The sequence below is a fragment of the Staurois parvus genome, unplaced genomic scaffold (genome assembly GCF_062004578.1).
Source record: "Staurois parvus isolate SC_StPar_1 unplaced genomic scaffold, SC_StPar_1.0 ptg000727l, whole genome shotgun sequence".
In the NCBI taxonomy this organism is placed as follows: Eukaryota; Metazoa; Chordata; class Amphibia; order Anura; family Ranidae; genus Staurois; species Staurois parvus.
In genome coordinates this window covers 1,294,049-1,366,137 of record NW_028318523.1, presented here as the reverse complement: position 1 = coordinate 1,366,137, position 72,089 = coordinate 1,294,049, and the positions used below count along the sequence as shown (strand labels likewise).

At 43.9% G+C, this 72,089-nt stretch overlaps 2 protein-coding genes across 2 annotated transcripts; one reads left to right on the top strand and one right to left on the bottom strand.

Annotated features, from left to right (window-relative positions):
* Window positions 1-25,079: 25,079 nt before the first annotated feature.
* On the top strand, window positions 25,080-29,537 carry LOC149445324 (homeobox protein prophet of Pit-1-like). The gene is made up of 3 exons (XM_089653902.1): window positions 25,080-25,154; window positions 26,603-26,890; window positions 29,075-29,537. Exons 1-3 carry the CDS (start codon window positions 25,080-25,082, stop codon window positions 29,468-29,470), a joined length of 759 nt encoding a protein of 252 aa, XP_089510028.1. The 3' UTR covers window positions 29,471-29,537.
* Window positions 29,538-34,939: 5,402 nt separating this feature from the next.
* Window positions 34,940-58,850, bottom strand: MCFD2 (multiple coagulation factor deficiency 2, ER cargo receptor complex subunit). The gene is made up of 4 exons (XM_089653911.1): window positions 58,670-58,850; window positions 49,596-49,754; window positions 45,584-45,743; window positions 34,940-35,282 (listed from the first exon to the last, which is right to left on the bottom strand). The coding sequence occupies exons 2-4, from the start codon at window positions 49,748-49,750 to the stop codon at window positions 35,151-35,153; spliced, it is 447 nt and encodes a 148-aa protein (XP_089510037.1). The 5' UTR covers window positions 49,751-49,754; window positions 58,670-58,850; the 3' UTR covers window positions 34,940-35,150.
* Between the last annotated feature and the right edge of the window lie 13,239 nt (window positions 58,851-72,089).

Sequence of the window (72,089 nt, the reverse complement as noted above, 5' to 3'; positions counted from 1 at the left end):
TTCCAGCTGTGTTATCCTACAACTGTTGCTGCAGGGAAAGTAAAGTAAGACTTTCCCGTATCTAGAATGAAAGTTTTTGTAAACAATTTAAACCCAAATGTCATAGCGCTGACCAAACCATGGGTGCATTGCGTGGGTCCAGCCTAGAACACTACAAGCCATTTTCTCCAAATGAGCATTTATTGTAAAGCCGCATATGAAGTAATGAGACTCTCCTCTGCCAAGTCACATTTGTGATTTGGGTAAAGTATCATTTTAGGATCACCACGGTTAGCGTTCTCTCTGTGTAATAATGTGTTTCTGGAGCTTGTCCCCCTACATTGCAGAATTTCTTGCGGTGGAGATGTTTCTCATCGCTCACACTTGCCAAGTCTGAAATGATAAAATCAGAAATCCATCACGCTGACAGCAGACAAGGGCCCAGTTTTGTGTCATTTTTCATGTCTGTGAGGTTAGGATACAAGACTGATGGGATACACAGTGTGTGACTAGGAGGGGGACTTTCTGTCAATTACAAGTTCTATATATATATATATATATATATAAAGATACTGAAAAGTTCTTAAAGCTGAACTCAGCACAAAAGTGACATAAAACTCTCCGTTTTTAAGCACTTTCTACAGCTGATTTAAAGTGATACTAAACATGCAATGGGGGTGATTTACTAAAACTGGAGAGTACAAAATCTGGTGCAGCTTTGTATAGACAACAATCAGCTTCCAGGTGTTATTGTCAAAGCTTAAAGCGGAGTTCCAGCTGAAAAAAAAAATAAATAAAAGTCAGCAGCTACAAAAACTGTAAAATACAGCCTCTGAGGGCTCATTCACACTTGGCTGTTTTACCAACGCTTGCCAAATGCCCCTATAGCATTTGGCAAGCGTTGGTCCGGCGTTTGCAGAGCGTTTTTTAACGCTCGGCAAACGCTCTGCAAACGCGGTTGCTAGGCGTTTGCTGAGCGTTAATAACGCCCCACAAATGCCTATAATGCAGTTTGAGTGGTGTTACCGCTCCGCAAACGCCCCGCAACCGCACCGCAAACGCCAGCTGGGTGTTTGCAGAGCGGCACCATAGACGAGAATAGGAGGCTTCAACGCCTCCTGACTCGACCAGAGGCATCCGTTTTGCCTCAACGCGACGCAAACGCTCCCGTTAGAACAGCACCATGTGCTGTAATGTGCAGAATTGGCAGAGGCGTTTAGGAAGCGGTAAAAACGCTTCCCAAACACCTCTCTGCCGCCTCCACACAACGCTAGTGTGAACGTAGCCTTACCTGTCCCTCAGTCCAGCGGTGTCCTCACCATGGCTGGTTTCACCGGCCGTCTTCTCTCCCAGGCGCCGACATCTTCAGTGTGGGAACCCGGCTGTGACAGCTTGCGGCTTCACAGCCAGGAGCCCACTGAGCATGCGCGAGAAGCGCTGCGCTTTGTGAATGGCCCCGTAGTCTTCTGGGACCTGTCACGTGTCACAGAAGACTACAGGGAGGGGGGGAAGGAAAACGTCCGCTTCCAATCGCCAGCGGAAGTGTGAGCGGGTACCTGTGAAATTCGGGTACCCGCTCCTCAAAGGTGCCAATCCTTAATGGGGAGCAGGGGACAAAGGCTTAAAGCGGAACTTCCCCTTTTGGGTGGAGCTCTGCTTTAAAGTGTTACTAAACCCACAACAGTAAAATCTGTCTGTATATGTAGTAAAACATGTTTGGTATACTCACTGTGGAACCTAAGGGGTTAATCCTCCGGTCTGTGTAAAAAAGCTGTTTGATCCTGTCTTCTCTGATCCTCCCCTTCTTCTACTGTCCCCAATCCATCTTCTGATAGCACAGAGCTCAAAGAGGTACTCTGCACATGCTCAGTTTGGTGTGTATTGCTAGAGAGTTTTTTTTTTCTTTGGGAGGGTGCATGTGATCAGCACAGATGTGGTGAAGACGACTTGCTGAAGTTCAAACCAAAGATCAGAATGGGAAAGAAAGAGGATTTAAGTGACTTTGAACCAGGGGCGGACTGACCATTTGGAAACTAGGGCACTGCCCGAGGGCCCGGGGTTAGTAGGGGGCCCCAGGAGATGCCCCTGGTACCTTTTTCATAGACTTTTTTGAGTTTGGGCAAGGACACAGGGGCCCCATGATCCCCTATTGCCCGGGGGCCCCATGAGTTGTCAGTCCGCCCCTGCTTTGAACATGGCATGGTTGTTGGTGCCAGATAGGCTGGTCTGAGTATTCCAAAAACTGCTGATCTACTGGGATTTTCGCACAACTATATCTAGGGTTTACAGAGAATGGTCCAAAAAAGAGAATTTCCAGTGAGCGGCAGTCATGTGGAGGAAAATGCCTTGTTGATGTCGAAGGAGAATGGACATTTTATTTCAGCTGTAACATTTGATGGTAGGGTCAGAATTTGGCGTAAACAACATGAAAGCATGGATCCATCCTGCCTTGTATCAATGCTTCAGGCTGCTGGTGGTGTGGGGGATATTTTCTTGGCACTAGCAAGGTGTACCTAACATAGTGGCCAGTGTATACTGTCACTGTACTAACAACACTGGCTGGGAAGGGTTAACATTTCGGGTTTTCAAGGGGTTAAGCGCGTGCCTAACAAGTGTAATGTGTGGGCAGTGCTGGTATGTGTGACGTCATCGCGTTGCTACATCAGCCTGTGTGTTGCTGACCATGTTGAGCTTCTGTCCACGCTGGAGCCATCAGCTTGCCATATTACTCTCTATGTAAGCACAGTTTTTTACCTTGCATCAGAACTTTCTTTGAATGTGAATGGTAAATTTTAATGAATAAAGAATCTTTTTGGGTATACTTCACTATGTATGCGATTTCTTTGTTACTACGGCCACTATTTGAGCGTGGAGTGCCACTACCTTCACCTTTTAATGGTTCGACCATTTTGGAGCATCGTCCTTTATGTCTGCTGGTCTACTATGGTGAGATTGTGATTGCACATCTTCGAGCTGAGCGTTCTATGACCATTTCGAATTGTATGGTCCATCTTGTCTGGAGGTTGGAGGAGTTTTTTCACATCACGGTGTATTGTCGGCACCTAGATTGCACTTGTTATTCTTTGGAGAAGAAGGGACTTTATTTGTAACTTGAATGCAGGTTTCACATGGACACTTTTTTATCTCTATTCACTGTATGTAATTCATTATGATTGATTATTATATTACAGGATTTATATGGCGCCAACAGTTTGCTCAGCGCTTTACAATATAACGGGAGACAATACAGCAACAATACAGTTCAATACAAGACGGTTAGGCGCAGGGGCATTGCTAGGGTTGGTGTCACCCGGTGCGATAAAACTTGGTGACACCCCCTCCAACGATCCCCGCAGAATGGATCGGATCTGCGGATTGAGCATAACGGATCGGAGTCCGATCCATTATGATCCCCAATCCGTAGATCCGATCCATCCTGCGGGGATCGTCGGCATGCAACCTATGCGAGGTGACACCGGACCCGCTCCACGAAAAGGTAAGTTGTAAAGCAAGCCGAAAATCCCCGCAGGATGGATCCGATCTGCGGATTGGGGAGCATAATGGATTGGACTCCGATCCATTATTCTCTATCCGCAGATCCGATCCCTCCTGCGGGGATCGTTGGCTTGCTTTACAACTTACCTTTTAGTGGAGCGGGTCCGGTGTCACCCTGTGCGGTAGGTGTATCCCGGAGCAGCGCGCACCCCCTGCACCTGCCTAGGGACCAGGGGTGGACTGACAACTCATGGGGCCCCAGGGCAATAGGGGATCATGGGGCCCCTTTGTCCTTGCCCAAACTCAAAAAAGCCTATGAAAAAGGTACCAGGGACATCTCATAGGTCCCCCTACTGACCCCGGGCCCTCGGGCAGTGCCCGAGTTTCCAAATGGTCAGTCCGCCCCTGAAAGTGAATAACATTGACTACGAAGTGCGACGGGCAATCTGACAATAACTGACACTGGGTAAGAACTGACTAATTAACGCTGGCATCACAATTGACACTAAAACAGTGACCAGTAAAAATACCATACACGGTCACCTCATGGGGGCCCCCTACTGACCCCGGGCCCTCGGGCAGTGCCCGAGTTTCCAAATGGTCAGTCCACCCCTGCTAGGGACACCCGTGGTTAGGAGGGGCCTGCTCCTTGTAGCTTACAATATAAGAGGAAGGGATTGATGAAATATCCACTGTGTTATAATCATTTTGTTTTTGTTTATTTTATATTTGTTTACTAGCTCTGCTATTTTGTTTATGTTTTCTCCCTTGGTGTTAAAGTGATTAACAATAGGTTCACACCTATGCGGGTTGCATTTGAGGTGTTTCTGCATTGCGTTTTGCATTTTTGCACTTGCGTTTTTGTCGCATTTTTGATGCTTTTTGCGTTTTGTTTTTTTTTAAATTTGTCTTGTTGCTAGGCAGATTTTAAACGCGAAACACAAAACGCATCAAAAATGCATAAAAACATGGCAAAAACGAAATACATGTTTTTCTGCAGCATTCCCATTGCAGTCTATAGAACCAAAAACACAACATTTTGCATTTAAAAAAGTCTCTGACCCTTTCCGAAAGATGTATCGGGTGAAAACCATAGGTGTGAACATGTCCCATAGGAAATCATGTTAAATGGACTGTATTGCGTTTCTGAAAAAACGCTGCAGAAAACGCTTAGGTGTGAACCTAGGGTAAAAGCTGCTTTATATTGTGTTGGTTTTTTTTTTATCTTAGCAAGGATATATTTTTCCTTTTGTTTAATGTGTGTATTATATGCTGCTTCATAGTAAATATCTCTTTGTTCCTTCTTCCTGCTTTGCAGGGAGAAGAAACAGAGAAATCGTTCCCCCTGTAAGGAACATTCTACCCACTGATCATCATACTAATATACCATAAACTATATATGCAGTATATACTGATTAACTATACCATTATGACTACTGAGAGGTAAAGTGAACAGGGGCGGACTGACAACTCATGGGGCCCCCGGACAATAGGGGATCGTGGGGCCCCTGTGTCCTTGCCCAAACTCAAAAAAGCCTATGAAAAAGGTACCAGGGGCATCTCATAGGGCCCCCTACTGACCCCGGGCCCTCGGGCAGTGCCCGAGTTTCCAAATGGTCAGTCCGCCCCTGAAAGTGAATAACATTGACTACGAAGTGCGGCGGGCAATCTGACAATAACTGACACTGGGTAAGAACTGACTAATTAACGCTGGCATCACAATTGACACTAAAACAGTGACCAGTAAAAATACCATACACGGTCACCGTGCTAATCACACTGGCTGGGAAGGGTAATCAAGGGGTTAAGTATGTGCTTAACAAGTGTTAATTTGTGTAATATGTGCTACTTTTTACTAAAGAATTCCTTGTTTCTTCTCCATGCTTTGCAGGGAGAAACAGAGACACTGTTCCCTCTGTACAGAGCCTGTGTTGACTGTCAACACAGGGCTGTGGGCTGTGATTGGACACAGCTGATCAGCAGGTCCAGGCCATGAATCATTGGTCGGCACCTGCTGACAAACTCTGGCTGTGTGCAATCACAGCGGGAGTCGGCGGGCAGGGGGCGTGCACCCTGTACCCAGTAGAGGCCAGTGACGTACAGGTATGTCTTTGTGCTTGTGCGGGCCCCCTGTCCACAGTACACAGTGGGTGGGTGGAAATTTTATGTCTGATTCATGTGTGCAGGGGTGGACTGACAACTCATGGGGCCCCCGGGCAATAGGGGATCATGAGGCCCCTGTGTCCTTGCCCAAACTCAAAAAAGCCTATGAAAAAGGTACCAGGGTCATCTCATAGGGCCCCCTACTGACCCCGGGCCCTTGGGCAGTGCCCGAGTTTCCAAATGGTCAGTCCGCCCCTGAAAGTGAATAACATTGACTATGAAGTGCGGCGGGCAATCTGACAATAACTGACACTGGGTGAGAACTGACTAAATGATGCTGGCATCACAAGTGACACTAAAACAGTGATCAGTGAAAATACCATACACCGTCACTGTACTAATGACACTGGCTGGGAAGGGTAATCAAGGGGTTAAGTATGTGCTTAACAAGTGATAATTTGTGTAATATGTGCTACTTTTTACTAAAGAATTACTTGTTTCTTCTCCATGCTTTGCAGGGAGAAACAGAGACATTGTTCCCTCTGTACAGAGCCTGTGTTGACTGTCAACACAGGGCTGTGGGCTGTGATTGGACACAGCTCATCAGCAGGTCCAGGCCATGAATCATTGGTCGGCACCTGCTGACAAACTCTGGCTGTGTGCAATCACAGCAGGAGTCGGCGGGCAGGGGGCGTGCACCCTGTACCCGGTAGAGGACAGTGATGGACAGGTATGTCTCTGTGCCTGTACGGGCCCCCTGTCCACAGTACACAGTGGGTGGGTGGAAATTTTTATGTCTGATTCATGTGTGCAGGGGTGGACTGACAACTCATGGGGCCCCCGAGCAATAGGGGATCATGGGGCCCCTGTGTCCTTGCTCAAACTCAAAAAAGCCTATGAAAAAGGTACCAGGGGCATCTCATGGGGCCCCCTACTGACCCCGGGCCCTCGGGCAGTGCCCGAGTTTCCAAATGGTCAGTCCGCCCCTGAAAGTGAATAACATTGACTATGAAGTGCGGCGGGCAATCTGACAATAACTGACACTGGGTGAGAACTGACTAAATGATGCTGGCATCACAAGTGACACTAAAACAGTGATCAGTGAAAATACCATACACCATCACTGTACTAATGACACTGGCTGGGAAGGGTAATCAAGGGGTTAAGTGAGTGCTTAACAAGTGATAATTTGTGTAATATGTGCTACTTTTTACTAAAGAATTACTTGTTTCTTCTCCATGCTTTGCAGGGAGAAACAGAGACATTGTTCCCTCTGTACAGAGCCTGTGTTGACTGTCAACACAGGGCTGTGGGCTGTGATTGGACACAGCTCATCAGCAGGTCCAGGCCATGAATCATTGGTCGGCACCTGCTGACAAACTCTAGCTGTGTGCAATCACAGCAGGAGTCGGCGGGCAGGGGGCGTGCACCCTGTACCCGGTAGAGGACAGTGATGGACAGGTATGTCTCTGTGCCTGTACGGGCCCCCTGTCCACAGTACACAGTGGGTGGGTGGAAATTTTTATGTCTGATTCATGTGTGCAGGGGTGGACTGACAACTCATGGGGCCCCCGAGCAATAGGGGATCATGGGGCCCCTGTGTCCTTGCTCAAACTCAAAAAAGCCTATGAAAAAGGTACCAGGGGCATCTCATGGGGCCCCCTACTGACCCCGGGCCCTCGGGCAGTGCCCGAGTTTCCAAATGGTCAGTCCGCCCCTGCATGTGTGCCTTTGGCATTTCAACATCATTAAAAAAAAAAAGTTCCTTTTAATATTGGAAGCCGTCGGTGTCCCCTGGACCTGTGCGGGGACATTGGAGTCACACAAGCAGGGCCTCGGTGCCAAAACCAAGATGGAATGAAATGTTCTGTGACTCGGTGAGGGATTTTAAGTGCTTTTAGGTGTTCATCGGCCTGGGGGAGGCGGGGGGGGGGGGGGGTGGCTGAAACGCGGCTCGTTAGTGAAAGGAGCGTGTAGCGGCAGTGATGTGAGCGGACCCAGCAGGCGAGGTGCCGCGTCTGATGGACGATGGAGTGACTCATACGGGAACACGGCGCTGAAAGCTCCCCCCTGCCTCCACACAGCAATTTGACTGGATTTAGGCTCTGCGTGTCTGCCGGAATTTAGGTGAAGCGATGTGAACAAATCTGCACGCCATTTCAGTAATTAGACATCCGACTCCATTCTGAGAACTGCAGACTTGTGCGCCGTAATATCAGAATAGCAGCACCGCTACAAGGACTATTAGCAGAAAATATTCAGGAAATAATTCATTGGGGTTATAGGGAACTAGTCATAAATCCCATAGACCGCTCCATCCGGAGCTTTACATTGCTACGGGTTTCCTTTAACCCTTTTGCTGCCAGAAGCGGTTTTGTATTTTTTGCACACGATAGGCTAATCATCTTAGGCCTGAAGATTAATTAAACCCCCAAATAATAGCGGTTTTCTTAAAGAGGTGTAAAACCCAAAACCAAAAAAGTAATATATTTGCAGCTGACCGATCATTACATGTGGCGGCTGCATTCGTTTTCTTTGTATTGGCTTTTCCCCTGGTAACACCTCCTGTATTACTGAGCTGCAACTTTATGTGAGTGAGCACAAGAGGTACAGCAGACAAGCAGCATTGTCAGTCTGGGGGGGAGGGGAATGTTAGGCAGTGGAATCACCTGGTGTGGTAAAACATGGCGTCGAAACCACCTTCCTGTGGAAATGATACAAGAGATGGTCAGAGGTTGCGGACATTATACAAGAGATGGTCAGAGACTGCAGACATGATACAAGAGATGGTCAGAGACTGCGGAAATGATACAAGAAATGGTCAGAGACTGCAGACATGATACAAGAGATGGTCAGAGACTGCGGAAATGATACAAGAGATGGTCAGAGACTGTGAAAATGATACAAGAGATGGTCAGAGACTGCAGACATGATACTAAACATGGTCAGAGACTTCTGACATGATACAAGAGATGGTCAGAGACTGCGGAAATGATACAAGAGATGGTCAGAGACTGCGGAAACGATACAAGAGATGGTCAGAGACTGCAGACATGATACAAGAGATGGTCAGAGACTGCAGACGTGATACAAGAGATGGTCAGAGACTGCGAACATGATACAAGAGATGGTCAGAGACTGCGTACGTGATACAGGAGTTTGTCAGAGACTGCCGACATGATACAAGAGATGGTCAGAGACTGCAGACATGATACAAGAGATGGTCAGAGACTGCAGACATGATAAAAGAGATGGTCAGAGACTGCGGAAATGATACAAGAGATGGCCAGAGACTGCGGAAATGATACAAGAGATGGTCAGAGACTGCGGAAATGATACAAGAGATGGTCAGAGACTGCAGACATGATACAAGAGATGGTCAGAGACTGCAGACATGATACAAGAGATGGTCAGAGACTGCAGACATGATACAAGACATGGTCAGAGACTGCGAACATGATACAAGAGATGGTCAGAGACTGCGGAAATGATACAAGAGATGGTCAGAGACTGCAGACATGATACAAGAGATGGTCAGAGACTGCAGACGTGATACAAGAGATGGTCAGAGACTGCGAACATGATACAAGAGATGGTCAGAGACTGCGTACGTGATACAGGAGTTTGTCAGAGACTGCCGACATGATACAAGAGATGGTCAGAGACTGCGAACATGATACAAGAGATGGTCAGAGACTGCGTACGTGATACAGGAGTTTGTCAGAGACTGCCGACATGATACAAGAGATGGTCAGAGACTGCAGACATGATACAGGAGTTTGTCAGAGACTGCTGACATGATACAAGAGATGGTCAGAGACTGCGGAAATGATACAAGAGATGGTCAGAGACTGCGGAAATGATACAAGAGATGGTCAGAGACTGCAGACATGATACAAGAGATGGTCAGAGACTGCAGACATGATACAAGAGATGGTCAGAGACTGCAGACATGATACAAGACATGGTCAGAGACTGCGAACATGATACAAGAGATGGTCAGAGACTGCGGAAATGATACAAGAGATGGTCAGAGACTGCAGACATGATACAAGAGATGGTCAGAGACTGCAGACGTGATACAAGAGATGGTCAGAGACTGCGAACATGATACAAGAGATGGTCAGAGACTGCGTACGTGATACAGGAGTTTGTCAGAGACTGCCGACATGATACAAGAGATGGTCAGAGACTGCAGACATGATACAGGAGTTTGTCAGAGACTGCTGACATGATACAAGAGATGGTCAGAGACTGCAGACATGATGCAGGAAATGGTTAGAGACTGCAGACATGATACAAGAGAGGGTTAGAGACTGCAGACATGATACAAGAGATGGCCAGAGATTGTGGCCATAGCCGTGCTCAGAGTGGTGTAATTCTCCAGCTGCCATGGATGGGTGGTGCAAGGCAGGGGTCCAGTCTCCAGGACTTCAAGTCCTTGCTGCTCACAGTGGCATGGTGTTGGGATGCTGCAGACTAGGGGCCGGCCTCTGAGTCAGGACTCGGGAGGTGTGCCCACTGCTGTGCTGCCACTAATTCAGACATGGTGCTAGGTGATGCCATGACGTCACTAACTCACTGTGCAAGCGCCTGCCCTGCCGAAAATGGTCGAGCATGTCCAAGTCCAGTTGGCTTTGAAACTGTGCATGCACAATTCCAAATTCAACCACATTTTTTACAGACGGTTGGCAACCCTGGTGTCACCCTTCCGATGGGTGTCCCCCGGGTTGCTGTCCACACCCCCATAGCGACACCACTGGTGTTAAGCTGCTTTCACACTGATCTGTTTCTCTTCTGCTTTTGTGTTTAAAAAAAGTATAAGAAAAACATATGACCATGAAATCCTATGGAACTCTTAACACTGATCAGTTGCGGGTCTGCTGCGTTTTGTAAAATCCCGCTTGCTGCATTTTTGGTGCATGTTTAGTGGAGTAAAAAAAACACTGTGGCCACTCTGCGTTAAACCCTATTGGCTGAGAGGCCACATATATATGCCGCACATCGACGGGAAAAGATTCATTTTAAGTGATACTAGACAATATCCTTATTCTCCAAAAATAATCCAGAAAAATCCACTACTTAATGGCCCTGTAATCTATTTTTCATGAAGTTGTCTCTTATTGTGTTTTTCTGTCTTCTTGTAATTTCCTCCGTGAGCTACCAGACCTCTCCTTTTCCCTCTCACTTTCTTTTGTTGGGAAAGCGATGTTCACGCTAGATGCGGTCATGTGCACAGTTCTATGGACACTACAAATCCATAGTCCAGTATGGGAGTGAGCAAGAGAGAGCAGCTAGAGCGGGAACATGGGGAACGAAGATAGTCACCCTTTAACTTGAAGTTCGATCACAGCAGCAAAAAAAAGGAATGAGCCTAAGAGCAGGAAAAATGTAATTTTTGACTTAAGAATACTTACCTAGATAGATTTTTATATGTAACTGGAGTTTAGTGCCACTATGTTCCCCACTCATATTCATCCAAGAGTTTCATATATACCAGTGCAGAGGAAGAATGCTGTGCTCCAATACTGCCACCTAGCGGAAAAGATCTCCCTGCACTTTTACATTTTTCTTCTAGTTGTATCTTTTATTATTATTATTATACAGTATTTATAAAGCGCCAATAGTTCGCTCAGCGCTGTACATTACAAAGGGGGACAGAACATGTGACAGAACAATACCAATACAATGCAAAACATGAGGGGATTGAGGGCCCTGCCCTTTCGAGCTTACAATCTAGGAATCCTTTTTTTTTTTTTATTAATTTTTCACATTTTTACAGCACTAGCATGGTATGCAGTTCATTACAGAGATCACGAAAGCACACTCATCATATAAATATAAACATATCAACAAAAATAAACATCAAATACAATAAGAAAATATCAACTAGATTTGGTGGGTATCTGAGCTATAAATCTGAAATTAGGGGGCAGATCTGGGCAAACAGGAGCAGGGGGAAAAGAGGGTCTAGCCAATACAGCCAATCACAGATTCTTTTCATTCCTACCCTCCATTGAAGTGAGGGAAATGAGGAATCTGGTGGTTACAATGTGTAATAGGTCTCCTTGACTCGAGTTTTTTTTATATAAATCAGTTACTCTATGCCAGCTCAAGATAAAGTAGGTAAGAGGCACTGGATTAGAAAAAGGAGTGCACTTCCGCCTTCCACGGCCAGTGCTTGCTCCGAAACGCGTCGCAGTGCACCCTGGGATCTGACGTCATCACGGCCACGCCGCCGCTATGTTCCAGCGTGCGTTCCATCCGGCTTTGAGGGAGGACGTGCATGAAGGCTGGCCTCACCGCTGTTCCCCCTCCAGCCACCACGCTGTTCCAGCCGAGAGCTGACCTCCCCACATCGCAGAGAGATGACGGCTCTTCACCCGGGTTACCACCCCACCGTTAACTATTGTTAACCACGGTTTTTATGCTTATGATTACTTCACACATGTGAGTGTTTCTACATTTAGACTTGAATTAAAAGACTTATTGCACTTAGAGGCGCTTCTCTCCTTTTTCTCATCTACAGAAGTTGCTACAGCTTATTTGGAAGCCTTGCCCTCAGTGCCACACGGAATCCTACGCTCTTCATACAGTAGCCACTAATACCACCATCACCCATACTACCATTTCCCAGGACTTTGCAGTGTTTGCGCTGTTACAACCCTTCCTCATTTTTAAGAGGCACTGGATTACAGTCTTTCCGGGTAATAAAGTCTTCCAGAGTCCACATGAAAACTGAACAAAGAATGCCAAACTGCACAACTTATGAGTCCAAAATGTTTTATTTCTGAAATACTAAAAAAATAAAGCATTGTATAACAGAAGAATAAGCAGAAGCCAACATGTTTCAGGGACAACAAATGCTCCTTTCTCAGGCCTGAAACAAACTACATCAATAGCCAGTTGGAGAATCACATTCATACACATAATAAACACTCAAAAATATGTGAATAAAATTCATACTGTACATAGAATAAACACAAAAAAATACAATATTAAATTGAATGTAATTCTTTAACGAATAGCATATAATATTTAAAAAAATAAAATACCTCTCTAAGATCAATAAAATGTCTATAATCTATGAAGGTCTGTCTTTCTATACAAAACACTCACACACACAAACAAACACACATACAGTATATATAATGGAAAATGGAATATGAAGCACTTATTTCTTTTATTCTTTTGTTTTGGTATTTGTGTGTTTATTATGTGTATGGGTTTTATTCATGTATTTTTAGTTTTTATCATTTGTATAAATCTGATTCCTTAACTGGGTATTGATGTATTTTATTTCAGCCCTGATGAAGGAGGATTTGTTGGGCTCTGAAACGCGTAGCCTTCTGCCTATTGGTTGTTATTGAATTTTTCAGGGAAAAAAAGACATTTTGGACTCTTAAAGCGTTCGGTTTGGCACTCTTTTTTTTTCACTCTGTGCCATCTGTCACTTCACAGCCTTCTCTGTTTCAAAAGGCACGCACTAGTTACCCCACATAACAGGTTTACTTATTTGTCTGCCCCCTCTCTACTGCTTATACCCATGTTCCATCCACTCCCTCACTATCCCATTTGCATGATGGAGGAAAGTGAAAAATCCCTCTGTAAGTTCAAAGCCACTTTCATTGGACTTTACACAAGGTTTAGGACTTTCTCCTCATTCTGATATAACAGGGCAGGGTACTGATGACTGGGCACTTAAGCATGCAGTGTTGCATTGTGGGATATTTCTTAGAGATATCAGTTGTTTTGCTTCGCTGGAGAACATAACAGTGGGAGGGAAGAGTGGGCAACTAAGTAAACCTATTGCTTTGTACTTCATTGACTGAGTACATGTTCATTCTAAGGTTAGCACCATTCACAGTAATACCTAATAACAGTGATATCGACCCTAACACTAACCCTCCCTCTATCCACTGTCCTAACTCTCACACCAACCTAACCTGAAAGCCGGAACCTCAACAATAACCCTACCTGTAATCCGAATCCCAGAACGAAACCTCCCTTTAACTCTAACCCAGTGGTTCTTAACCTTTTTGGAGGTACTGAACCCCACCAGTTTCATATGCGCATTCACCGAACCCTTCTTAATTGGAAAAATAAAATATGATTTTTAAAATTCAAAACATAGGTATATATTTATACATAGGTGCACAAAATGAACAAAACCATTAAGAACAAAGAACAAAACCATTAAAACATGATTTTCACACAAAAACAAAATAATGAATATTTATCGCAAATCAGTGTGACTTCTGCTGTTGTCTTTCGGAGGCCAGTTCAGAAATGCGCGGCATTACCTTGGCAAGTGCCACTCTCATGTCATTTTCGCAACAAAGTCTGTTCCTTTTCTTCGTCTTTATGTCCAGCATCCTCGAAAAGGATTGCTCGCAAAGATATGTTGTAACAAACAGTATGAAAATTCATCCCCCATAGTAATTCATCCCCCATATAGTAATTCATCCCCCATATAGTAATTCATCCCCCATAGTAATTCATCCCCCATATAGTAATTCATCCCCCCATATAGTAATTCATCCCCCATATAGTAATTCATCCCCCATATAGTAATTCATCCCCCATAGTAATTCATCCCTCATAGTAATTCATCCCCCATATAGTAATTCATCCCCCATATAGTAATTCATCCCCCATAGTAATTCATCCCCCCATATAGTAATTCATCCCCCCTATAGTAATTCCTTCCCCATATAGTAATTCATCCCCCATATAGTAATTCATCCCCCATAGTAATTCATCCCCCATAGTAATTCATCCCCCATATAGTAATTCATCCCCCATAGTAATACATCCCCCATATAGTAATTCATCCCCCATATAGTAATTCATCCCCCATATAGTAATACACCCCCCATATAGTAATACATCCCCCATATAGTAATTCATCCCCCATATAGTAATTCATCCCCCATAGTAATACATCCCCCATATAGTAATTCATCCCCCATATAGTAATTCATCCCCCATATAGTAATACATCCCCCATATAGTAATACATCCCCCATATAGTAATTCATCCCCCCTATAGTAATTCATTCCCCATATTAATTCATCCCCCATATTAAGTCCCCAAGTCCCCCCTGTGTCAATTCACTTACCTTTGCTCCGCGCGTTCCTCTCGCTGTATTCCCGCGCCGTTCCGGTCTTCAGGGCGGACTGTGAGAGGAGCCTAGCTCCTCTCACGTTCGTCACGCTGCCCCGCCTACACACATCCTGACAGCCAATCACTGGCTATCAGGATGTGAGTGGCAGCGAGACTGGCCAATCATTGCATTTGAGTCCCTGCCGCCCGAGAGGAGGGAGGGGAGCGGGCGCCCGGCACACAAGAGCCGCGGCTTGCCGACCACTGGGCTAAGCGATGTTGCGTGACCACCTGCAGCCAATGATGGACAAGCGGGGCATGTCATCACAAATCATATGAGTCGGGTGTGGGTCACCTCCGCCGAACCCCGGAGACTGACTCACCGAACCCCTGGGGTTCGATCGAACCCAGGTTAAGAACCACTGCTCTAACCCTAGCATTTATCCTTCCTGTAACCCAAACCCTAAGATTAACTCTTTCTAGAACTCTATCCACAACACTGTGTTGACAGGCTTTGGTTTTATATCAACAGCAAATGAGCTTCCTGATGATGCGATTCTGTGAAATGCATTGAGGCCCAGCCATTGTCATCATTTCTGATCCCCATGATACGTCACTTCCGGTGGTTTGGATCCGGCTTTTGGAACGCACACCGGGTGAGCAGTGGGGCGCAGAGCCTTGTATCTATCCCATACCTTCGTGATAGTGCTGTCAGTGACACATGATATCGATCTTTTTCTTTTGAGTATACATATTGCCATGTCCCATTGCTAACAGAGAGAGCTGGAGAAGACCTTAGTGAAGGCCACCTTTTCCAGAATGGGTTGGATCATGTAATATACTTATATATCTAGGCTTCTGGTAAGTCATTTAATCTTGCTACATGTGCTGAAATAGGAGATCGATCGGATACATCACTGGTTTGGGGCACATTAATGGAATGAAAGCACTTTAATACTAATGAAATCACTGAAAGCATCATATGGAACGTTTGAAGAAATGGACTTATTGAGATTCTGATTTGAAGAAAATGTGTTGATGTTATTACTTTACATAATTTATTTTGATTATTTATTTCAATAGTGGGATTTAGCACCTTTACTTTGGACAGATTTTAGCAAATGTAGCTTGCCAACATTAACCCTCCCTGTAAACCTTGCCCTAACACACTAACCTACCTTGTAACCCCCATCCCTAACATTAACCCTTGACCTATCACTAACTCTCAAACAAACTCACCTTGTAATTCCCAACCATAACGCTAATACTCCCTGTAACCCTTGACCTAACTCTAACTCTCACACTATAACCCACCTTGCTTACATTGTAACCCCCAAAACTAACACTAATCCTTGCCCTAACACTAGCTCACAAACAAACTCACCTTGAAATCCCCAACCCAGGGGCGGAGTGACAACTCATGGGGCCCCCGGGCAATAGGGGATCATGGGGCCCGTGTGTCCTTGCCCACACTCAAAGCACACCCAAAAAAAGCCTATAAAAGGTACCAGGGGCATTTCATGGGGCCCCCTACTGACCCCGGGCCCTCGGGCAGTGCCCGAGTGCTCGAATGGTCAGTCCGCCCCTGCCCCAACCATAACTGTAACCCTCCCTGTAACCCTTGCCCTAACACCAACCCTCTCTGTAACCCTTGCCCTAACACAACCCTCCCTGTAACCCTTGCCCTAACACCAACCCTATCTGTAAGGCTTGCCCTAACACCAACCCTCCCTGTAACCCTTGCCCTAACACCAACCCTCTCTGTAACCCTTGCCCTAACACCAACCCTCCCTGTAACCCTTGCCCTAACACTAACTCTCACACTAACCTATTTTGTAACCCCCGTCCCTAACACCAACTGTCCCTGTAACCCTGTTAGGAGTCATGAACCAGGCAGAGACAGAAAGTGCTGTTAAAAATCACATATTTATTGAAACAGCAAAAATAACCTAGTTCAGGAACGTAGTCAAACAGAAGCCAGGGTTTGGATGCCAAAGCGGGTAATCAGACAGGCCAGGGTCAGGAGACCAGAAGTCAGAGTAGTCAGGAGCCAGAAATCAGGAACAGGAATCAGAAGAGAAGTTAGCCAGACCGAGTTGTACACAGGAACACAGGCAGGAACACACTAGAGATCATAGACCACACAAGGGCAAGGAGGAAATAAGCTAAGCTGCTAGAATAGCAAAAAGGGCTGGCTGTAGGCTGGGCTGATGAGGCAGGTTAACGGTATCCAGGTGAGTCACTGTAGAGACAATGAGTGGCTGGTAATTAACCGACAGCTGAGCAGCTTCTGAGAACTGAAAGAAAAGAGCTGCTCTATAAGTAGCAGGAGCCCAGCCCTGACAAACCCATATCCCTAACACCAACCCTGTAACCCTTGCCATAACACTGAGGCCCCATGTACACAGGACACTTCTGAAAGATGGAAACTGACTGCTGGAAAACGTAGGTTAAAAAAACGTCTGTTTGCATACTGTGTTTATGCGCATTTATATTTGTTTATGAGCATTTGCATTTAGAAGCATTTTTAGCGATAACTTCAAGAGACCTTTCAAAATGCCAAAAATGTCCAAAAAACTGTAAAAAATTAACTATTTCAGACATTTTAAGAGAAATAGAGAGAGCAGAAGCATAGAGAGCAGTATGTGTTGAGATTAGCTGTCTTTATTTTGTGGTGTTTGGATGTGTTCCAGCTCATTTCTGTGTAGAAATTATAGCAGCAGTGTCTGACATATTTTCTTTCATGCAAAACCTCAAAGTATGGTGTACCGGGTCCATTTGAGTACCAGGAAAACGCTTTGCATGCATTTTTCATGATAAAAAAAGGCTCTGGACAGCATCTGGAAATGGAAGAGTTAAAAAAAAATTTCAAAAGCAAATGTTTATAAACGCATTTAGCCGCGTTTACAAGCATTTGGCGTTTGAAACGCTGATAAAATCTACTTCTGAACGCAAGTTTTCTGTGTTCAAAAAAACAACTGTAAACTCAACTGCCTGTAAACGACTGTAAATAACGATGTGTACATGGACACATAGGAAAACATTAGGGTGAGTTCAGGGGCTGCTGAAAAAAACACCAACCCAGGGGCGGACTGACAACTCATGGGGCCCCCGGGCAATAGGGGATCATGGGGCCCCTGTGTCCTTGCTCAAACTCAAAAAAGCCTATGAAAAAGGTACCAGGGGCATCTATGGGGCCCCCTACTGACCCCGGGCCCTTGGGCCAAATGGTCAGTCCGCCCCTGCACCAACCCCTTTTGTAAATATTACCCTAACACTGTAACCCACCTTGCTTACCTTATGACCCCCCAACCCTAACACTAAGCCTTGCCCTAACACTAACTCTCATGCTAACCTACATTGTAACCCTCATCAACACCAGCCCTTCCAGCATTGCTTGCCCTAACACTAACCCCTCCTGTAACTCTTGTCCTAGCAGTAACTTTCACACAAACCCACCTTGTAACCCTAACACTAACCTTTCTTAATATACACTTAACCCCTTGTTTGCATATTCACTTCTGCTATGCTGGAGTTCTGACATTAAAAATTCCTCTGTGATAAAAGATATCAGTGCCAGGACCTACTGGTCCAATTCTAACTGTCTGCTTATAGTTTTAACTTGTTTTTCTTACCGAGATAAAAATGATTTGTACTCAGACTTTCCCAATATATAATTGATCTACTAAATAATTAATTAATATCCACCCAATTATCAGTGTTCACGTCTACATGATTAATAGATGAAGCTGTCCAAGGTTGTATACATGGACTGGAATTGAAGGATTAATCAGATTTAAAGTTACTGAATAGAATTCCAGCCTGAAATCAATGGCTATTCCCACTAGTCTGTGGCCATTGTTTTACAAGGCTGGGGGAGTCGGGGAGGATTCAACAGGCTTACCTAGCACTGGATTTATGAAACTATTCTAACACAACTGCAATGTATACAAATATGTTTGGAAGATGAGCAGAGAACAATGGAGCCTGGATTTATAACAGGCTCCAGTCACCTGTCCACCAACCCCTTTCTACACACAAATATATACAGAATGGAGGAGAACAATGGGGAGATTATTATTATAGCAAAACTACAAACTCCGTCCACAAATAGGAGCACTTGGACAGCAGCAGTTCATTAATTAGATGAATAATGTGTTTCCATCAATTATGTCAACATTTAGCAGCAGGATGAATATACAAAGTAAAAGTGATCCTTAGATAGATAGATAGAGAGATAGATAGATAGATAGATAGAGAGAGAGAGAGAGAGAGAGAGAGAGAGAGAGAGAGAGAGAGAGAGAGAGAGAGAGAGAGAGAGAGAGATGTTATAGTAATGTAATAAAGGAAATACAATCACGACTTGTTGCATGCAGCCATTGAGTAAAATACATTCATAAGGAACATCTGAGGCTGACAATTTGACTTGACTACAATTCAGTATGGTTAATGTATTCAAGCTTCCCTTCATTTCACTGTGTTTGGATTATTGATCATCATTCAGTAAATAAAAATCTTGCCACCGTATTTTGTATATAAGAAGAAATAACTGAATAGATAGATAGATCACACAGTATGTAGAATGAATGACTGAATAAGAAAAAATAGAAAAGGGACAGATAGAAAGATAGATATTGATGATAGATAGATAGATAGATAGATAGATAGATAGATAGATAGATAGATAGATAGATAGATAGATAGATAGATAGATAGATATTGATGATAGATAGATAGATAGATAGATAGATAGATAGATAGATAGATGATAGATAGATAGATAGATAGATAGATAGATAGATAGATAGATATTGATGATAGATAGATAGATAGATAGATAGATAGATAGATAGATAGATGATAGATAGATAGATAGATAGATAGATAGATAGATAGATAGATAGATAGATAGATAGATAGATATTGATGATAGATAGATAGATAGATAGATAGATAGATAGATAGATAGATAGATAGATAGATAGATAGATAGATAGATAGATAGATAGAAAGATAGATATTGATGATAGATAGATAGATAGATAGATAGATAGATAGATAGATAGATAGATAGAGAAAAATAAAAATATATAGAAAGATAAATAGAATTAATTAATAATGATAGATAGATGGATAGGTAGATAGTAAATATTCTATTTTTCATATTTTTCAATATCATATCTGTTACTTAATGAAAGGACTAGATAGATAGATAGATAGATAGATAGATAGATAGATAGATAGATATAGATAGATAGATATAGATAGATAGATAGATAGATAGATAGATAGATAGATAGATAGATAGATAGATAGATAGATAGATTGGGATAGATTGATTGGGATAGATAGATAGATAGATAGATAGATAGATAGATAGATAGATAGATAGATAGATAGATAGATCATAGCACTAATCCCTTACAATCTAGCCATACTGGGGACATATTAAAATTCTACAACACATGGAATATGTCCCTTCTGCTCTCTTAATGTCATTAACATTCTCACACTAGACACCAAATTAAAGTACAAATGACACAATGAATGTTTAGTATAGATTATCCAACCAGCATGGCTGTCTGAGCACTGGGTGACTTTATTCTGAAGTTGTTGGTATAGGCTGAGTCCATTGCCCCCCCCATACCACCCACAGAGGGGGGATTGTCCATCCTGTATGCAGATTGCAGTGGGCAGAGTCTGTCCTCCTCCTGCAGTCAATGTCTTTGTCAGGTCAGAGGTGACTCGGGGCCTGTCCTCTCCCTCTCTGATTAGTTGTGGCTCCATTTAATTAGCAGGGACTACCTGTGATTGGTGGTCCCAACCAGGCAGAGTTTGGATGACATCACCGCAGTACTAACTTATAATTGTGGAAAAAAAAGAATGAACTGATACACTGCACCAACTAAACCTAAAGAGATCAGACATCACTGGGCATAGGATGGAGGAGGCAAGACTAAAATCCTCAAAAAAGAAGTGTACAGACTATGAAGTCTATTCTGAAATCACTACTGTGACATCAACTGCTGGTAAGAATCATATGATCTGTCTCTCTATCTATATCTATCTATCTATCTATCTATCTATCTCATATCTATCTATCTATCTATCTATCTATCTATCTATCTATCTATCTATCTATCTATATCTATCTATCTATCTATCTATCTATCTATCTATTCATATCTATCTATCTATCTATCTATCTATCTATCTATCTCTATATAAAGTGAAATTATGGCATTGCTAATTACGCAATTATGATGTAAAGAATTCCAAGAAAAGTAAAATGTCCAGTAAGCAAAAATATATAATAATGCAAATCTATCTATCTATCTATCTATCTATCTATCTATCTATCTATCTATCTCTATACAATAATGAAGTTAGAGCATTGTTCTTATAATATGATATAAATAATTCTAAGAAAATGCATTTTTTGGTAAGCAAAATCTATCTATCTATCTATCTATCTATCTATCTATCTATCTATCTATCTATGAATCTAATTCTCTATCTATGAATCTATCTACCATCCATCTCTATAAAATGATGAAATTAGCACATTACCATTATTACATAAATATGATATAAAGCATTCTAAGAAAAGTAAATTTTTAGTAAGCAAAATCTATCTATGAATTTATGGCATTATTATGCTGTAAGGAATTGAATAATAGTAAGAACCCTTCAGTTTGTAATCGTGAGACTATATACAGAGGACACCCTGAGGATTTTGGTCCTTCTAGATGTAATTGCATAGATGACCTCATGCAGTGTGGACAGAGGACAGGTGTGATGTAACCATGAAGTGTTACCATTACCATCATTGTGGTATCATAATAAGGTATTCCAGTTCTTGTCTTTCTCCATAAGACGTTGACCATTGGCAGGACCTGTTGAAAGGCTCAGCAAATAAACTGTATATTTAAAGTGGAACTGCACTGCATCTGAATACCATAAACCAAAAATGCTATATAATTCATTTTTAATATAAAAAACAAACCCCACATCTATCCATGTCTCCATGATTTATTTTGCTGAGAAATAAGTTTGGAAAAAAAACCCTGGCATTTCCGACAGTGGCCATCTTGAGTAAGGGCAGATGATTCATGTAGCAGTTACTTCCTGGAATCCATCTGTACGTAGCTCAGGAATTTGCCAAGCTGAGAACAACCCCCCTCCACTCCTGAAGACTCCTGGGATGTATGACATCATTTGCCTAGGCATGGAAACCTGGAAGTTACTGAAAGAATGAAAAAAAAAGGTTAAAATAAGAAAATACAATATACATATCTATCTATTTACTAATGCTAGCAGCATAAGGATTAGAAATAGTCCATGTTGATTGGGAGAGGGAAATTCCACTTTAAAAAATAAGCCATCTAAACTCCAGACATTCACTATCATGCACTCAGTACATTTAGCATTTCGCCATAGGATCAGAATTAAAGCAGAACTCTCTGTAGTTTATAATTGTGTTCTGTTAGGATCCTAAATATAACTCATCTTGTTCAGTTTCTGAAGCTGGTTGATGCCAAATCGCTGGTCTCCTAATCCAGATTATTTATTAGATTAGCGTTTATCAACCAGGGTTCCTCAATATGTTGGTAGGGATTCCTGAGCAATGAGCAATTTCTTCCTGATAATTAACCATTGACATTAACCATTCTTTTTAGCTATCTGTAAAATATGGATTCTTCCTACTGACCCTAAATGTAAGGAACATTCTACCCACTGATCATCATACTAATATACCATAAACTATATATGCTGTATATACTGATTGACCATACCATTATGACTACTGAGAGGTAAAGTGAACAGGGGCGGACTGACAATCATGGGGCCCCGGGCAATAAGGGATCATGGGGCCCCTGTGTCCTTGCCCAAACTCAAAAAAGCCTATAAAATAGGTACCAGGGGCATCTCATGGGGCCCCCTACTGACCCTGGCCCCTCGGGCAGTGCCCGAATTTCCAAATGGTCAGTCCGCCCCTGAAAGTGAATAACATTGACTATTAAGTGCGGCGGGCAATCTGACAATAACTGACACTGGGTGAGAACTGACTAAATGACGCTGGCATCACAAGTGACACTAAAACAGTGATCAGTGAAAATACCATACACTGTCACTGTACTAATGACACTGGCTGGGAAGGGTAATCAAGGGGTTAAGTATGTGCTTAACAAGTGATAATTTGTGTAATATGTGCTACTTTTTACTAAAGAATTACTTGTTTCTTCTCCATGCTTTGCAGGGAGAAACAGAGACATTGTTCCCTCTGTACAGAGCCTGTGTTGATTGTCAACACAGGGCTCTGGGCTGTGATTGGACACAGCTGATCCGCAGGTCCCTGACCATTTGGAAACTCGGGCACTGCCCGAGGGCCCGGGGTCATGAGATACCCCTGGTACCTTTTTCATAGGCTTTTTTGAGTTTCTGCAAGAACACAGGGGCCCCATGATCCCCTATTGCCCAGGGGCCCCATGAGTTGTCAGTCCGCCCCTGGCTGGGACCTGCTGACAAACTCCCGCTATGTACAATCCCAATGGGAGATGGTGGGCGGGGTGCACGCACAAGCCCTGTACTTGGAAGAGGCCAGCAACATACAAGATTAACCTAATCTGCCATAAAGCTTCCCACCCTTCTATTTAACCACTTCCAGTCCGGACACTTTCTCCCCCTTCCTGTCCAGGCCAATTTTCAGCTTTCAGTGCTATCACACTTTGAAAGACAATTGCGCGGTCATGCAACACTGTACCCATATTAATTTTTTTAGCATTTTTTTGAGACAGATAAAACTTTATTTTGGTGGTATTTATTCACCGCTGGGATTTTTTTTTTTTGCTATATAAATGAAAAAGTCCAAACATTTTGAAAAAAAGTGTTTTTCTAACATTTTGCAAATAAATAATCTTCCTTCATAAATCTTGTCTAAAATGTATTCAGCTATCTTTATAGTGAAAAAAAATAATGCAAATTAATTTATAACCAAAAATTATAATTTTTCAAAAAATGTTTTTACATTTTTATTTTATTTTTTTATCTTATTATTTATTTATTTTTTTACATACTGTTGCCCTAGCAGTACAGTGTCACCATAGTGACACTGTACTACTTGTGGGGGGTTATGAAAGTTTTTTTTCTTTACACTGATTTCTTTTACACCCATAAAGGATGTAAAAACAATCATTTCTCCTTCTTTCTGGCTCCATTCTTGCAGCCATTGAGAAATACTGTGAGAGCTGTGATTGGTCCCAGCTTGTCACATGGTACAAGGCTGTTATGAATAGCCTTGTACCATGTGATCTCTTTGATCATTCACAGATTTCACAAGTAGTAAGCAATGATGTCAGGAAGTGACATCTTGCTTACAACTATTCATGTAATCACTGATTGTCCAATCAGTGATCACATGATCGGGACCTCACACAGAGGTCCTGTACAGCGATCGGTGTTCCACTGTGTCTGAAGGACACAGCGGGCACCAGATCGCAGTGCCGCGCACTCCCAGTGCACAGGCAGGGAGTGAGGGAGGACATTTATAAATGGCCACCCGCTCCTTCACTGCTCCCTTCCAGCTGTTTATGTACATGGGCCAGACAGGAAGTGGTTTATCAAGTTCTTCTTGTAAAGTTGCTATATCCTGTTGTGAAGTTATTGCCCTGCTTAGTTTTGTATCCTCAGCAAACACTGAAGTTGAACTATTTATTCCAGCCACCATGGGGCTTATGGAGAAGATAAACAGAGTTGGTCCCCATTCTGTTTAAGCTATAGCAATGCTCAGGAGGTGGCAGAGGATGGGTCCACCAACATCATGGGATGTAGCTGATATTTGCATAATAGCATGCCTCATGATTTGGGACCCTTGGGTCATCATAAATATAACTCGAGGAATGTGCAGATACCTCCTGCAAGCTCTATAATACTAGCCATACATGTATGGATTTCACTCACTCAGCCTACAGGCTAAGCAAGCTAAATCTAATAAATGTCTACAATCAATGCTAAACCTTGCAGATGGAGAAATCTCTCCTACCAGGTATTGTATTTTGAGAGAAGGAACGTCCATGGTTGCCTGAAGACCCCAATCATGACTGTGGCTGATTGTATGCAGTCATGGTTTGGCTGGCAATTTGTCACCCATCTCTTAAAACAGGGCAAACCATAACAGGAATTCAGTAGAAATTGACCACAATTTGAGCTGTATATAGCACGCTTAAAGGGTAAGTTCACCTTTTTCACAAAAAATTAAGTGGTGAACCAACACCAAATATCCTGGCCACCTCTGTGGACCCAGCTTCAGCAAGCAGGCATGCCGGCTTTTGCTGCTCCCCAGGATGGTACATCACAATACATGGCCTTGGAGTGAGTATCCATCATAATGCTCGCAATGGCAAGCACTCATTGGTCAGCGCAGATACGTGATTGTGCTGACCAACAAGAAGAGCATCTGAGGCTTCTTCTGGTAAGGTGTCATAGAAGAAAGAAGCACTGACCAAGGAGGGCTTACCATTATGAGAATTATGATGGATTCTCACTCCGGGGTTGTGTGCAATGTATGAGCCACTACCCTGGCAATATGGGACATCACAGCTGTTTTGGGGCCCAGAGGACTGACTAGGAAATGGAAACTGAATTTTGCTCTTCAAGCTGTATAAATGAAATTTGTGAGAAAAAATATCAATCTACTAATTTTTAAATTATTTGGAGGGTTTTGGGAGTATTTAGTGGAATTTTGTTTCTTATTTTGTGTTCTTTGTATTTGTGTTTTACTTTTGTTGTGTATTTGTCTGTTATTTATGAACTGTTGCTTTAATTTTTTTATTTTACTTTTCAGTTTCTTTTTTTTTTATGGGAAAAAAAACATAAAATAATTATACTAATGTGGGAGCAGTTTCTGGCAGAAGAATAAGTTCAGAAGCTGAACCTTCGAGAGAAGTGGAAACCCAGTGCAGTCCTACTGCAAGGGTTAAAAGCTCAGTTAGGTCTAGGGGGCTTGATAAATCACTTTTACTTACCTGATCCTCCTCCGTGGCAGGCCTCTTTTCTCCTGCAGATGGTGGTCGGATGCCCTTTGACGTCAAAGACTGATTGAGAGCCCATAGCCCTGCATTGGACGTGAGGACAGTGAGGGACAGTCAACTGCCAGAGAATAGGGAAGCATTGTCTGCTGAGGGGTGGAGATAAGGTAAATAAAATTGCTTTCCTGATGCCAACATGGCAGCATACTACCGCATGTATGCTGCCATGAATTGGTACCAGGAAAGGAAAAATACGGTAAGTATTTGATACAATTTTCAGTTTTTCCCATTCCATAGCCATAAACGAGCACTCAACCCTTGCAGTGCAGATGCTGCCCCACTGCAGGGAAGGGTATTTGCTTTTCCTGGATTTGGCCTTTAGTAACCCTCAGGAGCAGGGGTGGACTGACCATTCGAGCACTTGGGCACTGCCCGAGGGCCTGGGGTCAGTAGGGGGCCCCATGAGATGCCCCTGGTACCTTTCATTGGCTTTTTCATAGGCTTTTTTGGGTGTGTTTGAGGACACAGGGGCCCCAAGATCCCCTATTGCCTGGGGGCCCCATGAGTTGTCAGTCCGCCCCTGCTCAAGAGTCATTTAAAACCCAGTTACACCCATAAAACCAACCAAAAACCACCTTAATTTCAAATCTTCCATTTACCCCAAATGCATTCTGCCAAAATGACCAAATGAAAACCCTGAATTTCACTCATCTGTACTCAACATACATGAGGGGCAAGTGTTATTAGAGCTGGCACTCCTACCAAGAAGGGTAGAAATACTAGTTCACATGGTTATGGTTAGTCTGTACAGCATGTACCTTCCATTCTTGATGTTTGATTGGTTGCAAGTTACCAGTTACTGGTTATCGGTTTGTTCAATAAGTCTACCTAGAGGTCAGCAGTCATAAAGATTAATTGTCCCCAATATGTCTTCTCTTGGTTTCCAGATATTCATAACTCATTTCCCAATGGCCCTGGTGTGGACAACACCTTCCTGCTGTCGTCGACCAAACACGCTCCACCTCATTATCCCACCCCAACCAGACGACGACATCGCACCACATTCAGTCAAGAACAGTTGGAGCACCTAGAGACGGCGTTCAGCAAGAATCACTATCCAGATATCTACTGCCGGGAGGAGCTAGCCAAGATTACCAAACTCAATGAAGCCCGGATACAGGTGAGATTATTACCATTCTGGTTAACGGCACTTTATTGTGGTGACAATACAGTAAGTCCCCTACATAAAAACATTCACGTTGTGAACTTTCAAAGATGCAAACGTGTTTTCATGTCCAATCATGTAAAGCTGGTTACACATGCCGATGGCTGTAGCAACACGAGACGTTGGCGATCTCCCCTGCTATGCCTTTGTGTTCTGACAAGGGAACCTCCCTCACCAGAACACACCGATCAGCACTTGTAACCATTGGCTGCAATCACTGATCAGAAGTTGGTTGGAGCTGTCCACACAGGCACTGCCCGAGGGCCCAGGGTCAGTAGGGGGTCCTATGAAATGCCCTTGGTACCTTTTTATAGGCTTTTTTGGGTGTGCTTTGAGTGTGGGCAAGGACACAGGGGTCCCATGATCCCCTATTGCCCGAGGGCCCCATGAGTTGTCAGTCCGCCCCTGCTTACAACCTCACTCTTGGAGCACGACTGGTTCATATATAGGGGACTTACTGTAGTGTTAATGCTAATTATAAAAAAAACTAATCTGCTCCATCAACTGGTCATGTGAACTCTTCCATTCTACAATGTACGCAGCCTAGGAAACAAAGAGATTACTTGTAAACAAATGTTGAATTTTTGTCCGAGTTCAACATCTGAACTCCCAACTCCATCTCTAACCACTTACCCTTTCCTCTGACATATTCAGAAAGTAGTTATACATGACTGTCACAGGTAGAGCAACTTTTAATGCTGCCAGCTCCTGCTTTCTCAGTGCTGCTTCCCTGAACTTCCAATTTTCACAGTAGACCGTACAGTCTCCAGCTAGCCTGTTAGTTTGAAGAAGGGAGAGGGGTGGACAGAATGCCTTCCTATCTTTCCCAATGGGGCTGTGTGTTTTTCGATTCATGTACATAGTATAAAGACACGCAACTCTAGTCCCTGCATGTAAGGATGGCTCCATAGGATGCAGCAAAAGAATGGATGCTACAAGATTCAGTAGTGGTGTTGGGGAAGGGAACAATGGCAGGCACAGAGCAGGGGAGGACACAGGAAAGTGTTAAATTCTGATAAGACTTAAAGTGGTTGCAAACCTCAGACATGAAATATGAACAAAGCATCTCCCACTATAGTGTGTGCTTGTCTTAATCAAGTGCACTAAGTTGCATTTCTGTCTGCTGCCTCATTCCTCTGCTATCAGCATGAATCATTTCTAACAAGTTTTCCTGACACCAAGAGAAAAAATGGTGGCAGGGAGGGCACAGTCTGTAATTGACAGCCTCAGTTCTATTCCTGTGTGCTTTGGTGAAGGGCTCACTCAGTGCAACTTCAGCTTCCCACTCCCCCTGCTTCTCAAAGCAGAGAGATCCTGTGTAAATTCTGCACTTTGAATGAATGTAGGAGAGAAGGCAGCAGATAAACAGGCATAACTTATGTAGGAGGATTTCTTTAATCTCTGTGTATCATCTGAGGCCAGTCACTGCACTGGGTGTATGTAAGGGTTAAAAATTACTTTAAATGGTGCAGAGGCAGGAGACGCAGGCCCCCTGAGTTGGCAGGCACAGAGGAGGGGAGGACACAGGAAAGTGTTAAATTCTGATAAGACGTCAAGTGGTTGCAAACCTCAGACATGAAATATGAACAAAGCATCTCCCACTATAGTGTGTGCTTGTCTTAATCAAGTGCACTAAGTTGCATTTCTGTCTGCTGCCTCATTCCTCTATCAGCATGAATCATTTCTGACAAGTTTTCCGAACACCAAGAGAAAAAATGGTGACAGGGAGGGCACAGTCTGTAATTGACAGCCGCAGTTCTATTCCTGTGTGCTTTAGTGAAGGGGGGTGTTTCTCTTCCCACCCATCAGATCTCAGAGCTCTCCTCACTCAGTGTAACTTCAGCTTCCCGCTCCCCCTGCTTCTCAAAGCAGAGAGATCCTGTGTAAATTCTGCACTTTGAATGGATGTAGGAGAGAGGGCTGCAGATAAACAGGTACAACTTATGTAAGAGGATTTTTTTTCATCTCTGTGTATCATCTGAGGACAGTCACTGCACTGGATGTAGGTAAGGGTTAAAAATGACTTTAAACAGTGCAGAGGTAGGAGATACAGGCCCCCTGAGTTGTGGGTAAACACAGGGAACAGAAGGAAATGATCTACAGATTGCACAACTATTGTATAATTTCTCCAAATTACAGGTTTGGTTTCAGAATCGGAGGGCAAAACACCGTAAACATGAAAGAACGAATCAGAAGACAATCACAGCCAGCGGAATGATTGCCTGCGGGAGCCTGATGCCCGGTATGTGCTCCGTACCGCCTGGAACTCGCCAGTATCAGTATCCTCACACCCTGAACCACATACCCCGCTTCACGTCTATGGCACCCGCAGCGTACCAGCCGGCATCATCTGTCAGTCAGTTCATGTGTTCTAGCACACACCCCCATCTGCCCACCGGCACCCCACCCACCCGCCAACATGACGACTGGTACAATTCACTGCGGTCTATCAATTCCCCGGGCACAGGATTATCATCACCAATGATCACCTTAACACCAATGACTGCTATAGACCCAACAACGCCGTGGAGTTAAAATGTCTTTTGTTTTGTTCATTGGGGAACGTGTAGATGATGTAAAATAAAGCCATGTAAAAGTAGAACTCTTGAAGTATGGTTTATGATAAATCTAATTGGATCAGAAGCTTGAGAATGGACAAAGTGATAGAGCCTCTCTTAAGCCCATTTACCAACACCTTCCATGAGCTTCCCTGCTGCTCCAGGAGTCCATCCCTGTGTGAGCCACATGTTGGCGCTTATACACGGTTGATGATGTCATCCTTGCCATTTGTTCAGCCCAGCTATTGGCCACTAGACTCAAGCACTGCATTATGGATGGAGGACACATCATCACCTGTGCCAAAAGCACTCTGTATTTCTCAGCTGATTAAATGTGGCAATAAAGGAACATGGAAACATGGGTATACGCGGTCTGGGGATGAGCTTTTTTTTTTTGCCTATAATAATGAATCACATTTTTATAATCATTTGCACATTTTACATTCTGATTAATTAAGGGTAATAATTTATTATTTAAATATTTAATTATTATTTAAATATTGATTTTATTTATTTACTCATGGGTACAATATAAGGGCGCGGCCCCATTTTTATTTTTAAATACTCACGGGACGTTGCTTAAAGGTGCTCACAGACACAATACGATTATGAAGCAAAAAGAGAACGCCCACTAAGTGTAGCATTAAAATCATCCACTTTATACAACTGGCAACTCAGTGGGCTAACAGATTAAAGAAGTTGGGCAGCACAGTGGCTAAATGGTTAGCACTTCTGTCTGGCAGCACTAGGGTCATTGGTTCAAATCCCAACCACGGCACCACCCGCCTGGAGTTTGCATGTTCTCCCTGTGCCTGCGTTTCCTCCGGGTACTCCGGTTTCCTCCCACACTCCAAAGACATGCTGGAAGGTTAATTGGCTCCTGTCTAAATTGGCCCTAATATGTATATGTATGAATGTGAGTTAGGGACCTTAGATTGTACACCCCTTGAGGGTTAGGGACTGATGTGAATGTACAATATATATGTAAAGAGCTGCATAAATTGATGGTGCTATATAAATATAACAATAAGAAGAAGAAGGCTCAAAACTGCTGGAAACACAGGGGAGCATGTGCGGTAGTGATGTCACGTGGGTTGTCCTGTGGGCGTGGCTATAATTCAGAGCTTCCAGCTCTTTCCTTGGCTTTTTTAAATGAAGAAGTCCCCTCTTACATCAGGGTCTCCATCACGGTTCCCCTCATACATCAGCTTCCCCATCAGAGTCCCCCTTACCAGTGTAAGACTTAGGCCCCATGTACACGGGACACTTCTGAACGATGGAAACTGACTGCTGGAAAACATAGGTTAAAAAACGTGTTTAGCCACGTTTGCATACGGCGTTTATGAGCGTTTAGAAGCGTTTTTTAAAGATAACCTCAGGAGACTTTCCAAAATGCCCAAAATGCAATAATTAACTATTTCAGACATTTTGAGAGAAATAGAGTGAGCAGAAGCAGAGAGAGCAGTATGTGTTGAGATTAGCAGTCTTTTTTTTTTTTGTGGTGTTTGGATGTGTTCCAGCTCAGTGCAGAAATTATTGCAGCAGTGTCTAACATTTTCTTTATGCAAAACCTCAAAGTATGGTGTGCCAGGTCCATTCGAGTACCTTGAAAACGCTTTGCATGCATTTTTCACGATAAAAAAAAGGCTCTGGACAGCATCTGGAAATGGAAGAGTTAAAAAAAATTTTCAAAAGCAAATGCCTATAAACGTGGTTAGCCGCGTTTACAAGCGTTTTGCATTTGAAACGCTGAAAAAATTACTGCTGAACGCAAGTTTTCTGCGTTCAAAAAACCAACTGTATACTCAACTGCCTGTAGACGACGGTGTGTACATGGACACATAGGAAAACATTAGGGAGAGTTCAGGGGCTGCTGGGAAAAAAAACAAAAACGCTGAACAGCTCCTAAACGTCAGTTTATCAGCTGCAGTGTTCATGAGCCCTTACAGCTTGGCGGTAGCAGCAAGACAGGAATTGGGAGCCACAGCAGGTCAGGTCAGAGGAACTTCTGCCATCCTCCTGTGAATGCTGGGGCAAACACCCCATTGGTTGCTAGGATGCCGCCGGTCCTAGGTAGCAGCAATGGGAATGATGACATGGCAGCAGAGGGGAACCTGCGCTGGAGACTGCTGTGAAAGCTTGATGGGGAGTGGGTGCAGATAGGTAGCCGCAATCTGTGCACATAGGATGTGGATACACCCCCCACCCTAGATACAGGCCATAAAAATCATCTCTGTAACTGGCCGTAGTTTGGAGACCCCGGGTGTAAATCCAGAAGTGGACACTTGCTGCATACTATTGCTTTGGCCATATGTAACCACATAGCACAGTATGAATATAAATACATCTCTATAATGTACTCCTGGGCGGAGTTGTCCTTTCATACCTTTATAGTAATTCAAATAGAAGGACATTTATGTGACTAACGATGTTGGGAATATACAGACTGATTACGCCCCAAGAAAGTCCCGCTGTTTAGGTTTGAAGTAACAATAAGGGCTCATTCACATAGCCGCAGAGAGCCGTACACTAGAGAGCCGTACACTATGAAGAGCCATACACTATGAAGAGCAAGCACATCTGTACCCAGGAGTGACAGGTGTTTGCTTACATCTCTTAGATTGTAAGCTCTAAGGAGCACAAGTAAACGCTTGGATGAGCGGTGACACACATACAGCCGCAACCTGCCAATCCCTCCACTGGCTTCCCATTGCCCAATGGATAAAATTCAAAACAATAACATATAAAGCCATTTATAACTCAATTTACATCACCAATCTTGTCTCCAAATATCATCCAAACCGTAATCCCTGCTCCGCACACGACCTCCTGCTCTCTAGCCTCCCTCGTCTACTCCTCCCATGATCGTCTCCAGGACTTCTCCAGAGTTTCCCCCATCCTCTGGAACTCTCTACCAAATTTATCAGACTATCGCCTACTCTGCTCACTTTTAGGCGTTCTCTGAAAACTTCTCTCTTCAGGGAAGCCTACCCTGCCCTCAGCTAATAATGGAATCTTCTATACCTCCTACCAGTCCATCCCCCACAGTTACTACCTTTTGTACCACTAGCCCCTCCCTCTTAGATTGTAAGCTCCAAGGATCAGGGCCCCCCTAACCTTCTTGTATTGAACTGTATTGTTGCTGTTTTGTCTCCCATTATATTGTAAAGTGCTGAGCAAACTGTTGGCACTATATAACTCCTCCTGTATAATAATAATAATAACATCCACCACTACTAATCAATGACAGGTTATTATTATACAGGATTTATATAGCGCCAACAGTTTGCTCAGCGCTTTACAATATAATGGGAGACAATACAGCAACAATACAGTTCAATACAAGAGGGATAAGAGGGCCCTGATCCTTGGAGCTTACAATCTAAGAGGGAGGGGCTAGTGATACAAAAAGGTAGTAACTGTGGGGGATGGACTGGTAGGAGGAGTAGAAGATTCCATTATTAGCTGAGGGCAGGATAGGCTTCCCTGAAGAGAGAGGTTTTCAGAGATCGCCTAAAAGTGGGAAGAGTAGGCGATAGTCTGATAAATTGGGGTAGAGAGTTCCAGAGGATGGAGGAAGCTCTGGAGAAGTCCTGGAGACGATCATGGGAGGAGGAGACGAGGGAGGCTAGAGAGCAGGAGGTCGTGCGAGGAGTGGAGAGTACGGCTTTGGTGATTTTTAGAGACAAGATTGGTGATGTAATTTGCAGCAGAGCTATAAATGGCTTTATATGTTATTGTTAATGTTTTGAATTTTATCCGTTGGGCAATGGGAAGCCAGTGGAGGGATTGGCAGAGAGGGGTGGAGGGATTGGCAGAGAGGGGTGGAGGGATTGGCAGAGGGGGTGGAGGGATTGGCAGAGAGGGGTGGAGGGATTGGCAGGTTGCGGCGGTATGCGTGTCACCACACATCCAAGCGTTTACTTGTGTACAGGAACAGCCCTAGATGCAAACTGCTGATGTCCAGAGCCCTCATCCATCCCTATATATATACAAATGCTCGGATGTGCAGGGACACATACAGCCGCAGCCTGCCATTGATTGGTACTATCGGCTCTGCGCAACACTTGTCAATCCTGGGCGCAGATATACGCTTGCTTATTCCAGTGTATGGTTATCCACATCCATGTGGAGGAGCCCTTTTTTTTCCCCAGTATTGAGCCACTACATGCAGCCGTAAAAAGACAATGCAGCTTTGTGCTCAAAATTTACAATATTAAGAGTTGTCACCAGAACAGGAAGAGAGGGGGAATCTTCCAAATGGGGACATGGTTCTGGTGACAATTAGGGATTCCCTCACTTTGGAGGGACTTCCACTCAATTCATATTTTGTCTATGGGATAGGGAAATCTCCCCATTGAGGAACAGATGCTTAAAAAAATAAAAAAAAAAACCAAAACACTGATGTGTTACATCCCTCCCTTACTCTATCCAAAATGGGAAAAAAAAAAAAAAAGGTTTTGCCTTCCATTTTACTTTAGCAGAAAGTGTTTTTTGCTGGAAGCAGTGTGAATGTCTGAATTGAACCCTGTATCATTCTCCTGCAGTCCCTGTACAGCAGAGCTGAGAATAGAAGAGGAAGCAGCACAAGAAGTCAGTTAATTGTTCTGCACTGTTCCAAAAAAGTACAACAGGAGGAGAGAGCAGAGGGAAAAAGAAGGGCTCATCGATTTGATTTTTTTTTTTCCCACTGAATCGGTCAAAAGCTGGGGGGAGGGGTAGCCTAAAACACCATGGTTGAGCTGTGCTTTAACCACCCCCCCAACCAGTACCCCCTTCAGTTGCAGGTGTACACACATACACAGGAATGATACCCCCCTGTCACTCTAAGCATGTGCTTCCCACCAAACATGACCTATTTAAACGAACTAGGCCGCTCTACCACTGTGTGCAATGGAAGCAGATACGACGCGTTAGTGTGGGTCTCAAGGAGTTAAAAGCAGTTTTTCCTGGTTAACATGGCCTATCAAATGATTTCTAAAGAGCAATCCAAATGCAGATCACTCTTCAGAGAGCAAAGCTGGAGCGAACAAGAAAATAAATAAAATCAGGTTGCCTGCCCTGGCAGATAAGATTTTGCTGTGTGGCAGAGCTATGTAAATATCAGGATTGTATGGACAGGAATACAAAAACACTTTGACAAGGAAGACAGCTTCCTTTTATGCATTTAATTTGTGTATTTAGCTATTTGCCTGCAGTTTAGCTTTAATAAGTTGTACTTCGAGGATCTGAGCAGCTCAGTCATTAGAAACAAAAGGAAAAGGCTTGTTTAGGGCTTCTATAAGTCGCTGTACATCGCCACTGCTGAGGGTAGACACATCACACCGTCTGCTTCAGCCAGGCAGCAGGCTTCAAAATCCTGCGCCAACCCACCGATAGGAGGCAGGAATTTTAATATGCTGGAATTTGGATATTTGTTACTTTAAAAAAAAAAAGTTCAGGCGAATTAAGGAAACTTTAAAAACCTGTATTTTTGGTTAAAGTACATCATGTTCTTGTATAAATTAAACCATTAAAAACAGCCACAGAATGTCCCAGCTGTGCAGCTACACACATAATACAGACCACAGGATCGCACAGAGCGGGATACCACAATACTAGAAAAACACCGAGATTGCTCTAAGTTCACATTCAGGAGAAAAATAAACCCCCAGTCTTTATTCTAATGATTTTGCAAATTCTGCATAGTCAATGTATCCGTCGTTGTTCAAATCGTCTTCTTTGAGAACATCATCCACTAGGGTGCACATCTCTTGCTCATCTATCGCCTGGGCGTGCTCCGCGCTCCCCTAAAATACAGAAATAACAGGTCAGAGTTTCACGTTGTCATCCATACAATTGTTTAACCCCTCTGCTGCCAGATACAACTTTTTTGCACACATGCTAAAATGCACTTATTACATGAAAAACACAAAATTGTTTTCTGAAAGCAAAAAGGACCCATAAGAGAGATACGTTTGTTTACATCCTAATAATGCAGTACAGCAACACTTACAGTGGCAGCAGAATATTAACCACTTCATGTCCGGACACTTTCACCCCCTTCCTGTCCAGGGCAATTTGCAGCTTTCAGTGCTATCACACTTTGAATGACAATTGCGGTCATGCAACACTGTACCCAAACTAAAATGTTATCATTTTGTTCACACAACTAGAGCTTCCTTTTGGTGGCATTTAAATCACCACTGGGGTTTTTATTTTTTGCTAAAATTAACAAAAAAAGACAGAAAATTAAAAAAACAAAACAAAACAAAAAAAACACAAACACGTTTCTTTGTTTCTGTTATAAAAGTTTGCAAATAAATAATTGTTCTTCATAAATTTAGGCCGAGATGTATTCTGCTACATGTCTTTGGTGAAAATAACCCAATTCAGTGTTTATTATTTAGTTTGTAGGAAAGTTATAGAGTTCACAAACTATGGTATAGATCTGAAAATTGATCAATCCTGAAGTACTGACGGCCAATCTAATTTCTTGAGGCCCAAAAATGTCAGAACAGTACAGATATCCCCCAAATAACCCCTTTTTGTAAAGGGGACAGTCCGACATATTTCATAAGAGGCATTGTGAGTTTTTTGAAGTTATCATTGTTTTTGTCATAATTTTTTGGAAAAGTAAGAAATTAAAAAAATAATTTTCACAATTTTATTTTTACATCCCGTCACCAGTGCAGTACAGCGTCATCATATAACTGGTGTGGCGGTGATCAGGGACACTGACTGGTGACAGTAAAAAAAAAAATAAAAAAAAATAAAAAAAAAATATTTTTTGGTACATTTTTTCTCTTTTTTTCAAGAGTTTTTTTTCATATTACACTATGACCAAAGTAGTACAATGTTACCATAGTAACATTGTACTACTTTGGGGAAGTGATCAGTATATATATATTTTTTTTACACAATTTGATTGCCTATAGCAAAGAACTTATTTGTATTTGTTAACTGTACCCATATGAATTTTTTACCATTTTTTTGAGACAGATAAAGCTTTATTTTGGTGGTATCTATTCACCACTGGGATTTGTATTGCTATGTAAATAAAAATGTCCAAAAATTTTGAAAAAAAAAGTGTTATTTATTTGCAACATTTTATAAGATTTCATCATAAATCTTGGCCAAAATTTATTCCGTTATCTTTTTAGTAAAAAAAAACCCAAATTAGTTTATAACCAAAAATTATCATTTTAAAACTTTTAACATTTACATTTTTTTTTAATATTTATTTTTTTTACATACTGTCACCCTAGCAGTACAGTGTCACCATGGTGACACTGTACTAGTGGGGGGTGATGATTTTTTTTTTTTTTTACACTGATTGCTTTTACACCCATATAGGATGTAAAAGCAATCATTTCTCTGTCTGTCTGCATTCTTGCAGCCATTGAGAACTACTGAGTGAGCTGAAATTGGTCACAGATTGTCACATGGTAGAAGGCTGTTGTGAATAGCCTTGTACCATGTGACCTCTGTGATCATTCACAGATTTCACACGTAGTAAGCAATGATGTCACAAGTGACATCTTGCTTACTACTTTGCATGTGATCACCGATTGGCCAATCAGTGATCACATGATCGGGACCTCGCACAGAGGTCCCGTCCGACGATCGGTGTTTCACTGTGTCTGAAGGACACAGCGGGCACCAGATCGCGGGGCTGCGCACTCCCAGGGAGCGCGCACAAGCAGGGTGCGGGGAGGCCGTTTATAAACGGCCACCTGACCCTGCAGTGCCACTGTCTGGCCATTTATATACAACGGCCAGATGGGAGGTGGTTAACCACTTGCCTACAGGGCACTTATACCTCCTTCCTTACCAGGCCAATCTTCAGCTTTCAGCGCTGTCACTTTGAATGACAATTGCGCGGTGATGCAACATTGTAATCCTATGAAATTTTTATCATTTTCTTCTCAAAAATAGAGCTTTCTTTTGGTGGTATTTACTCGCCGCTTGGTGTTTTACTTTTTGTGCTATGAACAAAAAAAAAGAGCAAAAAATTAAAAAAAAAAAAAAATTTCTTTGTTTCTATTATAAAATTTTGCAAACAGGTCATTTTTCTCCTTCACTGATGTGCATTGATGAGGCTGCACTGAAAGGCGGCAATAATGAGCTGGCACTGAGAGGCAGCACTGATGATGGGTACGGATAGTCGGCACTGACTGGCAGCACTGATGGGCACTGGTGGGTGGCACCGATCACCAGGGCACTGATGATCGGTGCCGATCCCTGCTCTGACAACTGCCGGTTGTTGGCAGTACTTTCCTCACGATCTGACAGAATGAGGAAAGTGCAGCTGAGAAGCAATTGCATTTGCCGGTGATCAGCGTGTCATTGGACACGGCTGATCACGTGGTAAAAGGCAGCTGTGATTGGCCTTTTACCACATCACAGGATCAGCTGTATCCGTAGGATACAGCGATCATGGAGATTGCCGGGGGCGTGCAGGAGAGCACATTTTGGGAGGACGTCATATGGCGGCCTCCCAGAACTGGACGGCCGCAGTGCAGCCATCATTCGGCTACCTGCGGTCGGCAACTACTTTAAAAAAAAAAAAAAGTTAACACCTCATTATTTCCTCGTATACAAAACCGTAAAATTCCAGTATTAACCACTTAATGCCAGCTGTAAGCATATACAGTAACATGGTGGTGGGCTTTAACATATATGTGCACGGTCAGCGTCGCTCAGACCACGCTGTCTGACAGAAGCATTATGCCTTCATATACATGTTAACCCTTCTGCTGCCAGTCACTTCTGTGTTTTTTTTTTTTTCACGTTAAAAAAATCATTTTAGGCCTAAAGACTGGTTAAAACCCCCAAACAGTATATATTTTCTGAAAGCAGAGGCCAAAAAAGAATAAGGCCTCATGCATACCCAGCAATAAAAATGCCACTTTTAGGAGCGTTTGACCTTTTTATTTCTACCTCTAAACGCCCCTCAATGTTAGCCTGTGTGTTCATACACACAAGCATTTACTGGCGTTTGGAGCCAAAAAACAAAAAAAAAAACCAAAAAAAAAAAAACCACACTGCTCTGCCAGCGTGTCCAGCAGCAGCATCTTTTGGCAAGGAAAAAAAACAAAACCCTTTACCTGTCCAAACCGTGCTGAGCATTACATTTCAATGGCTAGAATAAATTATTTTTCTGGTCAATGAAATAAACGTCCAAGCATGTTTACAAAAATGCAGCTTTGGGCGTGTTTTAACGCCGCTTTTCTCCTGTCAAGAAAAAGGTGTTCGGGACAGAATGGGCAAACGCCCATTGTGCATAATGCCGAAAATGTTGGTAGTCACATTTTTTTTTTTTTTTTTATTGTAGGTTGCATGATATTAGTGCAATAGTTTTTCAAGCACAAATTTTCAGTAAAGAACACCCCACATTTCATTTTATGACATACAAATGCAATAGAATACCCACTGGAAGCCATTGAGGCCATGGAAGCAATCAGGCGCCTGTCAGATTTACAGTAGCAGTAAACCCCCTGCCCCTCCAATGTATGATACAATAGTGGCAGCAAAAGTTTTCTAGGAAAACACCACTTTGCATTGGCCTCAGAATGAGAGCCAAACTTGTACAAACAATGAACTCTACTTCAGACTTTTCTCTTTACTAGTGTAGTCACCCTGGGGGTGATTCAATAAGGCTTTCTCTGGAGGGTAATGGATCGAATATCACTTCCAAACCGATTCTCTGCCTGTAAAATTCCTCCACGTCACAGGAAAGATGTTTGTGACAGTTCTGTTAGCGCTGTGACAGATTCATATACAGCTATTATTATTATATAGGATTTATATGGCGCCAACGGTTTGCTCAGCGCTGTACATTGTAGTGGGAGACAATACAGTACAATACAGTTGAATACAAGAGGGAGTTGAGGGCCTGATCCTTGGAGCTTACAATCTAGGAGGGCGGGGTGAGGGGTACAATAGGTAAAACTGTGGGGGATGGAGTGGTTGGAAGCGTAGAGGATACCAATATTAGCAGAGGGCGGGATAGGCTTCCCTGAAGAGATAGGTTTTCAATGATCGCCTAAAGGCAAGTAGAGTGGGTGATAGTCTGATAGATTTGGGTAGGGAGTTCCAGAGGATAGGTGACGCCCTGGAGACGAGCATGGGAGGAGGAGATAAGGGAGCTAGAGAGTAAGAGGTCTTGCGAGGAGCAGAGTGTACGGTTTGGGTGATATTTAGAGATGAGATCGGTTGTGTAAATTGGGGCAGTGTTGTGGACAGCTTTATATGTCATTGTTAGAGTTTTGAATTTTATCCGTTGGGCAACTGGGAGCCAGTGGAGGGATTGGCAGAGAGGGGTGGAGGACACTGAGTGGAGGCCAGTGGAGGGATTGGCAGAGAGGGGTGGAGGACAGTGAGTGGAGGCCAGTGGAGGGATTGGCAGTGAGGGGTGGAGGACAGTGAGTGGAGGCCAGTGGAGGGATTGGCAGAGAGGGATGGAGGACACTGAGTGGAGGCCAGTGGAGGGATTGGCAGAGAGGGGTGGAGGACACTGAGTGGAGGCCAGTGGAGGGATTGGCAGAGAGGGGTGGAGGACACTGAGTGGAGGCCAGTGGAGGGATTGGCAGAGAGGGGGGGAGGACACTGAGTGGAGGCCAGTGGAGGGATTGGCAGAGAGGGGTGGAGGACACGGAGTGGAGGCCAGTGGAGGGATTGGCAGAGAGGGATGGCAGATACAGAACAGTTAGTAAGGTGGATGAGTCTGGCAGCAGCATTCATGATAGAATGGAGGGGGGATAGCCTGCGGTGAGGTAGGCCAATGAGCTATTGATACAAACATGAATCTGTAGCAAGTTCTACTTCTAAGCAGTATTTATGACACCCTTCATGAACACCAGGGTGTGTTAGGTACAGAGATTCCAGGTGTGTCAGATAAGAGAAGGCAACAGTATGCCGACGATCTTTTGTTCAGCCTTACCAATCCAGAGACCTCTATACCCGAATTTATTATCTCTTTGCGCAGTATCTTAAGCTTTCCAATCTCTCTATATCAGTGGCCCTCGATATCAGTCTGGTGAAGTGTGGCAAACTTAAAAAGCTTATAACCAATTCGATGGGCCTCGTCCTCTATGCGCTGTCTTGGCATTAATATCATCTCTGACATCTCTGTATTGTATGAGGAAAATTTTAGCCCTCTTATCAAAAATCCGGTCAGACCTTCGAAGATGGCAAGGCTAAAAGGTGGGAATACACGATTAGAAAATCAACCGATCGGTCATCCGACGACTGAGAGGCGTTTGTTTGTTGGTCGAAATCGTGGCCCACATTAACCAATCTAAAAAAATCCTTCATCGGGCAATACGTAGTGTTAACGTCTTCCGTACAAGTGGAAGTGATGCGGTGTGCATGTGACCTTGTAGCCACGCCCTTCCGGCCAGAACGAGCGATATACACAACGATTACCAGCAATGAGTATAATATCGTTTATTACATGACCTATATACATAAATAGTGATACATAAAATATAATCTGCAGAATTCTGGTTTCATGATCTCATTAGGCCAATCTACTTTTAACATTTGGATTTTTCGTTCGTGTTTACGAAGATTCCTTGGACATAAACATCCGAGTCATCTTCTGTTTCCGCTCATGTGTGATAGCGCTTGATAAAAAATTTTCGTAGGACCGTCATACCACCGCATAGAAAATCAGTCGCTCGTATGCAAAACGACAACATTTTTCACTGTTGTTAAACCAGATTTTTTTGTTCAAAATATCGTTATCGGTTAAAACATCCTGCTCATCAACGAAGACAAAATCATTTGATCAGTGGTTCCGAAAACGTTTAGTACGATTTTCTTATCGTGTGTACGGGGCATTAACCTTCACTTAGTTTGCATATTGTAAGGCCTATAAAATGATAATTCTACTCCAGATTTTGTACCTCATCCAGGCGTTGCCCATACATATTCCCCAGTCATTCTTCACCTCTCTGCGGGCTATGCAACTTAAAATTTTATTTGGGGTGGAAAAGTGGCTCGGAACGAGATTCACCTTGCTCACCCACCTCAAGCAGAGTGGCAGTGTTGGTTTTCCAGACCTGTCATCATACTGCAAAGCATTACACCTCTCCAGGGTGGTGACATGGTGGACGTCACCGAGATTTAAGCTGTGGACCCAAATCAAACAATCTGTGCAGGTGGAACTTTCGGCTCTGCCCTGGTTACAGGTGAAACATTACCATTCTCTTAAAAGCCACCCTATGGTGGGAACCACTATAAAAGGTTTTCCCCCAGATTCTTCAACAAAAGGGGTTATCCCCATTTCCCTTCCCTCTTACCCCAGTGCTTTCCAACCCGATCTTTCCTCTGCGAACTGACAATAGGCAGCTACATCGTCTGGTGAAGGCTGGATACACACAGTGTAGGCACTTCACGACTCAGAGTTGGATGTCTCTCCAAGTGATCAGCACTCTAGTACAACCTCCATTAAGTTCCTGGTTGGCTTACCAATTGCGTCACTTCTTGCAATCTATCCCTGATCCGGGCTTGTATGCCAGATCACTCACCCCCTTTGAACATTTATGTGCCACGTCGGAGTACACACCCAGTCTCTTATCCATTTTGTATAAGATGCTGAATGCGTCAGAGGAAGACTATGTCCCTCCCTATGTGCGCAAATTGGAGGCTGACTTGCAGGTGTCCTTCTCTAGGGAACAGGTGGCCCGTGTCATTCTATTAACACACAAATCCTCAATTGCTAACCGCTTTCAAAGAACAGAGATACAAACTCGTGTCCAGGCAGTATAGGGTCCAGGTGCTACTGAACAAATTCTACCCCAAGGTCTCCAGGTTGTGTTGGCGATGTCAGAAGGAAGCGGGCATAGTCACACATTTTTTGGCAGTGCCCTCTTCTGACCCAGTTCTGGACGGAAGTGAGGAACTTAAGTTTCGCAGCTGACCTCAGTAGATCTGGGTACAGACCCATCGGCCTACCTATTGTATCTCAACTCTTTGCCCTTAAGTCACTATAAACGTTCCTTGATAGTTCACCTCTTAAAATGCAGCACATGCTTGCATTCCCGACCTATGGAAGCAAACTCAACTATGAGTCACTGGTTTGCAAGGGTGAATGAAATCAGATCTATGGAAAGTCTAACTACCTCCCTTAGCAATAAGAAAGATATGTTTCAGGAGATGTGGCGCCCTTGGACAGTGTACACATGCTCGGCACAATATCTGGATCTAATGTCTGCTACCTGTTGGAGCCCTGCTTGGTATCGGCTTGTGGATGTTAATGTCAGCTTCTGGATCTAAGTGCAGTCAGGTTCTTCGGGAGGGGAGGGGGTTGCACAGAATACCAGAATTTGAGGAGTGGAGGTTTTGAGGGGGGAAGTAGATAAAAGTTCAGACAGATAATGGGGTTCCAAGCCATGAAGAGCCTTACAGGTGAGCAAGAGGATCTTGCGTAGTATCTATGCGAAACCTGAAGGGTAGCCACTGCAAGGACTCCAGGATAGGGGTAATATGGTCATATGTACCCCACCAAGTGAGGATTCTGGCTGCAGAATTTTGTACATAATGTAGTCAATTAATAGTGGATTTAGGTACACAGGATAGAGCACTGCAGTAGTCAAGTCGGGAGAACATAGATGTATAGATCAGCTTTTCAGCTACAGTGTATGATAGCATAGGATGCAGCCGAGCAATGTTTCTCAAGTGGAAAAAAGAGGCGCTGACATTTTGTATATGTGGATCAAAGGTTAAGCTAGCATCAAATATCACCCGGAGATTTTTCAGTGTAGACGGAAGCTCAAGTACAGTCCCACGATAGATAGGCTACCAGGACTGGATTTACACAATTGATGAGGGTTGCCAATAAGCATGACTTCAGTCTTATCACAGTTTAAATGAAGGAAATTATGGAACATCAAAGTTTTTATATCACAAATACAGTTAGATAGGAGAAAAGCAGCCAAAGTAGAATCTGGTTTAGTGTGGCTGTATATCTGAACGTCATGAGTATTGAAGTGATAATTGAGCCCATGTGATCTAAGCAGTTGTCCGAGTGGAAAGATGTAGATGCTAAAAAGTAAGGGACCCAAGACTGAGCCCTGAGGAACATCATACTTGACTGGACCAACATCAGACTGAAATATGACAAGAGAAACAAAGTGACAGCGATCAGTAAGATATGACTTAATCCAGGAGTGCGCAACTGTGGCCCCCCAGCTGTTGTAGAACTACAAGTCCAATGAGCCACTGCAAAACTGACAGTTACAAGCATGACTCCCAAAGGCAGAGGCATGATGGGACTTGTAGTTCACCAACAGCTGGAGGGCCACAATTGCCCACCCCTGAATCCATTTCAGAGCCAATTCTGACACTCCAAATATGATTTCAAGGTGAGAGAATAAAAGATCGTGGTTTACAGTATCAGGCAGAACTAGGATCCAGCAGAATAAGAAGTTAGTGAGCCAGAATTAGAAGCTCGTTCGTGACTTTGACCGAGGCGGTTTCTGTGCTGTGCTGCTCTGTTGCTGAAAACCAGATTGGAAGGGTTCAGTAAGAATCCATATATACCGGCAGAAGACATTAAGCTGACCTTTCAAGCAACACTCCACAGAAACCACCCTACTAAAACTCCTAAAGACTTACGAGGGCTGGGTTCGCACGTGTGCCGTTTCCATGTGGCTGTGTTGCTCATACAGCAGCTCATTAATTGAAATGGGCTGCTGTGTCCACTAAACATGCAGGTATAAGCTCCCTACACTTTTTCAGGAAGAAGGTGGCCACATGGAAACCACATAGTGCAGTGCATTTCCCAGTGCGGGGAAACAGTGCTGCGGTTTCCAGCGCATGGGGGTGCCATTAGGATTAATGGTACCCCCCCCCCCACGCATTTCCTAAGCGGCAGTGCAGGTTTTATGGCAGGGCGGTTGCAGCTTCCCACTTCCTCAAACACAATCTTTCTACACTGAGCTCATAATATTTCTTCTTCTGCTCTGCCCTCTTCTCTGATTTTCCATCAAGATCAATAATACAACGATCAGTCCTGCCCCTCATCCCAGCATGCTAGGTGTAATCCTAGACTATGACCTGTCCTTTCATCCTTAAATCTTGTACTGAATTGTATTGTAACTGTACGGTGTCACTTCATATTGTAAAGTGTGGTGCAAACTGTTGGCAGTATATAAATTCTGTATATTGGTGTATGGTGTAGCTACAAAGTAGGGCAGCTCTACATCAATGGTCATGACTTTGGACTGGTATGTCCAAGGAGCTTATGGTCAGGTGTCCTCAGGTGTGAGGTTTGGAGGTGTGATCTCTGAAGGCATTTTACAGTCCCCTCTCTGGCTAAATGTGGAACTTTCAGGTCAGTACATGAAATATTTGAAATGTGAAAATGTTCTATTACAGAGGAAATTATGAGGAACATATTTGTATGCTCCAAGGTTTGTTTCTTTTATATGTCCGAGTATGTGTATGCTGCTTCTGCAGGGAACACGGTACATAGACTATTGGAAAGCTCAGCAGCAGAATATCTTAACATTACTCCCTAATCTCACTCCCCCCCCAAAGCATAGACCCTAGTCTCACTCAACAACTCCCACCACCAGCATAGCTATAATCTCACTCAACCACCCCCACCACCAGCATGGACCCTAGTCTCACTCAACCACCCCCACCACCAGCATGGACCCTAGTCTCACTCAACCACCCCCACCACCAGCATGGACCCTAGTCTCACTCAACCACCCCCACCACCAGCATGGACCCTAGTCTCACTCAACCACCCCCCACCACCAGCATAGACCATAATCTCTTTCAACCACCACCAGCATAGACCCTAATCTCCTTCATTCCCCCTGCCACTCCATCCCCCACAGCAAACTTCCTCCTGTACCACTACCCCCTCCCTCCTAGATTGTAAGCTCGAAAGAGTAGGGCCCTCTAACCCCTCGTGTGCTGTTTGTTGTTGCTGTACTGTTTCATGTATTGTCCCCCCCTCTGTTGCACAGCGCTGAGCAAACCCTTTGGCGCTATATAAACTCGATGTAATAATAATAATAATAATATTAACTGTTGACATGAGCCACATTGTGTGCTCTGAGTAGAAGACAAGCGATTTCTACATACTGACCGATCTGTGGACATGGGAGATTGCGGTTGCTAGCTCCAGGCCATCCAATAAATTGTTACCATCATAATCGTGCATCTTGAAGTAATGGAGCTGCAGCTCCTGCGGGGACATCTCCGACTCTGGCTTGTTTACAACTCCATCTAAATGCTCCATGATGTGGCTGAGGACAAAAAAAAATAAAAAAATAAATCACATTAATCACTTCTCCTCAGTCTCTTCCTAAGTGCCGTAGCATTATTTGGACAACAAACTGTTGCACACAGAATCTGGTGCAGCTGTGCATGGTAGTCAATCAGATTATCAGCTTCTAACTTCAGCTTGTACAATTTAGCTTTGACAAACAAACCTGGAAGCTGATTGGTTAATGGGCAGAGCTGCACCAGATTCTTTATGCACCAGTTTTAAGAAGTCACCCCCAATAACTTCTAGATTTTGTAGTCTTTGCTAAAGCACTGAGCAGCTTGTTTTCTGGGCAGATGGGGATTTAACCACTTCAATACCGGGCACTGTTACCTCCTTCCTGCCCAGGCCAATTTTCAGGTTTCAGCGCTCTCACACTTTGAATGACAATTGCGCAGTCATACAACACTGTACCCAAACTAAAATGTTATCATTTTGTTCACACATCTAGAGCTTTATTTTGGTGGTATTTAAATCAATACTGGGGTTTTTATTTTTTTCTAAAATTAACAAAAAAAGACAGAAAATTAAAAAAAAAAAACTTTTATAACTTTTCTGTTATAAAAGTTTGCAAATAAATAATTGTTCTTCAGAAATTTAGGCCGAGATGTATTCTGCTACATGTCTTTGGTGAAAATAACCCAATTCAGTGTTTATTATTTAGTCTGTAGGAAAGTTATAGAGTTCACAAACTATGGGAAATATCTGAAAATTGATCAATTCTGAAAAACTGACAGCCAATCTAAGTTCTTGAGGCCCAAAAATGTCAGAACAGTACAGATAACCCCCAAATAACCCCTTTTTGTAAAGTAGACAGTCCAACGTACTTCATAAGAGGCATTGTGAGTTTTTTGAAGTTATAATTTTTTTTGTCATAATTTTTTGGAAAATTAAGAAATTAAAAAAAGAGTTTTCACAATTTTATTTTTTACATACTGTCACCATTGCAGTACAGCGACATCATAACTGGTGTGGCGGTGATCAGGGACACTGACTGGTGACAGTACAAAAAAAAAAAAAAAAAATTATATATATATATATATATATATATATATATATATATATATAATTTTTTTTTTTTTTTTTGGTACATTTTTTCAAGATTTTTTTTCATATTACACTATGACCAAAGTAGTACAATGTTACCATAGTAACATTGTACTACTTTGGGGAAGTGATCAGTATATATTTTTTTTTAACACAGAATTTATTTGCTATAAGCAAGCATTTAACTGTATGGAATCGATTCATTCAACTTTTTTTTTTATTGGGAATAGCTGTGATTGGCCATGGCTAATCACATGACACAGATGGGCTATGACTGGCCCAGCCTGTGCATGTGATCATTCACAGCTAGACACACTTTGTATACAATGGATGGCATGAAAGGAAGCCATCCATTGTAAACAACTGTCATGTGACCTGCTGTGATTGGTCACAGCAGGTCACAGGGTATTGGCAACTAGGCCGATACACAGATCTGTCATTGGCTGTGTCCGAGGTACACGGTTGGTGACAGATCTCGCCACAGTGCAACCCTGCGACCACGCGCAAAGTGTGATCCAAGGACGTCGTATGACACCCTCCCGAAGGGACCTCGTATGAAGCCCTCCCGGTGACATCACCGGCTGCCAAGCAAGCGTCATGTGACGCCCTCCCGGAGGAATGTCATGTGACGCCCTCCCGGAGGAATGTCATGTGACGCCCTCCCGGAGGAATGTCATGTGACGCCCTCCCGGAGGAATGTCATGCGACGCCCTCCCGGAGGAATGTCATGTGACGCCCTCCCGGAGGGAAAAGAAGTTCATCGGGCCGTCATTTGACTACAGGCCGGGCGGGAAGTAGTTAACATTTTTATTTCTTAGGTTTTAATTAGGATCAAGATAAAATTTGCAATTTAACAGAAAATATAATAGAAAAAAGGTGTTCAGGGCGAAAGGATATCAAATACGTTATATGGCTACCCTTCCAAATTACTGCATTCAGGTTTACAAAGCCAGACTCATGAATAAACGGTTTGCCAATTGCAACCGGAAAACCATATTGAACACCTTTGGGATAATTTAAAACATGACTGCAAACATCTGCACTGCAACTGGATGGGGCATCAACATTGCATCAATGTGCTGTATAGAGAGATAACAGGGCACACATTGGTACGTTTAAAATCTTGTTAAAAATCTGATTGTTAATCAAGCTGCTACTATCAACTGTCTCCAGGCTCATGTACTTCTCTGTGTGTCCTGTGTTATGGATATTACAGATTGTCGATACATGATATGTTTCTTATTTGCACTAACAGTTCAGTTTTCAGAAGATTAGATCTCTCTTTGGTACAAGTAGTAAGGAGACACAGGTTTAGCAAAATGCCAAAACAAATTCTACACCAAGAGCTTCACTCTCCTACGTATACAGGCTTAGAGTCTTTCCACCAGAGGGCTTTGTCCCTCCATACATGCGGAAATAGGGATCTGAATTGCAAACATTCACACTTCTGCAAATAGAGCTATCCTCTTCACACTAATGTCCTCTCTAGCGATCCAATCCCAGGAACAAAGCTACTCTCGCTGGTACTGCTCTTTCATCTGTTCATTTTGTTCTGATGTCGGACAAATAATACTCCAGCTCACCTCTGTACATTCTGGACCAAATCCCATTTGCTACTTACTACATATTAACCAGATTCTGCTGGAAAATATACAAATTGCTCTTCCAGTCCATCTACTAGATGCAGCATGAGCATGTATCCCAGCCATGCTTGGGTGCTTATCCCTCCTTCCTTAGGTTTATGGTTTTCCAAAATAAATAATACGAAGTCTAGGTTCACACCTATGCAGGTTGCGTTTGAGCCGTTTCTGCATTGCATTTGGCTTTTGCACTTGTTTTGCTAGGCAAATTTAAAAACGCATAAAAAATGTAAAACATGCTTCTCTGCAGCATTCCTATTGAAGTCTATAGAAATTAAAGTGCAACTTTTTGCGTTCAAAAAAGTCCCCGACACCGGGTGAAAACACGGAGATGTGAACCTGTCCCATAGGAAATCATGTTAAATGGACTGTAATGCGTTTCTGCAAAATCTGGGGTAATACAAAAAAACGAAAGAACTTAAAGTGGCAGTAAACTCCTGATATTTTTTACCTACAGATAAGTTTATAATAAAGCTGACCTGTAGCTAAAATGAATATATCTCCTAAATGTGTACCATTTAGGAGATAGTCGCTTGCTTGGCAGCCAGTGATGTCACCGGCGCATGCGATCTGAAGGAACGGCATACAAATGTATGCACATGTGAGCGGAGTGCGCTGACTGTCAGTCCCTGCTGTCTGCTCTGCCCCCCCCAGCGCTCACTGGAGCGCTGGGCTGGGAAGGGGGCGGCTGGCTCAGGCTCCCAGCAGATCACTGAGAGGCTGAGCCAGGTGCCCCTCCAAACTCTGGAGTGGATCCCGACTTTTAAAGTCGAGATCTTTCCCCAGCCTGGACTGGCTGAGTGATGTCAGCTGGCAACAGGCTTCAGCCCGCTGTCAGATCAGGACCTTTCCGTGAGTACTGAACGTCTATGTTGGGAGCACGCAGGACGCACGCTCTCAGCACATGTTTTTTTAATAGAACGCAAATGTGCGGCCGCTCGACGTCTAGGCCCAGACGCTGGGAGGCCACACATTTGAGTTCGGCCGGTGCCAAGAGGTTAAACAATGGGCACAAACTAAACCAATCACAGTGTGAGCCCTCTTTGTAATGGCTGCTCATACATGAGATAATCAGTTTTGGGTGAGCAAAGCCTTTACAATGACATCCTTAGGGCGCTCCGTTTCTTTCCGATTACAATACTCACTCCTTATCCTGGATCACATTCTTGTCGAAGCGAGTGCCGGCGTGGTGATCCTCTTGCACGTTGGGGTGTACATGTTCTTCTGTGAAAGTGGGAAGTATTAAGACGGCAGAAAACAGACAGCAAACGATATAGGAAGTCCTGCAGCCAATCATCATTCTCCTATATGTAGGCAACAAAGAAGGAGATGAACAAATGAAAATAATTTACTATGAAAACCCTCTAACAATAGTTAGAGAATATTATGTCAAAAGACAACTATGCAAAACGTTCAATAAACAGTCTGAGAAGGTTCACACTGACCCAGGTCATGGTGCATCGAATATTAGTCAGGAACGATTTACTGCACTTGTTCTGTAATAGTGAAGGCATCTCTTAACATGTCAGAGCCTCTTCAGTCCTAATGAGTGTTAGGAAAATATCCAGACATCTCCACCCGGTGTTTGACAACACTTTACACCTTCAGCCATGAAATTTCAAAAATTAACATTTATGAAGCCTTCCTGACACTTAAAAGCGGTAGTAAACCGCAGACAAAAAAAAATGTCCCCTGCAAGGTATTGTCATAATGTGCTGGGATACATCACATACTAGCACATTATATAAAACTTACCTTGAACCGAAGCCCTCCAGCGGTGCCCTGTCATTGCTGTAGAGGCTTCCATCTTTACCCGTCTTCCTTCCGGGTTCACGAGCTCCGGTCTTCTGACAAGCCGGGCCATGATGACGTTACTCCCGCGCATGCACGTGGGTGTCCCAGGCCACAGCACACAGCTCTGAAGCAATGGCACGGGTATGCCGCTCCTTCAGAGTACTTGTGCCAAATTAAATGGAGAGAATATCTCCTAGATGGCGCACATTTAGGAGATATTTATTTTACCTACAGGTAAGCTTTATTAAAAGTAGGTAACAAAAAAAAAAAAAAAATTACAACCACTTTAAGCTTGGTACACACTCCCAGTTTTTTTTTCTCCTTTCTATCGTTCCACTGAATGAAAAAAACCTGACAGCTCAGGAGGAGCTGCTGTACCAGGGGCAGACTGACCATTTGGAAACTCGGGCACTGCCCGAGGGCCCGGAGTCAGTAGGGGGCCCCATGAGATGCCCCTGGTACCTTTTCATAGGCTTTTTTGGGTTTGGGCAAGGACACAGGGGCCCCATAATCTCCTATTGCCCGGGGACCCATGAGTTGACAGTCCGCCCCTGTGCTGTACTAACTATCCTGTTGTAAGGCACGGTTCCCTGACAGCCCCCCCCACAAGCGACAGTGACGGAGATAGTACTTGGGATCAGGCCCCAGTGTTCCGCCACCATGAGGGAGGCCTAAGACAGCAGGAAAGGGGCCCACTGCAGAACATGTGAAAGGGGCCCACTGCAGGACCGGAAGGCAAAGGGCCCCGAGACCAGAGCCATATTACTGCACAGATCTGGAGGAAAGGAAAAATGTCACCAGCACACCGAGGATCACCAATATGGGTGCAAAGGTTTTAATAAACGATCACAGAGTTACACAAGGCTTTATTTTTTTTATATATTTTTTTAGTTGCCTTGCTGTAACTCTGTGATCGTTTATTAAAACCTTTGCACCCATATTGTAATGTACAGCGCTGATTGTAATGTACAGCGCTGAGCGAACTATTGGCGCTTTATAAATACTGTATAATAATAATAATATTGGTGATCCTCGGTGTGCTGGTGACATTTTTCCTTGCTGATTTTGTTTGGTTCCAGCCGACGGTCGCAGCAGCACCCACTTACACACACAGCCATTTTTAACGCAGGAACGTGTGCGTTTGGATTGTACACTTGCAGATCTGGAGGAAATACACAAAGCACACCAAGGTTCAAGGAAGAATACACATGATGAATGGATTTAGATGATATTTGCTGATCCCGGAGATCAGCCACTCATTCCATGTTCCTTTCCTTTGAATTATCTCCCATCATATCTCTGATGAATAAATGAGACAGTCACAGGTTAATGTGGGTAAATAACATGAAGGAACACGGGGATCCAAAGTCAAACACTCCAGTCTGGGCACCGGCAGCTGATCCTACAAAATACTTCTGCAGGTTTACCTTGGCACCAGGTAGGTGCTGGAGAGTAAAGAGCTACTAAGCTTCATCTAATTACCTGGCAGAGCAGAGAGGGATTCTGCAGAGACCTTCTTAAGAATAAAATTTGGACAAAATCTATAGTGTGACATGAGGATCGTACTGCTGTACTTCCCTGTACACCGAGGAGACACGAGCTGGGATTCAACATACTGGCCATATGACACAACAATGTAATCCCACAAGAACCCCTGGGTATGGCTGCGCTGACCATATAAAGCAGAACACCAGACTAATAGGAAAAAAAATAAAGTGCCGTTAAAATAACAAAACCAGCTTTTACTACAATATTAACCTTCCATCCACAGATCCCCCACCCCCAGTCATTTTTTCACCACCTGATGCCCCCAGTCTGATGGCCAGAATAATTCAACTCATGTCATCCTGGTCCCACCCCCAGCCTTTGACTGGACAGTGAAAGGAGAAGCAGCACAGCAATGGGTTCATCCCTGCCACTCTGCCCTCTCCTCCTATCAGTATGTTTATGGTCACTACATGAACTGATTGGTTCCTTGTACTGCTTCTTTCCTTCACACTCTAGCCCTGTTGTAGAGAGACTGCAAGAGGCTGATACCGGGTCACATGTTCCTCTTGCATGAAAAAAAAAAAAGAAAGAAGAAAGAAGAAGACGACAATTTCATATATATATTTACGATTACAAAGCTGCTCTAATGTTTTGGGTTTTTTTTTTTTTTTTGCCCAGAGTTCGCCGGCTCCCCACCATCTAGAAATTTATATATAAAAAAAAAAAGACACACACACGCGTTCTGGAACTATCTCGGAGTCACCCCCCGTCTCCATCCCGCACCATCCCTGTGTTCCACCACATACCTGCCTCCCATTACTGCCCTTTTACAGAATACAGAACGATAAAAGCAGTAAAATAGATTCCTTGCAGCCAGCAAAAATATTTATTTATTTCAGGTACTTACAGTCATGGCCGAAATTGTTGGCACCCTTGATATTTCTCCAGGAAATCATGTATTTCTCACGAAACGTATTGCATTAACACATGTTTTGCTATACACATGTTTATTCCCTTTGTGTGTATTGGGACAAAACAAAAAAAGGGAGGAAAGAAAGCAAATTCGACATAATGTCACACAAACCTCCAAAAATGGGCTGGACAAAAGTATTGGCACCCTTTCACAACTGCGGATAAATAAGAATGTTACAAGCATGTGATGCTCCTGTAAACTCACCTGGGGCAAGTAACAGGTGTGGGCAATATAGAAATCACACCTGAAAGCAGATAAAAAGGAGAGACGTTCACTTAACCTTTGCATTGTGTGTCTGTCTGTGCCACACTAAGCATGGACAACAGAAAGAGGAGACGAGAACTGTCTGAGGACCTGAGAACCAAAATTGTGGCAAAATATCAACAATCTCAAGGTTACAAGTCCATCTCCAGAGAACTAGATTTGCCTTTGTCCACAGTGCGCAACATTATCAAGAAGTTTGCAACCCATGGCACTGTAGCTAATCTCCCTGGTCGTGGACGGATGAGGAAAATTGATGAAAGATTGCAACGCAGAATAGTCCGGATGGTGGATAAGCAGCCCCAAACATGTTCCAAAGACATTCAAGCTGTCCTGCAGGCTCAGGGAGCATCAGTGTCAGCGCGAACTATCCGTCGACATTTAAATGAAATGAAACGCTATGGCAGGAGACCCAGGAGGACCCCACTGCTGACACAGAGACATAAAAAAGCAAGACTACAGTTTGCCAAAATGTACTTGAGTAAGCCAAAAGCCTTCTGGGAAAACGTCTTGTGGACAGATGAGACCAAGATAGAGCTTTTCGGTAAAGCACATCATTCTACTGTTTACCGAAAACGGAATGAGGCCTACAAAGAACAAAACACAGTACCTACGGTAAAATATGGTGGAGGTTCAATGATGTTTTGGGGTTGTTTTGCTGCCTCTGGCACTGGGTGCCTTGACTGTGTGCAAGGCATCATGAAATCTGAGGATTACCAAAGGATTTTGGGTCGCACTGTAGGGCCCAGTGTCAGAAAGCTGGGTTTGCGTCCAAGATCCTGGGTCTTCCAGCAGGACAATGACCCCAAACATACGTCAAAAAGCACTCAGAAATGGATGGCAAAGAAGCGCTGGAGAGTTCTGAAGTGGCCAGCAATGAGCCCAGATCTAAATCCCATTGAACACCTGTGGAGAGATCTTAAAATTGCTGTTGGGAAAAGGTGTCCTTCCAATAAGAGAGACCTGGAGCTGTTTGCAAAGGAAGAGTGGTCCAAAATTCCGGGTGAGAGGTGTCAGAAGCTTATTGATGGTTATAGGAAGCGACTGATTTCAGTTATGTTTTCCAAAGGGTGTGCAACCAAATATTAAGTTAAGGGTGCCAATACTTTTGTCCAGCCCATTTTTGGGGTTTTGTGTGACATTATGTCATATTTGCTTTTCTGCCTCTGTTTTATATTTGTTCCAATACATACAAAGGGAATAAACATGTGTATAGCAAAACATGTGTTAATGCAATACCTTTTTTGTGTGAAATACTTGATTTTCAGGAAAAATATCAAGGGTGCCAACAATTTCGGCCATGACTGTATATAGTGCCGTCAATTTACGCAGCACTTTTACATATATATTGTACATTCACATCAGTCCCTAACCCTCAAGGGGTGTACAATCTAAGGTCCCTAACTCACATTCATACATACACGTACTAGGGACAATTTAGACAGGAGCCAATTCACCTACCAGCATGTCTTTGGAGTGTGGGAGGAAACCGGAATACCCGGAGGAAACCCACCCCCCACTTGCAACAAAATACCCCCCCAGCAACAATAGTCCCTCAGCAGATCTCCCCACAGCCAGCATCAATAGATCCTCCAACAGCTAGCAACAGTAGATCCCTCTCAGTAACAACTGACCCCACAGCAAAATAAGACCCCCCCCCAGCAACAACAGATCCCCCACTAACAACAGTAGACCTCCTCAGCATCAATAGACACCCCCCAAGCAAAAAAAAAATCCCCTCCAGTGACAATAGATCCCTAGCAGCCACCAACGATGAACTGCAGTACATCCCACCACCCCTTGCCATTACATACATTCAGTGCTGGAGATGCCGAAACTGCGTTCCCCTGCATTTCCACTGAACAAAAAAAAATACACACACCTTTCTAGTTGTCGGAGCAGGACTCTATAGGTACATATAGATCTATGCATAAGACCCTGTAGATACATATAATATATACAGTATCTGTACATTGGATGCCCGAGACACACATCAATACATACAGATCTATATATCGGACTCTATAGGCAGCTTCACTGACATCCCAAAACGTGTTCAGGACTCAGGAAGATGGAACATTGCAGATGTACAATGCTCGGCATAAATGAGTACACGCCTTTTGAAAAGTAAGATTTTAATCAATATCTCAATGAACATGAGAACAATTTGTAAAATTTTGACAAAACTGAGCTGTATAGAACATTTGTTTTGCTCATTACATGAAAGTAAGATTATTAATGTAAGAAAACAAAATCTTCAGTTTTACTCAAATTATTTAATTAGTAATGAGTAATTATTATTTGATGTCTTCTAGGCATGGAACGAACAAGGCGACATATTGCAACATCGATCTTTTTCCATTCTTCAAGAACGACCTCTTTGAGAGCCTGGATGCTGGATGGAGAGTGATGCTCAGCTTGTCTCCTCAGAATTCCCCATAGGTGTTCGATTGGGTTCAGATCAGGAGACATACGTGGCCACTGAAGCACGGTCACCCGGTTCTTCTTCAGAAATGGACCAGTGGCCTTAGATGTGTGTTCAGGATCATTGTCATGTTGGAAATGTGCACGACGACCAAGGGCACGGAGTGATGGGGGCATCTTCTCTTTCATCATAGAGCAGTACATCTGTGAATTCATGACACCATCAATGAAATGAAGCTCCCCGACACCAGCAGCACTCATGGACACTGCCACCACCATGTTTCTCTGCAGGCACCATGCATTCTTCTTTGTACTCCTCACCTTTGCGACACCATACAGTTTTGAAGACAATCGTTTCAAAAACATTTATCTTGGTCTCACCACCCCAGAGTACAGAGTCCCAGTAGTCTTCTTCTTTTCCAGCATTGACCCTGGCAAATTCTAAGCAGGCTTTTTTGTGCATGGGCTTAGGAGAGGCTTCCTTTGTGGATGACACCCATGCATGCCATTCCTCTGCAGTGTGCGCCGTATGGTGTCACAGGACATTCTAACTCTTTAGCTAACTGCAGTGAACTTGCATGGCGATTTTCTTCAACCCTTCTCATCAGAAGATGCTCCTGTCGAGGTGTTAACTTCTGTGGACGGCCTGGATGTCTCTGTGAGATGGTTGCAGTGCCATCTTTGTTAAATTTTTGTATCACTTTTGCTACAGTATTCTGACTGATAAGTAAAGCTTTGCTGATCTTCTTGTAGCCTTCACCTTTCTTGTGTAAAGAAATTTTCTCTTTCTCAGGCCTTGTGACATTTCTCTTCCATGTGGTGCCATTGCTGACAGCATGAAATGGGAGGGGTTTTCTTTGTTAAGTAACACCCCTTTATAATTACCTGTCTGCTGGATACCTGTGTCATGAATAATTAGACTCACCTGTAGTTGAATTCTTGTGAATTAGGATTTTGTTGTCTAAAATTTAGCTTTGCTCCTAATGCAGGCCATAGACGGTTCGTTTATCGGCCAAATCTTCGTCCGAAAGAATAATCGGTCGATATTCGCCCCGTTAGTGGGGCAATGTCGTCGGCCGATTTTCACGGTTCCTCCTCGTTTATCGGTCATGCTGGAAAATTTACGGAAAACGGACGATTTTCGTAAGCATTGGTGGCAACGAAAATTCGGCCGATAAACGAACAGTCTATGGCCGGCATAAGACTTTCATTGGGGTGTGTTCATTTTTGCAACATGGTCTTGAATGAATTTGTTTGGAAAAAATATTTTTTGTGTGTGCAAATGAACAAATCTACTTTGCAACCAATGGCCAGCATTTGTGGGAGGATTTTGTAGTATAGTGTCCCACAGAGAATGTTGATTCTGAAAGGAAAGGAAAGGTTTTCTGACAAATCTGTTGGGGTGTTCTCATTTATGCTGAGCACTGTAGGAACAGCAAATCAGAGCAGATTAGGGGCGCCCAATCAGGAGCTTCCAGATCCTATGTAAGAGGTAGTGACACTCTAGGCCTCCTGCACACGGTACTGATGTTTCTACATCTGCTTTTTTTTTTACAACTTCAGGCACTTGTTTTGCACGTATTTTAAAGTTTGTGCATTTGTGCGCTCAATATATTCTTATGGAAAATTCATTCATATTTATGCTTATCATGTGCGTATTCACGTGCATTTGTGCGCAGGAGATGTAAATTACTGACCAAAAATGCAGATTTTCCTATTTTTTTTCGCTGAGGATTACGCAGCACTATTTATGCACTGGTGTGTACAGCCACATTGGAAATAATGGGCTACATTTTATCCCACTAAAAAAAGCTGCAGTGTACAAGAGGCCTAAATGCCAGGATGCGGGAAACCTCCCTGCAGGCATCCCATGTGGAGTGTCAGTGGTAGGAGAGGAGAGAAAGGATTTGAAGTTCTTGCAGCGATGACAGTTGGGGGTAGAGGACATGGGAGGTGCTGACCAATCACATTCCGTCTAGCAGGAACGGTCGTCGCTGCATGGAGAGGAAAGAAAGCGGCTGGGATTTCAAATCCTCTCTCCAATCTTACCACTGACACCCGGCATGGGGCCACTGCGGGGAGGGCTCCGGCGCGGGGGGTCACTGCGGGGAGGGCTCCGGACCGGGGACACTGCGGGGAGGGCTCCGGACCGGGGACACTGCGGGGAGGGCTCCGGACCGGGGACACTGCGGGGAGGGCTCCGGACCGGGGACACTGCGGGGAGGGCTCCGGACCGGGGACACTGCGGGGAGGGCTCCGGACCGGGGTCACTGCGGGGAGGGCTCCGGACCGGGGTCACTGCGGGGAGGGCTCCGGACCGGGGTCACTGCGGGGAGGGCTCCGGACCGGGGTCACTGCGGGGAGGGCTCGGACACCGCTCCTGTATGAACTCATAGCAAACCTATGAGAAGCCTGGGATCACACAGGAGTGGTGGAGCAGCGACATGCGATTTGGACAGGAATCCCGAGCTCATGTCTGCGGTGCAATTAGCATCCATTAACGTAAATTGCACCACAAAGTGTCAGTAGTATTTTTACAAGTACTCATGAAAATACTTGGTATCAGTGCAGCCCTAATAAGAGGTAGTAACATCCATACTTCCAGAGGTACAACGTATTAGCACTCAGACTGAAGGGTAAAAGGTTCTTAGGCTGGTGGAGGTAGAATGTAATAGTACTCAGACTGGAGGGGGGGATAAAGTATTAGTACTCAGACTGGGGGGGATAAAGTATTAGTACTCAGACTGGGGGGGATAAAGTATTAGTACTCAGACAGGGGGGGGATAAAGTATTAGTACTCAGACTGGGGGGGGGGGGATAAAGTATTAGTACTCAGACGGGGGGGGATAAGTATTAGTACTCAGTCTGGCGGGGGTGATAGAATTATAGTACTCACACTGGGGGGGGGGATAAAGTATTAGTACTCAGTCGGGGGGGGGGGTGATAGAATTATAGTACTCAGACTGGAGGGGGGAGGGATAAAGTATTAGTACTCAGTCTGGGGGGGGGGGGTGATAGAATTATAGTACTCAGACTGGAGGGGGGGATGAAGTATTAGTACTCAGTCTGGGGGGGGGGGGGTGATAGAATTATAGTACTCAGACTGGAGGGGGGGGGATAAAGTATTAGTACTCAGTCTGGGGGGGTGATAGAATTATAGTACTCAGACTGGAGGGGGGGATAAAGTATTAGTACTCAGTCTGGGGGGGTGATACAATTATAGCACTCAGACTGGGGGGGTGAAGTAATAGTACTCCGGGTAGTAGGGTATACACTCACCCCTAGTACCGCGCCCTGGGCTCCGCTCGGACTGTTCGGATACTCGGCTCTCCCCGGACTTATCCAGCCGCTTCTCAGATCAGAACGAGCGCCGAGCGGCAATCAGGGCTTTGCAAGCGGCGGAGCCGTCCGTGAATCGGCGTTCATCTTCGCTTGTCTGAAGAGCTGCTCTTTGGCACATGCGCGGTGGGGCAAGTGAGGCTAGTATCACCATCTTTGTTTCTCCTTTTTTGGGTAGACGTGTTCTTCTCTCAGTTATAGGGGGATGTCAGATGGGGGAGGGGGTGCAGAGCTCACCAATACACCTTTCAGAGGTGTCTGACCTGAGTTCCTCTCTGTACTGAGATCATGGGGGGGAATTTTATAGCATAGAGACTGTCTCCATAGGCAGTGGAGTCCATGCATCCATTCTTCTGTATTAGGGACTTATTGGGAGTCTACAATACAAATGATAAATGGTCCAATACGTATAAAGCTGACTGGTAAATGCTTTACAGGAAATGGCTGCTTTGGGCCAATGTGTGACCTACTCTGGTCATCTACACTGTGATGACTGGACAGCCCTGGCCTGGTTTCTGGGGACAGTCCCTGTTTTCATGAGGCTGTCCCTGAATAACAAGTGTCCCCAGCAGGGACTGCATTGTGTTGTCACTAATGGTGAGCTCCGGGGGGGGTTCAGAAATGGCGAGCCAGCCAAGGAGTTGTCACTGTGTTCCTGGCCCCTGTGGTAAATTAAAAGTAGGGGAACAAATGGATAGCGGGGTCCATGACCTCCATGGGTGAAGAACAGATCACCTCTATAGAATATGTAAACCCAACATTCATATTCTTGATCTGTGCCTGCTGTACCATGTACTTGTATGAGAAAGAATCCAGTTCTATATGAATTGCTTCCTTTGTGTAAAATCCCCGGGGTTCCTGCCAGTCCTCTGCTTTCCTATTAAAAACTGACCACACTAGACATGAGAGCACAGCACGGTCAGTTCTTTATCTGTGCTGGAAACTCAGCCTGCTCTCCTCCAAAGATCAGACTTGTCCTAACCCCCCCACACAGTCATTCACTAGGAAGATCAGTGTTCTGCTGTTTCTAATCCCACCAGCTCTCTATTCCGCTGAGAACAGAGGGAATGTGATCACTTATAAAAAAGGAAAAAAGAAAGTGTTTATAATGTTTTTTTTTAACCGCTTTCCCGGCGCCCTATAGCAGATATATTGCTACAGGACTGTAGGGGTGCGCAAAATCACGTATATATACACGTGATTTTTGGGTGCGCGCATGCCCTACCCGCGCCGCCATTTGTGGCCGTGGCTGTCAATCACCGGGTCCTGCTTGGTGATTACCCGCCGGCACCTGGTGATTACCGAGCATCTCCGATGGGGAGGAGGACTGTTTTGTTTACTAACAGTTCTCCCTGTCAGCTCCTACACCCTGCACAGCACAGCCATCCAGAGCATTGTGATTACAGTGAAGCACACACCCCCACCCCCTAGTAAAACAGTTCCTTCACACAATTAACCCTTTGATCACCCATTCCTGCCCAGTGCCTTTAGCATAGTGTCAGTGCTTTTTTTTAGCACTGATCACTGTATTGGTGTCACTGGGGATGTTAGTGACACCAAGTCAGTTCCCCCCCCAGTGTCAGAATGTCCGCTGCAGTTCCGCTATAAGTTGCTGATTGCCGCCATTACTAGTAAAAAAAAAAAATCCCAGTATCTATACCGCCATTTGTAAACCAATTAATTTACACGTATTTGGAATTTTTTTTTAGCAAAGACATGGAGCAGAATACATTTTGGCCTAAATTTATGACAAATTTTGATTTGTTACATTTTTTTACTGGACATGTTTAATAGCAAAAAAGTCAAAAATATTGTTTTTTCACAAAATTGTCGCTTTTTTTTATAGTGTAAAAAATAAAAACCGCACAGGTGATCAAATACCACTGAAAGAAAGCTCAATTCGTGGGGAAAAAAGGACGTAAATTTCATGTAGGTGCAGCGTTGCATGACCGCGCAATTGTCAGTCAAAATAACGCAGTGCCGTATCGCAAATAATGGCCTGGTCAGGAAGGGGGGTAAATCCTAGGGAGGGCAAAGGGTTAATATTGATACACAAATGTTTTGCCTTTCATTTCTATTTGTTGTTTTACAAGGTGGGGGTTTACAGTCACTTTAAAGGCAAGTTCCACCTGGAAAAAAAAAAATAACAGCAGCTACAAAAACTGTAGCTGCTGAGTATTAAAATACAGACACTTATGCAAGCCATACATAGGTCAAATTTAGAACGATTTTTAGTCCGAAAATCAAAAACGTCGTTCGCTCGGTAATCCAATGGTGACATCAATGATTTTGAAAATCGGCCGACCAAGTCATAAAGTTCACCCCATATAACAGGCGAAACTTCTGTTCCTTCCAGGTCACGGCTCATGCGCATATTCTTTTCGGAAAAAGATTGCACGATTTGACCATCATTGAGTCAAAAATTAGTCGTTTTCACGAATTTTCTAACATGCCCGATCACCAAAAAGGGGAGGAACCACGAAAATCATCCGGTGCCATTGACCCACTAACAGAGCGAAAATCGGCCCAATTATTCTTAGGTCCGATTTTCAGATGAAAAATCGCGCGAATTTCGACCCATGTATAGCCGGCATTACCTGTCCCTCAGTCCAGCGGTGTCCTCACCACGGCTGGTTTCACAGGCCGTCTTCTCTCCCTGGCACCGGCATCTTCAGTGTGGGCACCCGGCTGTGACAACTTGCGGCCTCACAGCGAGCGGGTGCCCACTGCGCATGCGTGAGAAGTGCTGCGCTTTGTGAATGGTCCTGTAGTCTTCTGGGACCTGTCACATGTCCCAGAAGACTATGGGGAGGGGAGGGGGGAGGACAACTTCCGCTTCCGATCGCCTAGGCCGGGTGTCGGGAACCAGCGGCTCCAGAGCCGCATGCGGCTCTTTTTCATCTTTGCTGCGGCTCCGGAGCACACTGCCCACCAGGTGACAGGCAATAGGGTTTCAGTGGTCGGCAAGCCGCGGATCGCAAGCCACATGCGGCTCTTCTGTGTGCCGGGCGCCCGCTCCCCTCCCTCCTCTCGGGCGGCCGCCTCAAAAGTCAGGACTCTTTTAATCCGGCCCGCGGAGCGTGGAACATTAGCTGTCAGGATGTAGGCGGGGCAGCCAGGATGTAGGCGGGGCAGCGTGACGAACTCCTCTCACAGTCCGCCCTGAAGACCGGAACACAGCGCGGGAACACAGCGAGAGGAACGCGCGGAGCAAAGGTAAGTGAATTGAGACAATATGGGGAATTAATTACTATAGGGGGGATGAATTACTATGGGGGATGAATTATTATATGGAGGATTAATTACTATGGGGGATGAATTACTATGGAGGATGAATTACTATATGGGGGATGAATTACTATATGGGGGATGAATTACTATGGAGGATGAATTACTATGGAGGATGAATTACTATATGGGGGATTAATTACTATATGGGGGATGAATTACTATATGGGGGATGAATTACTATATGGAGGATGAATTACTATATGGGGGATGAATTACTATGGAGGATGAATTACTATATGGGGGATGAATTACTATGGGGGATGAATTACTATAGGGGGGATGAATTACTATATGGGGGATGAAGCTAACTGCACGATCCTGTATATAGCATTAAGGTAAGAAACAATATATGCAGTGTCGCATTTGTTTTAAATGTTGCAATGGTTTTGCGGCTCCCAGTCTTTTTTTTCCCTTCGGAAACGGGTCCAAGTGGCTCTTTATGTCTTAAAAGTTGCAGACCCCTGGCCTAGGCGATCGCAGCAGAAGTGGGAGCGGGTACCTGTCAATTTCGGGTACCCACTCCCCCCCTCGCTCCCCAAAGGTGCCAATCCTTAATGGGGAGCGGGGGACAGAGACTTAAAGCGGAAGTTCCCCTTTTGGGTGGAGTTCCGCTTTAAGACCAAAGAGTGACAATGGTCTTCGTAGGAAATACTCGGGTACAGGAGCGGCACTGCCCGACGGCCCGGCGTTAGTAGGGGGCCCTATGAGATGCCCCTGGTACCTTTCATAGGATTTTTCATAGGCTTTTTATGGTGTGGTTTGAATGCGGGCAAGGACACAGGGGCCCCATGATCCCCTATTGCCCAGGGGCCCCATGAGTTATCAGTCCCCCCGGCTCGGGTGTACCTGTGCACAGCAGAAAAGCTTTAGAGACAAATCTTTGATGTTCTTGAGGGTATAATGTTCTACATGGTTCTAAATCCCCCAAAAAAATATTTCCAGGGATGATAGGAGATTCTGCTAGTATTCTTCCCTGTGGGGATCGTTCTGTGTGGGTGACCTGCTGCAGATTGTAGCAAAGATTAGATTGTGGTAGCTAATTATTAATTGAATATTATCAGCACAGGAGAAAGCTAAATCAAACACAACCTTTGTTGTTTGGTGATGTTACATAGAAAATGAACATTGATTACTTAAAAGAGAAGGGGGAGGGGGGTATATCTATTTGTAAAAGGACCAGAGAAGATCTTGTAGTGTGGGGTGACCTGTACAGAGTGCGGAGTATATCGAATTCAAGTGAAAACAAACTTTTACAGCTCCCCCAATTTATTGTGACATCTGTCCAGCACTGTCATTGTTATATTTGTGTCACATTTTAGGTCTCATTTCCACAAACGATTGCCCCTCACCCCCGGTCATGATGTGCAAGCCTAGGCGATCCTACACCCAGCAGTCACTCGCTTGTCAAAATCACTGCTCCTGTCAGCCTTGTAACAGAAGAGAGGCACCCCCATCCCTACAGCAAACCATTGCACCCAGGGCAGCCGCCCCTTCTGCCCACCCCTTGTTCCAGCCCTGGTGACAGGGGAGGGACCTCCAGTAGATTCACACCTTCAGCTCTGTCCCTGTGTGCTGTGTGGAGGGGGTGTGTCTTTTCCCTCCAATCAGCTCTCAGAACTCTTCTCACTGAGCTCTGCAGTGTGTAATTTCTGCTCTCTGTCCCTGCTTTCAGAACTCTCAGACAAACTTTATAAATGTAGCATGTATAGAAGAGAAGACTGCAGATAAACAGGTACAATTTATGTAGGAGGATTTGTTTAATCTCTGTGTATCACCTGAGGCCAGTCACTTCACTGCCTATATGGACGGGTTTACAACCATTTTAAGACTGTCCACTTAGTAAAATGAATGTGCAGCGAGCTTATTAAAGGGTGAAGCTGTTCATTTGAGTCATCTATTTATGAGAAATCCTCCACACATGATTGAGTATTTAAACAACAGCTTTACCTTGTTTACTAAGCTAAGAGCATGTGTACTCATGGAAATATATTTGCACAAGTAATGTGGGTGCAGGGGCGGACTGACAACTCATGGGGCCCCCGGGCAATAGGAGATCATGGGGCCCCTGTGTCCTTGCCCAAACTCAAAAAAGCCTATGAAAAAGGTACCAGGGGCATCTCATGGGGCCCCCTACTGACCCTGGGCCCTCGGGCAGTGCCTGATTTTCCAAATGGTCTGTCCGCCCCTGTGTGGGTGAACAGTTTCTACTCATGTAGGGTAGGTTTACACCTATGCAGCTTGTGTTTGATCCTTTTCTGCAGTGCTTTTTGTGTTTTTGCACATGTGTTTTTTGACGCTTTTTTTTTTTGTTCTTTTTTCAACTTGTTGCTGGGCAGAATAAAACACAAAACTCAACAAAAACGCACTACATGCTTTTCTGCAGCGTCTCCATTAAAGTCTATAGAACCAAAAATGCAACGTTTTGCATTTCACACAGGAACCGCAGCGCATTCCTGTGCAAATCACATGCGAATTTTGTGCGGTGCGATTTGAGCCATACATGATGTATGGCTCAAATTGCACCACATCCGCACCAGAAAGGTGCAGGACCCTTTTTTGGGTCAGCACTGGAATTGGATTGCATGGGTATTCACACCTATGCGATCTGATTCTGCACATTGCACTATGTTTTGCAGACCGATTTCGGGGTGTTGTTACTGTATGTAACGCACAATTCAGGGGTCAGGCATGAGTAACAAAGAGTGCAGGGATCAGTAGTATATAAAGCATACGTATAGTTCAGTGGTGAGTAGTTTTAACATGCAGTACAGAGGTCAAGAGTAAATAACGAAGAGTGCAGAGGTCAGTAGAATGTAATGTGAGTGCAGTGTTCAATAATATATAATGCAGGGTGCAGGAGTCAGTAATATGTAACTCAGAGATCAGAGGTCAATAGGAGGACAATAGTATGCAATGCACAATGCAGCGGGCAGGAGTAAGTAACACAGAATGCAGAGGACAGTAGTATGTGTCACAATCATGCACACAGGGAGAGGCGCGGTTCTCCATTTTGCTCCAAACTTCTGCATTTTGGTATTTCTCTTAAACTCATATGCAATCACCTGAGGGGGATGGGGGGGAGGTGTAGCAATCATGCATACAAGAGCCAGGCACGGCCCTCACTGTGCTAAGAAGTATTAATGTTATCCCCTCATTTCCCCCTCCCTCAGGAATGCAATCAGTGTATGATGCTGAGCCCCTGCCTAACAATTCTTTGACCAAATAAGGCAATTGGGTTCTGTTGTAAGAGACACCCAGTTGATTTTGGGTAGAAAAAAGGCTGTTATGTTTTGTGTGTAGACAGAAAAGTGAGGACCCTCTGCATTTAACATCTAGCAGAGTGAGAGAAGCAGGGTCTCCTGCGATGAACCAACGAAACTAGCAGTCGAGACACAGAAAGCATCCTTTTTAGCTCATCAGACTTGAAACTGTTTAACCCCAGGCATCTATTTGGCAAGTACTTATTTACCTAAACTTCTTTCTGTTATCTGTTTGCTGTGCTGTTGTGCTCTGTATATTTATATATATATATATATATATATATATATACAGTTGTGTCCAAAATTATTCAACCCCCACTGAAATTGAGTGTTTTGGCCAGTTTGACATTGCTTTTGATCATTCAGTCATCTTGCTTACATTTACATTAAAGAGGCACTTGTAGGTCAGACAAATATAACATAACAGTTATAATGAAATAACCACAAATGTCTTTTCTGTGCTCACAGCATTATCAGTTTTATTCAACCCCCAAGTGACATTCAATCTTAGTACTTAGTACAGCATCCTTTTACAGTTATAACAGCTTTTAAACGTGAAGCATAGCTTGACACAAGTGTCTTGCAGCGATCTACGGGTATCTTCGCCCATTCTTCATGGGCAAAGGCCTCCAGTTCAGTCACATTCTTAGGCTTGCGCACTGCAACTGCTTTCTTTAAGTCCCACCAGAGGTTCTCAATCGGATTTAAGTCTGGTGACTGCGATGGCCACTCCAAAATGTTCCAGCCTTTCCTCTGCAACCATGCTCTAGTGGACTTGGAGGTATGCTTGGGATCATTGTCCTGTTGAAAGGTCCAACGTCTCCCAAGCCTCAGGTGTGTGACGGACTGCATCACGTTTCCATCCAATATCTCCTGGTACTGAAGAGAATTCATGGTACCTTGCACACGCTGAAGCTTCCCTGTACCTGCAGAAGCAAAACAGCCCCAAAGCATGATTGACCCTCCACCATGCTTCACAGTAGGCAAGGTGTTCTTTTCATCATAGGCCTTGTTCTTCCTCCTCCAAACATAGCGTTGATCCATGGGCCCAAACAGTTCTAATTTTGTTTCATCAGTCCACAGAACACTATCCCACAACTTTTGTGGTTTGTCCACATGGCTTTTGGCATACTGCAGCCGACTCTTCTTATTCTTTGGAGACAGCAAGGGGGTACGCCTGGGAGTTCTGGCACGGAGGCCTTCATTACGCAGTGTGCGTCTTATTGTCTGGGCTGAAACTTCTGTACCCACATCTGACAAATCTTTTCTCAGTTCCTCAGCAGTCACACGGGGACTTCTCTCCACTCTACGCTTCAGGTAGCGCACAGCAGTCGAAGTCAGCATCTTCTTTCTGCCACGACCAGGTAGCGTTTCAACAGTGCCCTTTGCCTTGAATTTGCGAATGATGCTTCCTAAGGTGTCTCTTGGTATGTTTAACATCTTTGCAATCTTCTTATAGCCATTGCCCTTCCTGTGAAGAGAAATCACCTCTTCTCTTGTCTTCCTGGACCATTCTCTTGCCTTCACCATGTTTGTAACCACACCAGTAAATGTCTAGAAGGAGCTGAGTATCACAGTCATTTTAAAGCTGCCTAATTGGTGCTTATTATGCTTGATTGCTGCTCGGTGACATCCACAGGTGTTTTCAATACCTGATGGAAAGCACCTGTATGAACCTCTGTTCTTCAGAGTGGTAGTCTTTAAGGGGTTGAATAATTGTGGCAATGAAGAAACCACATAAGAACCATTTACTACTGTATTACATAAACAATTGATGTCATTTTAGTTGCATTTGGGTAGTTACAACGTCCTTGTAGGATTTGATTCTGAATACAATTCCAAATGTACACTATAGTCCCTAAACCCCTTTACAGCATTGGGGGTTGAATAATTTTGGACACAACTGTATATATATATATTGGTTACATCTTTTTTCTGTAAATATTTCTACTGCACCCTTTTGACCTTTCAGTAATAAATCTTACTTTCTGAAAGTGTTCAACTGTTTCTATAGCTCTTGAATGTGACTTACGAATCCCTGCCGCTGAAGAGCTCTACTATGAGTGTTTAACCCTCTGTATAACCTGTCTGTGGAGATAGCGGTATACTGACGATTAACCAATCATCCTAGTGTATTGCTGAGTTTCCTCTTTCTCTGTATAAAAAGGAGGTGGTGGCAGTGTGAAGGGTTAATTGCGTAATTAACCTGACCCAGTAACAAACGCTCCCAGGCTGCAGGTACGTCAATTGTGGTCCAATTAGCTGGAAAATCAGTGTGCAGGGTGCAGCTGGGCGTGGCATTGTTACGCACGTGACATCGCGGTGTTAGATTGGCTAGTCCTTCGGTCATGAGATTGTTGAGAAGGTCAGGGATCTGACGCCGCGATCGTCACAGTACACATATTTCAGAGGTCAGTGGAAAATGACAATAAGGTCAATAATAATTAACACAGATTTCAGAGGTCAGGAGTAAGTATGTGAGTGCAGAGGTCAACAGTTGATAACACAGGGTGCAGGGGCCAGTAGATTGTAGTGCAAACTTCAGAGGTCAGTAGTATTACTCACAGTGCAGGGGACAGTAGTATGTAACACAGCATTCAGAGGTCAGGAGTAATTAATACAGAGTGTAGAGGTCATTAGTGTGTAACGCAAAGTTCAGGAGTAAGTAATGCAGAGTGCACAGGTCAGTAGAATGTAGAACAGGTTGATGGGGTCAGTAGAATGTAGAACAGGTTGATGGGGTCAGTAGAATGTAACACAGAAGTTTAAAAGTCACCAGTAACAAAATGGTTCAGAAGTCAGTTGTAAGTAACGCAGCACTAGGAGTTTAGGAATAAGTAACACAGAGTGCAGAGGTCAGTAGTATGTAAATCAAAGCGTAGGGGTCAGGAGTAAGTCATGTAGAGTTCAGAGGTCAGCAGTATGTAAGGCAGGGTGAAGGTGTGACTACTATGTAACATGCAGTGCTGAGGTCCGGATTAAGCAGTGCAAAGACCAGTAGTATGTTAAGCAGAGTTCAGAGGTCAGGAGTAAGTAACGCACAGTGCTGGAGTCAGTTTTATGTAATGCACAGTTCAGAAGTTAGGAATAAGTGACTCAGAGATCAGTAATATGTAGTACAAAGTTCTTGGGTCAGTAATAAGTAAAACTAAGTTCAGAGGTCAGTAGTATGTAATGCACAGTGCAGAGGTCAGGAGTAACTAACACACATCATTCCCCCAACAGAAAATACCCCACTTCCAGTACAGGAATGTACCCTCCTAGACTAAAACTGCACACATCACAAATTCCTCTCTCCCTTTGTAATATTCGCTCACCAGACCTTAGATGCATCAGGGCCCAGTCCGACTCAGGACACATCAGAACCAAAGGGGAGCTCTGAAAGGTAGCAGGCAGGGTTAGGAACTGGCGGCATGGTGTGGTCACAATCTACCTGCCTGCTGCATGCCAGCAATTGATAGAAAGTTCAGGACCTTGGAATAGTGAATGGTTGAAACGGAACTTCACTCTCACAATCAACATGGATTATTTTTAATCCTTATGCTGCTAGCATTAGTAATTAGATGGGAAAGTTTATCATATTTACTTGTTTTAAACTTTTTTTTTAGATTTCTTCAGTTACTTCCTGGTTTCCATGCCTAGGCAAATTATGTCATACATCCCAGGAGTCTTCAGGAGGGAAGGAGGGGTTTGCTGAGCTAAGTACACCCTCCTGCCTGTATGCCTGAGCTAAGGGCAGATGGATTCCAGCAATTAAATGCTACATGAATCACTTGCCCATACTCAAAATGGCCACAGCCAGAAATGCTAGGGCGATGTTTATCAGAGTGATTTCTCAGCAAAAGAAAGCTTCGGTGAGTTAGCTTTGAATAGTAAAAATCAATTAAATAGCATTTTTGGTTTATGGTGCTCAGATGCAGTGTAGTTCCTCTTTAAGTCTGGGTTCACACGGATGCGGTGCGGATTTCACAGCGGTTTCTGTGTGAATTCCGCACCGTATCACAATTGCACCCTGTTCATGCGAACTGCGGCGGTTGTGTATGTTAACCTCCCTAGTGGTCTGATTATGTCCATATTTCTGTGCTCAAAGCGGTACATTTTTTTGCATGGAAATATGTATTTTGTTTATTGTAGGCCTGTCATTTTTAGGAATAACTCACTGAAATCTGTCCGTACAAGAGTCTAGTAAAAATCCCGGGTATGTTAAAATTTGCAAAAAAGTTAATACACTCCTGCGCCACAGAATAATCTCCAACCCAGGTATGAAATGCTGCTGTGCACCAGTGTGAAACACCAAATCAAAGACAAAAATATAAAACAGTGCAAAACAATACCTAAACCAAATAAATATAAAGTAGATATATAGTATAGTGTCCAAAAAAAAAAAAATATTATTATATATATATAAGTGTGTCCACAACAACTCAAAAATATAAAATTCAAAATCCTTCCTCCCAGACTCCACAGTGCTTTGACAAAGAAATATTCTTCTGTGATATATGCTTCCACCATCCACCAGTGCAAACCGACATAAACCGCACTCACCAGATAATGGTGAATAGTAGGCCTTTTAGGACTTTCAGGGATCCTACACTCCCTCTATAGCCTCCAGACCTCCATTCCACCATACAGAGCTATGATGATCCTTCCACTCCCTCCTTGGTCGGGACCTCCAAACCAGCTCCACCGTTGTGCCAAAGGGAAAATATTGCATATAGTGTAATATTGCTAATGACCATAAAGCATGTAAAAACAAATACTAGGCCACTCACATTTTCCAAGATTCAAAACGCGTCAACGCACTTCCGGTCTGCTGTCCCTACGTCGTGCGCAACTTCCGGTGAGTGGAACGCACGCTGAGCGGTGCGTTCCAAGCGGCCATTTTGGGATCTGTCTGTCCTACATACTGTCATTCTCTGCTAAATTGGAGCTGTGAGTTTTCTGGAGCTGTCTCTGGATGGTGTGTGATCTTACCTGGCCGTTGGAGGCTAATAAACATGCTTTTTTGAATCTTGGAAAATGTGAGTGGCCTGGTATTTGTTTTTACATGCTTTATGGTCATTAGCAATATTACACTATATGCACTATTTTCCCTTTGGCACAACGGTGGAGCTGGTTTGGAGGTTCCGACCAAGGAGGGAGTGGAAGGATCATCATAGCTCTGTATGGTGGAATGGAGGTCTGGAGGCTATAGAGGGAGTGTAGGATCCCTGAAAGTCCTAAAAGGCCTACTGTTCACCATTATCTGGTGAGTGCGGTTTATGTCGGTTTGCACTGGTGGATGGTGGAAGCATATATCACAGACGACTATTTCTTTGTCAAAGCACTGTGGAGTCTGGGAGGAAGGATTTTGAATTTTATATTTTTGAGTTGTTGTGGACACAATTATATACTGTATATATAATAATAATTTTTTTTTTTTGGACACTATAATATATATCTACTTTATATTTATTTGGTTTAGGTATTGTTTTGTGCTGTTTTATATTTTTGTCTTTGATTTGATGTTAAAATTTGAAACACGAAATCATAAATTATAATTTAATAAATAATCATAAAAAATAATAATATAATAATAATAAATTTAATTCAATAATATAATCAAACCAAAAACACTGAAATTTGAAATGTAGCGCCAAGTTCGCACATCGCTGAGCAAAGTCGCAAAATCGTTTTCAGTGTCTGATGAGGAATTTCCCCCACGAATCCTTATCACTCAATTCTGCAAGTGGTTCTGATTTACTATCGCTGATCTCTAGCCGGTCTAAAACCGCTTTTGACCTAAAGGGATGCTTTTTGGACGCCATGGCCGTTTTTCAGTTTCAAGGCAGAAAGAACAGTAAAAATGCAGGCAGGGCACAGGACAAAACAGTAGGGACAAAATGTATGTGAAATGGTTTGATACAGTAATGTTTTACTATGTGATTTTAGTGAATTTAGTGAATGTCACTTTTTGTCATTTTCAAATTTCCCGCTGTCCCCGTACGTCCCGACGTCGCAGGGAATAGAACCCAGAAGACAGATGCCGGCATCCGCCGGAGGACAATACAGGGGACTCTGCAGGAGGGACATCGCGGGAGCGCAGGACGAGGTAAGAGAAGAACAGATCCCGGAGCAACGCCGCATGGTAAGCCCGAGTGTAGCTCGGGGTTACTGCTTGTGGTACTGAAACTTTACCCCGAGCTACACTCGGGAATACCACCAGGGGGGTTAAGTTAAAAATACCACGAAATCGGTTCGCAAAATGCAGAGCCATGTGCAGAATCGGATCACATGGGTGTGAATACCCATGTGATCCGATTCTAGTATGGACCAAAAAAAAGGGTCCTGCACCTTTTTGGTGCAGATGCGGTGCGATTTGAGCCGTACAAAATGTATGACTCAAATCGCACCGCACAGAATTTGCATGTGATTTGCACAGGAATGCGGTGCGGTTCCTGTGCGAATCACATGCAATATGCCGCTTGTGTGCCCAGGCTCAAACCCAGGGGCGGACTGACAACTCATGGGGCCCCCAGGCAATAAGGGGTCATGGGGCCCCTGTGTCCTTGCCCAAACTCCAAAAACCCTATGAAAAAGGTACCAGGGGCATCTCATGGGGCCCCCTACTGACCCCGGGCCCTCAGCCAGTGCCCGAGTTTCCAAATGGTCAGTCCGCCCCTGCTCAAACCCCTTTCAATATTGTTCTTTTTTTCAGTCTGTGAACTGTACATTTCTCCACAGGTCAGACTACGTTATATGGACATACATAGAGGGAAATCGAAAATTTGTGATTGAAACAGATGATTTTTTTTGCATAGCTCACCAGA

Bases quoted from the DNA above. Each gene is read 5' to 3' on its own strand.
- MCFD2 (XM_089653911.1), bottom strand. From the start codon at position 49,750: ATGATGATTGGCTGCAGGACTTCCTATATCGTTTGCTGTCTGTTTTCT. The intron at 45,744-49,595 runs GTGAGTATTGTA...TTTTGTCCTCAG, and splicing joins AATGTGATCCAGGATAAGGA to CCACATCATGGAGCATTTAG. The intron at 35,283-45,583 runs GTCAGTATGTAG...TCTGTATTTTAG, and splicing joins TCTCCCATGTCCACAGATCG to GGGAGCGCGGAGCACGCCCA.
- LOC149445324 (XM_089653902.1), top strand. From the start codon at position 25,080: ATGGCAAGCACTCATTGGTCAGCGCAGATACGTGATTGTGCTGACCAA. The intron at 25,155-26,602 runs GTAAGGTGTCAT...AAGTCTACCTAG, and splicing joins AGCATCTGAGGCTTCTTCTG to AGGTCAGCAGTCATAAAGAT. The intron at 26,891-29,074 runs GTGAGATTATTA...TCCAAATTACAG, and splicing joins TCAATGAAGCCCGGATACAG to GTTTGGTTTCAGAATCGGAG.